Consider the following 72089-nt stretch of genomic DNA (forward strand, 5'->3'; position numbering starts at 1 on the left):
GGAGTGCCACCTTAGAAGGTGAGGGTGAGGGTGTGAGGGTGTGTGTGAGCCAGGGGGAGCCCCTGATGCAAGAAAATAGAGAAAAAGAGAGAAAGGCAGGTACAGAAGCTATAAGGGTGGATCCAGCCATTGCTAGTGAGTCAATGAAAGTGGATGATGCAGAAAAGGAAAGACAATTTCAGCAACATTTCAAAGCTGCAATTGATAACATTTCCTTGGATGCTGACACTTTTACTCATCCTGTTTCAGCCTATCAATTATTGGTTGCTCAGGGCAATGTGGAGGCAGAACAGATATTACACATTGTACATACTTCAGAATCTCTTCTCAGAGACAAAGCTGCTATTAACAGGCTGCCTTCTCAAGCTGGTGAGCCATCTGAAGAATTTGGAGTGAATTCTAATGATGATGACTCTAATTCTTTGGATGAGAGCATGAACTTAGGGGGAGTAGCAGGCCCAAGTTCTGTTCCTGATCTTCCTGAATGGGCATGGGCAAAAGCCTCCACACCAAGAGAGTTTAGTGTCACTTTGATTAGACAAGTCATGACAATTCAGCAGGCCCTTCAGGAGTCTACAGATGCTGGTACCAAGGCAATTCTTCAAGCTCATCTGGAATCTCTGCATCTCTTGCAGTTGTAGCATTTCCAACAAAATCTAAGTGTGGATGAGCTCAAACAGGACATTGCTGATCTGAAATCCTACAATGCTGAGAAGTTGGATTCAGTCATACCTTATGGTACTATGCAAGATTTGTTGGGGAGACTGAGGAAAGAATCTGATGCTGACAAGAGATTGGCCAGATTGGAAAACAGGGTTCAAATCATTGAAGATTCTATGGTCACCATTCTTCAGAATCAACAAACTCAAACAAATCTACTCATGCAGCTGGCCAATGCACAAGGCTTGACTCCTACCCTTGATAATAACAAAAAGGGGGAGAATAAAGGGAAAGGGGAAGGAGAGCCATCAAAAACAGTTCAAATTTCTTAAGTGCTAGTTCCTGTCATCACCACTTCTCCAATTATTCAAATCAAAGGAAAGCTTGATAGAATTGATCTAATCCAGATAGCAGCAGCTGAATTGCAAGACAAAGAGCAAAGGAAGAAATTGATGAAAAGATGCAACAAATATTTGGTTCTACAACTTCTCAATCATAATCTGTGAAGCACAGCACAAAAGTGGAATCAATTATTATGGAACTCAAGCCAGTAGGGAGGAATAAGGTTGGAGAGACTTCTTCCATGGATTTGAAACCTATGGTCCTCAAGCCCAACAACAGATCCAATAAGGACTCTACAAAGAATCCTCTGAAAGAAGTGGATTTTCCTCTTCCAAAGGCTGATGAGGACAAGCTTTTGGGTAGAAGTATCTCATATCTCAAAGAGACCATGGATGTGGCTGTAAGGAGAAACATGGCTATTATCTTCAGAGAGGGAAAGAGCATATGTGTGATGCAAGGACATTCCAAATTCTCAATAGCCAAGAGGGAAGAAACCAGAAGGTTGAAGGAAGAAGCCAAACAGCTAAAGGCTGACAAAAGAGCACAAGCAAAGCTTGACAAACAGCTAAAGTCAAGTCAGGCTGGAGAACAGAAAGAAATTGAAGACAAAAGTGAAGATGTAGCTATGGGGAACATGGTTGGTACTGAGATGGAGGAAAGAAGTAAGGGAAGAGAAGAATGGCAGAAAGGGAACAGAAAGAAGGTCAATACAAAGAGAAAAATGGTAGATAAGACTGAAGAAACCCAATCAATATCCAAACCACTACCCTCTATTCCTGAACCCATTGTGCCTGACCCCTTCATGAACATTCATGGTGAAACAATCATTCCCAAGGAGGAACCAATTGATTGGGATACCATCAAATTACCCACCTTCCTAACCTCTTCTCCACCATCAAAGAAGCAGAAAAGAAGAATCAAATCAACACCCTCTAGAGCCTCAATCAAATTCACACAGAAGCCTAAGCCTAAACCTCAAGCCTCTAAAGATGATTATGTTCACATCTGTGACATAAAAGAATTTTCAGACATTGAACTCTATCTGGATGAGCTGGAGGAAGTAAGGGGAATAGCTGCCTACAGACAGCTACCAGAAAGACTAGTGTTCAAATACAAAGGAGATGGGGAAAGAACCTGGCCTCTTTACAGAATTCTGAATGAAGGTTACTCTACCTTGATTAGAGCCTACTCAGCCATACAAAGGGATTCTGGCTTTACCAGGACTGCCAAGACTGAGATTCTCAACAAGATTGCCAACATAAGGAAAACTTGGAGGGAGCCCAATGCTTTGCCTAGAACTTTACTCATTCAAGAAAGAGGAATTACAATTCACAAATCACCTCATTGGTTGATGGAGTTCAGAGACAACAAAGGAGTCAGAAGATTTTTCAGAATTGAAGATCAGCTCAAGATTGCCAGTAATGAAACTCTCAAGGATATGCAATCTAAGTTGGACATCAATGAAGAAGATGAAGCTGAATTCTACAGACAACTTCAACTTCAAATAGAGGAGAATGAAAGGAGGCTAGGAAAGAAAACAAGGGATCAAAGGAAAAGGAAGTAATCTGCTCAGGCTAAAGGAGCACCCTTGGAAATAATGTAACTCTTCAATTCCATCTCAGCATACACATTTTTGTAGCACTTTTGAATTTCTGCTTTATTACAGTTAATATATTTGTCAAGTGTTTTGTTATCATCAAGCTAAACCCAAATTTATGCCTACAGTTCTAGTAGACATAAATAGGGAGAGATTGTTAGGAATATGTGTATCAGTTTGATGATAAGTTAAACAAAACACTTAAGTAGAAATCTAGTGATTGTAGCCTCAACGGATAAGACCATCTTGGCTATCCGTTGAAGGAGTAGCTTTACTTAGCAATAAGTTTAGTATTGTAGCACATTTCATTCTCTGGTTTCAAGTTGTAATTCTTAGATGTTGTAGGAAATTATCAGTCATGTTGACTACTAATGGATATACAAATAGGAGGGCTAATTGTAAATATTTTATACCTTGTAATTTTGTATAAGTGAAGAAGTATCAACGGATATTGAAGACCTTCAACGGATAAGAAAAAAAGCTTCAACGGATGTCTCTAATGCTTCAACGGATAATATCCATCAATGGATAAGTGTTTAAACGGATAAAGACTTCAACTGATAATGCATCAACGGATGAAAGCTTCAACGGATGCTTGGTTCATTAGCAGTTGATAGTGACAATTCACAAGCTGATAGAGGCACATGGGTTGACAGAGACGAACTGGAATGTGGAAGCCTCTAAGAGGAATCAAGAAAATGCAGCATTCCCATTCTGATGCAAACAAGGAAGTATTCAAAGATTCACAGATTATCCTAGATTGCATTGGATAGAGAAATGAAGAAGAAACATGTGAAGAATCCTTTCAATTGTATTTTACAGTTTTGTCTTCACTTATAAACTTGGGGTTATATAAACCAAGTAGCAGCTAGTAATTACATAAGAATTTTCCTGAGTTGTTTAGAAATATCAAGAGAGAAAATCATCTAGTTTGTACTAGGAAGCAGCTGTGATTTAATTCTTTGAATCACAGATTTTCTGAAATAACACATCTCTGGTGGAACAACAAATCCACCAGAAAAGTTTTTAAGTTCTTTGTGTTCTTTACATTTGTGTTTGAATATATGTCTGTCTGTATTAGCTTCAAGCAATTCATACACATTTGTTCACTTAAACACTTAGCCTTAGAAACTGCTCAAAACTTGAAAAAGTTTTGAGATTTACATTCAACCCCCCTTTCTGTAAATCTCATTGTTAGTCCACTTGGAATAACAAAAAGTAATAATTATATCCCTGTTCCTAATGCTCCTAGAAAGAAATGCTATAATTGTGGAAACTCTAACCATCTTGCTTCTTTTTGCAGGATAAATAAAGATATAAACTCTTTACATCCTAGATCAGGAGTTAAGAGTCAGTCTGTTAGGTTTAAACCACAAAATCCTTGTTTTCATGGTAGTTTATAGCATTCTATTTATACTTGTAAGGAATATCATAGTTTGTACTATGATTATTATGAAATAAAACCTCCTTTAAAGAAAATTAGTGTAATTCCCTTTAGTGTAAATTCTGATGCAAAGTCTGATATAAAGTTGATAAAAAGCATGTTAGCATAAACTCTGAAACTAAATCCGCTGCAAATGCTAACAAACTAAAAAGGCCAAAGGATCCAAGCAAGTCTGGGTCCTTAAAACTAATCAATAGTGGTCTTTGTGATTGCAGGGCAACAGGAAAAACATCCTGGTTCTGGACAGTGGATGTTCAGGACATATGACTGGAAATAAAGCTTTGTTATCAGACTTTGTGGAGAAAGATGGCCCAGTTCTTATGAAGATGGCAACATGGGAAAGACTCTGGGATATGTCAATATCAATCTTGGGAATGTCATAATTGAAACAGTAGCTCTTGTCTCAGGACTTAAACATAATCTGCTAAGTGTGAGTCAAATCTGTGACAGAGGTTATCATGTGGATTTCTTTGAAGAACACTACGAAGTTGTAAGTAATTCTATAGGTAAAGTGGTTCTGAAAGGTTACAGACTTGGTAACATATATAAAGCCAGACTTTCAACAAATTCTGATGGTTCTGCAATTTTTCTGTTAAGCAGAGCATCAATTGAAAAAAGCTGGAATTGGCACAAGAGACTCTCTCATTTAAATTTCAACAACATAAATGAGCTAGTAAAGAAAGATCTAGTGAGAGGACTGCCAAAATCAATATTTGCTCCTGATGGTCTTTGTGACTCATGTCAAAAGGCAAAACAAAGAAAATCTTCATTCAAGAGCAAAACTAAATTTTCAATTCTTGAGCCTTATCACTTACTCCATGTTGATCTATTTGGTCCAGTCAATGTCATGTCTATTGCAAAGAACAAATATGCTATGGTTATAGTGGATGAGTTCACAAGATACACTTGGGTGTATTTCTTACACAAAAAGAATGAAACTGCATCTACTCTAACTGATCATGTCAGACAGCTGGATAAGTTAGTCAAAGATTCTGTTAAAATAAATAGAAGTGATAATGGCACTGAGTTCAAGAATTTAATCATGGAAGAGTTCTGCAAAGAGCAAGGAATAAAGTAGGAATTTTCTGCACCTGGAACTCCACAGCAGAATGGAGTTGTAGAAAGAAAGAACATGACTCTTATTGAAGCTGCACGAACTATGCTTGATGAAGCAAAGCTACCAACCTATTTTTGGGCTGAAGCTGTGCAGAATGCTTGTTTTACACAAAATGCTACATTAATAAACAAGCATGGAAAAACACCATATGAGATGGTGAAGAAAAAGAAGCCAAATCTGAAATACTTTCATGTATTTGGATGCAAGTGATTTGTTCTTAAGACTCATCCTGAACTGTTGTCAAAATTTGATCTAAAAGCTGATGAAGGAATTTTTGATTGGATATCCACTTTTCACAAAAGCCTTCAGAGTCTACAATTAAGGAACAAGGGTTGTCATGGAATCTATCAATGTATCTTTTGATGATAAGAAGATTACTGGACTTGAAGATTACTGGACTTGAAGATTTCAATGATCATGATCAGCTGAGATTTAAAAATGAAGATGTAAATTCTGATTCTTTAAATTCTGATGACCTAAATCCTGATCCTATAAGTTCTGACGGGTTAAATTCTGATGTCATTGAAACTGTGGTAACTGCTCCAAAGGAAAATGCACCTGTTCAGGGGGAGTAAGCTGCTGATCATACCACATCTCAAGACTCTCAAGAAGCATCAGAACCAGTCACTGGCTCTTCAAGTTCTGATTCATCAAGTTCTGATGAGCCAAATTCTGACAATTCTGGCAACTCTAATTGTTCAATTCCTGAAGGATCCAACTCAAATTCTGGAATCTCAGAGAGCATAACTTCAGGGGGAGCATCAGAAAATGTTGATGGAGACAACATGGATCATGGGGGAGGACTCAGTTCTAGAGATCAACTTCCATCTGCAAGGAAGTGGACTAAATCACACACACCTGACTTAATAATTGGAGATCCTAAAGCAGGTGTTAGAACTAGAACAACAACAACAAATGAATGTCTCTATCATTCCTTTCTATCTCGGACTGAACCAAAGAAAGTGGAAGAAGCTCTTCAACATGCTGATTGGGTGCAAGCAATGCAGGAAGAGCTAAATGAATTTGAAAGAAATATAGTCTGAACCCTAGTACCAAGACCATAAGACAGTTCTACTGCATCAACTCCCATGGCCACTGCCACCAAGTTAGATAAAGATACCGGAGCATCAGTAGATTTTACTAACTACAGAGGTATGATTAGCTCTTTACTTTATTTAACTGTAAGTAGACCAGATATCATGTATGCTACCTATCTTTGTGCAAGATTTTAGGTTGATCCAAGAGAACCTCATCTAATAGCTGTGAATTTTTTTTTAAAGTACCTCAAGGGTATAGCTGATCTAGGATTGTGGGATCCTAGGGAATCAGATTTTAAGCTAATAGGTTACTCAGATGCAGATTTTGCAGGATGCAAAATAGACAGGAAAAGAACTAGTGGAAGCTGCCAATTTCTTGGAGGCAGATTGGTTTCTTGGTCTAGCAAGAAACATAAATCAATTTCCACATCAACTGCAGAAGCAGAATATATTGCTGTAGGAAGTTGTTGTGCACAAATTCTGTGGATGAAGAATCAGTTACTGGACTATGGGTTAGAATTTTCTAAAATACCCATTTACTGTGATAATCAAAGTGCCATTGCTATGACAGGAAATCCAGTTCAACACTCAATGACAAAGCACATCAGCATTAGGTACCACTTCATAAGGGAACATGTGATGGAAGGTACAGTGGAATTGTATTTTATTATAACAGGTCAACAACTAGCAGATATCTTCGCAAAACCACGTGGAGTACCATATTTATTATATTGATAATTATCAAATTTGGATATACATGTTTACATGCGTGGATTTGCAGAGAGTTATATCTCATTAGTTTCTCAAAATAATAGCTTTATAATAAATTTATTAAATTTTAACAATTTTTTTTTAAAGATGACATTTTAATAATTTGCTAATGTGCATATTTTTATGTACACATGGCAGGATTCTAGTATTTTATATGAGTGATGAATTATTTTTGCATGCATTAAACTATATTCATAATTATTACATGATTTCAAAACTTAATATATTATAATTATTTAATTTGTTAGTTTATTTAATTTTTTAACCTTGTGTTAGTATATACGGTGATGTGCCGAAGTTTCGGCAAAGTTGAGTCACAAGGGGAGGTGTAATATTTTTATAAATAAATTATTCAAGTTACTTAATGGCCTTTGTTTTCCTTTTAATTTTTTAATTTTTTTTTATAAAATGTTAGATGTCAACTAATGCATTAAGTGAGGTACATGTCTGTGTACGACTCATATTTTGTACATACTAGCGTCACTGTTTATTTAACTAATTTCTTTTATATTATTTTAATATTTTTAAATGCTAACTCGAGTGATATTCTTTTCGGGCGAAACTTATTTTATATAATGTATTAGCATTTTGTAGTATTTGACTCAAAGTAGTTAACACCCAATTTTTTTTATTAATATGTGTTATTCACCTTATCAGACTTCGGACAGTGGTACAATTATGATCATTAAGTTATGGAGTTATTTATTTAGTATAAAATGCATATCTATTTAATTCGGGATTATTAAATAAGTTTAGATTCTAACGCCTGATTATATCTTACCTTTTAGATATAAATAAGGGCTATTAGCACCGCACCATATTTTGAATATTTTCAAAATTTGCTCAATCTTAATATCAGGTACAAATTCCTTATCTTTCTCTCCTAATTTTTAAATAATAAGATATTCGTTAAATTTATTGTTGATCCATTTTCTAAAGTTGTGAGCTTATTGTACTCAATGTGTACCTATTTGTACGCATTCCTGTTTTTGTTTCAAATTCCCTATTTTTGGATTATTGTTGTCTTGACTCGTTTATATTGTTATTTCGCATTTTTCTTGCGACATTGTTTTATTTTATTTCGTACTGTGCAACGAGTCAAGCAACCTTTGTAACCTTATTGTTGGGCTCTTAGACCGATCTGTGTGGATTAATCACGGACAATGTTCACATGGAGTTCGGAGTAAAGGTGAACTTGGCACCAACTCGTATCGGTGGGTGAGTATACGAGCGCGTCTCTGGGGTACGAGATGTGATTAGATCATGATCGTTATTGTATTGTTGGGATGTATTTTGCATTCCTTATTTCTTCTTCTGGATTACCGAGAAAGGAACCATTGTCCTATACTTCGCTGGTGATTGGAGTTAGCGAGTATAGTTTTATGTAAGAGACCCATATTTGTACCCACCTTATTTGTTGTTCAGCCTTACTTTATGATTCATCGCTAGCTAATTGTTCTAAATTTTTATCCTATTGATTCGATAAAATAATGATAAATTGTTTCAAAACTAAATTGTTGACTTTTTGTCATTTTCAGTTTAAATTTATGTGTTGGTAAGACACAATCTATTTGTATTTATATTTTATAATTTGTTTAGATTATATTCGTACTGGGCATTTGGCTCACTCTTTATTGTTTTCCTTTCCGCAGGTAAATAGGGGTAAAGCGGGAAGAGTGATGAGTGACACCCGGTATTTAATCGAGATTCAGACTAGTGGATTTAATAAATTCGAAAACATCTTTTAGTGGAGTTTACATCCTATTTCTATCATTATTGGAGGATTAGACCATGGATTTTATTATATTATTCGGCCTTGCTACATTATTGCAGTTTAATATAATTTAGACTTATTTATATCGTGTAGCTTTATTGTTATAAAAATAGGGTGTTACAGAGTTGGTATCAGAGCCAGGTTATAGATTCTGTAGACTGTCTTTTAGGCATTGACCTGTGAGTTTTGGGTTGACTTTGCATGGGTAGATTAAAATTTCTCGATTCTTGAATTGAATATCGTAATACTTCATTGTGTTATTTGTGCACTTATGAAAAGTTTTACAGGAAGGCGCGAGGCAGTGCAAGTCAGAATAATACTGGAAATGCCCATCATCAAATTGTGATGGATCGAGCTACTTTTATGGACATGGTGCAGGAAGTTGCATCCCGACAACAACAGAATTCTCGTGGTAATAATAATGGGCAGAATCAGGAAGGTCAGACTATGTTCGATCGATTCATGAAGCAAAGGCCTAATTTTTTTAAGGAAGCTAAGACCCCGATGGATGCTGAAGCGTGGATTGATCACATGGAAAAAATATTTCGGGTTTTAAATTGTTCTGAGCAGGAAAAAGCCCGATTTGCTATATACCGTCTTGAGGGGGATGCTAGCATTTGGTGGAAGTCAGTGGTGGCTTCTCACGCAGCTGGATATGAGAATACTATCACTTGGGATGTGTTCAAGGCACAGTTTGATCAGCGGTACTTTCCTGCCAGTATTCGTGAGGAGTATGCTCGAGAATATCAGAGTATAGCTCAAAAAGAAGATGAGTCTGTGGCGGACTTTCAGGTTAGATTTCAGAGATTGGCTGGGTATGCTCGATCTGTTGCTGGTACTGAGGAGGATAAGATCATGAAATTCAAGTGGGCCTTGAAGACTTCTATTCATAACCATATCATAGCTAATCGCTACACTACGATGGATAGTTTAGTGGACAGTGCCAGAGACCAAGAACTTCATCAGACTGATTTTCATAAACAGCGAGACATGTAGAATCAAAAAAGGAAGAGAGATGATGATTCCTCTAAGTTTCAGAAAAATGGCGGACCTGCAGGCAAATTTAAACAGAATGAACAGAGGTACAACACTCGCAGTTTTCAGCAGAGAAATGGAAGTCAAGGTAATCAGCTGAACAAGTCAGGGACTCAAACTGGAAATCATAATGGAGGAAAATCTTGTGAGCACTGCGGGAAGATGCACAGTGGTGTTTGTTATTGGATTACTAGATCCTGCTTCAACTGCGGCCAGAAGGGCCATACTATTCGAGATTGCAAGCAGCCACTGAAGAAGTCTGGGGACCAGAATGATCAGAATGGGAAAAATAATCAGAAAACTGGTGGACGTGTCTTTTCTATTACCGCAAAGGATGCTGCAAATACCCCAGGTACCATTACAGGAACACTTTTGATTGGCAATAGGAATGCTTTGGTCTTATTTGACACTGGTGCTACACTCATTTGTCTCTACATCTTATGTTAAACATTTATGCATTGCACCTACTATACTTTCATCATAATTTTCTATTGGTAACCCTATTGGGATAAATACATATGTGAACTCTCTGTACCATGATTGTGTAGTCATAGTTGATGATAGGAAATTATTTGTGGATCTTTTACCTATTCCGATGCAAGATTTTGATGTCATCTTGGGGATGGATTGGTTAGAGCGGCATAAGGTCACTATTGATTGTAAAAGGAAGAAAATAATTTTTGGGGATCCAAATTCACCTGAGTTCGAGTTTCAGGGTTCTACGCCTAGTGGTTTGGGTAAATTAATTTCAGCCATCAAGGCCAAGAGGATGCTTACACATGGATGTGAAGGATATTTAGCTCATGTGATTGATTCTTCTATGGAATCGCCTGAACTTGTGGATGTCAATATAGTTTGTGAGTTTCCGGATGTGTTTCCAGAGGACTTGGATGGACTACCACCACAAAGAGAGATGGAATTTTCTATTGACCTACTTCCCGGTGCGCAACCGATTTCTAAGGCTCCGTATCGCATGGCTCCATTGGAATTGCAAGAGTTAAAGGAACAACTGCAGGAACTTCTTGAGAAAGGTTTCATCAGGCCTAGTGTTTCACCTTGGGGTGAACCTGTCTTGTTTGTGAAGAAGAAGGATGGTTCGATGAGGCTCTGTATTGATTATCGGGAGTTGAACAGAATCACAGTGAAGAATAAGTATCCATTGCCGAGGATTGATGACTTATTTGATCAGTTGCAAGGAGCAAAATATTTTTCAAAGATTGATCTGCGTTCCGGCTACCATCAGTTGAGAGTGAAGGAAAGAGATATTCCGAAGACTGCGTTTAGGACTCGTTATGGGCATTACGAGTTTCTTGTCATGTCTTTTGGGTTGACAAATGCACCAGCAGTTTTCATGGACTTGATGAACAGGGTATTCAAAGATTTTCTCGACAAGTTTGTGATTGTATTCATTGATGATATTTTGGTGTATTCAAAGTCTAAAGAAGAGCATGAGGAACATCTACGAGTGGTATTGGAGATATTGAGGAAAAATAAGTTGTTTGCAAAGTACAAGAAGTGTGAATTTTGGCTTGATCAAGTTGCCTTTTTAGGACATATTGTATCAGTAGATGGAATTAAAGTGGATCCAGCTAAGGTTGAGGCTATTACCGATTGGCCAAGACCTAGCACCGTGACTGAAGTGAGGAGTTTCTTGGGACTTGCTGGTTATTATCGTCGTTTTGTTGAGGGCTTCTCGACCATTGCCATGCCATTGACGCAATTGACTCGAAGAAGTAACAAGTTCATATGGACCGAGGAATGTGAGACTAGTTTTCAAGAGCTGAAGAAGAGACTTGTGACATCTCCAGTTTTGACACTACCATCTGGAATGGGTGGTTATGTGATTTATAGTGATGCTTCAAAGAAGGGACTTGGATGTGTACTGATGCAACATGGAAAGGTGATTGCCTATGCTTCGAGGCAACTGAAGCCTTATGAGGTAAACTATCCAACACATGACTTGGAGCTTGCTGCTGTTATATTTGCATTGAAGATATGGAGACACTACTTGTATGGTGATAGGTGTGAGATCTTTACCGACCATAAGAGTTTGAAGTATATCTTTACACAGAAGGAGCTTAACATGAGACAGAGGCGATGGATTGAACTTTTGAAAGACTATGATGTGAGCATTCAATATCACCCTGGAAAAGCTAACAAGGTTGCAGACGCATTGAGTAGGAAGAATTCTGGGAATTTGGCAGCATTGATGACACATCAACGACCTCTTCGGCATGAGATTGAAAGGTTTAGCTTGGAGTTTTATCGTGAAGGCGTAGATGGTATATTAGCTAGTATGCATGTCGAGCCTAGTCTTATCTCTAGGATAAAGGCGGCTCAGGATGGTGATGGAGACATATGGTATCTTATACAGAGAATGGAATCAGGAAAGCAACCAGAAATTCGCGTTGACGAACATGGTATTGTTTGGAAGGGTAACCGATTGTGTGTGCCTGATAATAAGCAGCTTAAAGAGGAATTATTGGAGGAAGCCCATCGATCTCCGTTCTCAGTTCATCCAGGTGAGACGAAGATGTATCATGATGTGAAGGAAAACTTTTGGTGGAGTGGTATGAAGCGTGACATAGCTGAATTCGTTTCAAAGTGTTTGACTTGTCAACAGGTGAAGATTGAACATCAGAGACCAAGTGGATTATTACAGCCATTGGAATTGCCTACATGGAAATGGGAGAATATTTGCATGGATTTTGTTATTGGATTGCCAAAAACTTTGAGGAAGAATGATGCGATATGGGTGATTGTGGATAGGCTTACTAAATCTGCTCACTTTTTACCAATTCGTGGGGACATGTCTTTGGAGAGTTTAGCACTAGCATACAGGAATGAGATTGTTAGACTTCATGGTATTCCAGTTTCTATTGTTTCTGATAGAGATCCGAGATTTACTTCAAAATTTTGGCAGGGATTTCAAAAAGCATGGGGCACCACATTGAACTATAGTACAACATTTCATCCGCAGTCAGACGGACAGTCAGAGCGGACGATTCAGACTTTGGAGGATATGTTACGAGCTTGTGCATTAGAATGGTTTGGAAATTGGGATGAGTATTTACCGTTGGTTGAATTTGCGTACAACAATAGTTGGCAGGCGAGCATTGGTATGGCTCCTTTTGAGGCATTGTATGGACGCAGGTGTAGGACACCGACTTGTTGGAATGAAGTGGGAGAGAAACTTTTGGAAGGTCCTGACTTAGTTCAGGTCACTACTGATAAGGTAAAATTTGCTTTAGAGAAGCTTAGGCAAGCTCGATCTAGACAGAAGAGTTACGCAGATAAGGGTAGGCGAGAGTATGAGTTTAAGGTTGGAGATAAGGTCTTTCTTAAGGTATCTCCGACAAAGGGCATTCAGCGTTTTGGTCAGAAAGGTAAATTGAGTCCGAGGTATATTGGCCCATTTGAAATTCTTGAGAAGGTTGGAGCAGTAGCATATAGAGTTGTATTGCCACCTCAGTTGTCACGAGTACATAACGTATTTCATGCGTCAGTTTTGAGAAAGTATGTTTATCATCCACATCATATTGTTGAGTATCCTTTAAATATATTTGACGATGATCTATCTTGTGAGGAGGAAGCTGAAACTATATTGGCAAGAGAGGAAAGAGTTATGCGTAAAAAGACTATTCCCTTTGTGAAAGTACTTTGGAGAAATCACGATAATCGAGAAGCTACTTGGGAAATGGAGGATTCTATTCGCTCAAAATATCCTTACCTCTTCGAATCAGGTGAGTGATTTAATTTCGAGGACGAAATTCTTTTAAGGAGGGAAGTATATAATACCCCAATATTTTATATAAAATACTTAGCACTTAATTTTAATTTATATAAGTTATGTATAAAATTATATTTGGATTTATTTTAATTCTAGAAGTATCTAGAATTTTTAATTGGAGTTATAGTTGAATTCTAGAGATATATTGATAAGGCTAAATTAGTTGTTGGATAATATTTGTATAGCCTAATTCTAATCCGTTTATAGTTATCTAAACAGTCTTATAAATATAATTATATATTACATCTATAAGGGTGTACAGTCGCGTTGCATCGCATCTGGGGAGAGGTGAGCATCTAACCTCTAAATATGCCAATCATGTATTTCTTTGGTGGGTTAAGTTATATAATAATATTAATATGTATGTGGCGGTGTTCCATTAATGCAGGGGGCAAACCAATTCTCATAGCATTGTAACTAGGTATTAGTATCTGGTTGGTTCCTGTGCTATAGACCAAAGATACATATGTTATTATATTAAAAAAAAGTATATTTGGGTGATTATAGTATATAATTATTGTTGCTTATCTATGAATTTCCAGCACCTCTGTCCACTCGTGTTGTGCAACTATTTTCAGATTCCTCGACCTAGAATATTGTAAGTCATCGTTTATCGTTATTTTCACTTTTATTAATTATTTTTGTTATATATATTATTATTAATTATCGTATTGCATGTAATCTGATTCTGGCGTGTAAATTTAGTAAATATAGTTTAATAACTTTTAATGTTCTCTTGATATGTGTTGGGGGCATGGTTTTAATTTTATATATTAATATTAATGTTACATCAGGAGTATAGTTAAGAATGCAAGAGCATGAGTTCTCTATTTTATTAGTTGGCTGACTAAGTTTGATAACACGAATTAGTTATTTGGGTCTTTTACTGTAATTGGTTATGGTTGATTTTAAGGACCTTTATTAATGTTTAACATTTAATTTTATCGTTGTTACCTCACTCTCACGTGGAGTACCATATTTATTATATTGATAATTATCAAATTTGGATATACATGTTTACATGCGTGGATTTGCAGAGAGTTATATCTCATTAGTTTCTCAAAATAATAGCTTTATAATAAATTTATTAAATTTTAGCAATTTTTTTTTAAAGATGACATTTTAATAATTTGCTAATGTGCATATTTTTATGTACACATGGCAGGATTCTAGTATTTTATATGAGTGATGAATTATTTTTGCATGCATTAAACTATATTCATAATTATTACATGATTTCAAAACTTAATATATTATAATTATTTAATTTGTTAATTTATTTAATTTTTTAACCTTGTGTTAGTATATACGGTGATGTGCCGAAGTTTCGGCAAAGTTGAGTCACAAGGGGAGGTGTAATATTTTTATAAATAAATTATTCAAGTTACTTAATGGCCTTTGTTTTCCTTTTAATTTTTTAATTTTTTTTTTATAAAATGTTAGATGTCAACTAATGCATTAAGTGAGGTACATGTCTGTGTACGACTCATATTTTGTACATACTAGCGTCACTGTTTATTTAACTAATTTCTTTTATATTATTTTAATATTTTTAAATGCTAACTCGAGTGATATTCTTTTCGGGCGAAACTTATTTTATATAATGTATTAGCATTTTGTAGTATTTGACTCAAAGTAGTTAACACCCAATTTTTTTTATTAATATGTGTTATTCACCTTATCAGACTTCGGACAGTGGTAAAATTATGATCATTAAGTTATGGAGTTATTTATTTAGTATAAAATGCATATCTATTTAATTCGGGATTATTAAATAAGTTCAGATTCTAACGCCTGATTATATCTTACCTTTTAGATATAAATAAGGGCTATTAGCACCGCACCATATTTTGAATATTTTCAAAATTTGCTCAATCTTAATATCAGGTACGAATTCCTTATCTTTCTCTCCTAATTTTTAAATAATAAGATATTCGTTAAATTTATTGTTGATCCATTTTCTAAAGTTGTGAGCTTATTGTACTCAATGTGTACCTATTTGTACGCATTCCCGTTTTTGTTTCAAATTCCCTATTTTTGGATTATTGTTGCCTTGACTCATTTATATTGTTATTTCGCATTTTTCTTGCGACATTGTTTTATTTTATTTCGTACTGTGCAACGAGTCAAGCAACCTTTGTAACCTTATTGTTGGGCTCTTAGACCGATCTGTGTGGATTAATCACGGACAATGTTCACATGGAGTTCGGAGTAAAGGTGAACTTGGCACCAACTCGTATCGGTGGGTGAGTATATGAGCGCGTCTCTGGGGTACGAGATGTGATTAGATCATGATCGTTATTGTATTGTTGGGATGTATTTTGTATTCCTTATTTCTTCTTCTGGATTACCGAGGAAGGAACCATTGTCCTATACTTCGCTGGTGATTGGAGTTAGCGAGTATAGTTTTATGTAAGAGACCCATATTTGTACCCACCTTATTTGTTGTTCAGCCTTACTTTATGATTCATCGCTAGCTAACTGTTCTAAATTTTTATCCTATTGATTCGATAAAATAATGATAAATTGTTTCAAAACTATATTGTTGACTTTTTGTCATTTTCAGTTTAAATTTCTGTGTTGGTAAGACACAATCTATTTGTATTTACATTTTATAATTTGTTTAGATTATATTCGTACTGGGCATTTGGCTCACTCTTTATTGTTTTCCTTTCCGCAGGTAAATAGGGGTAAAGCGGGAAGAGTGATGAGTGACACCCAGTATTTAATCGAGATTCAGACTAGTGGATTTAATAAATTCGAAAACATCTTTTAGTGGAGTTTACATCCTATTTCTATCATTATTGGAGGATTAGACCATGGATTTTATTATATTATTCGGCCTTGCTACATTATTGCAGTTTAATATAATTTAGACTTATTTATATCGTGTAGCTTTATTGTTATAAAAATAGGGTGTTACACTTTTACTCTATTGTCTCTCTCTCTCTCTCTCTCTTACTTTCTTACTCTCTTATTTTTTGACGTTCTCTTACAGGCGTTTTATCAAACACTCTGCAAACACAAAATTTTCACTTGATTTTTCAACAGAAATGGCACCAAAGATGTTATTTTTAATGGAGCTAAGTTTGTCCCAAATAACTACTCTGTTATCTTGAACAAGGATGAAGCTTCTTCAGAACTTCACTTTGTTCAGGATTTCTTGGCTAACAGTGAGATTGGGTATGCTCTGACCCAACCTCAAGCAATCTCTGGTAAACAGGTGCTGGAGTTCTAGAAGACTGGAATCTATGATGATGGAGGTGAAACTGGATCTCCAAGCATCATCTTCTCATCAGGAGAAGATGAGTATATGGTAACTGTTACTACAGTGAGGCAGGCTCTTCATCTTCCTGAAAAATGTACTTACAACTCAGCACCTGGAGAATTTGTTCTTCAGAACATTATGGCAAGCTTGGGATATGAGAAAAGCTTGTCCAAGCTAGGACAGTTGAAGAGGCCTTACATATGAGAGAATGGAGCTTCTTCTTTGATTGCATCAGAAAGAATTTTGCTAACAAATGCTCCAATTTCGATGCCATTGCAATCATGAGTCAACAAATAGGGTATGCACTTCTTAATCAGACTCATTTTGATTATGCATCTGCTGTGTTAGGCTAAATTGGTGACAGAATGAAGGAAGATGCAAATGTAGTATATTTTGCTAGGTTCTGTCAATTAATTTATAGTTATTGTTATCCTAATAAGCCACAAGTGTTCAGTGACCTAATGGAACCTTTTAAGTTACATAAAAGGGCATTTACTGACTTGTTATCTGCTGATAACAAGAAGGAAGTACTAAGACCTCTCCAAATACCCCAATTTGTCAAACAGTTCTTAGTCAACACTATCCCAGGCACTTACACAGCCATATTCCCTGATGAAGCATCATCCACTACTCAATAACCACAGTCTACCTCACAACCACCGACATCAGCACCTGTTGTCAGCACTTCACAGTCCAGACCCAAATCCAAAACCAAACCAACCTCTGGTACTTCTCAAAAGGTGTCAGTTGTAAAATCTGACACATCATCCAGACCCAAAACCTCAAGTGCTAAATCTGTTCCTCAATCTCCACCAAGGAGAAGAGAAGGATGATTCTGAGAGATGAATCAGATGAGAAAGAACATGTCAAGGTTCCTGCATCAGAACCTATGATAGAAGAAGCTGAAGAGTCAACTCTTCAGAAAGAGAAAGCAGCTGAAGCTTCTGGCATTCAGAAAAGAAAGAGGTCTTCACATTCTGATACAGATCATGTCACCCCTCCATCTAGAAAATCAAAATTGAGGAAGATGAGAGCACGTGTGCATAATGCACAAACTCAATCTGAGGATGCTGAAAATGCTGAGGAAGGGGATCAGGAATCTCTGATCTCATCAGAACCTATTGTGATTGAAGCCCTGCCAGCAGCTGAAGAAGTTCTGATTCAGGAATCTGAAATTCCTGAAGTCCACAGATCAGAACCTGTACAAGAATCTGTGATTTCTCCACCTCACTCTCCAATCAAAGCTACAGATGATGTTGAAGAACAAGAGACAAGTCCTGAAATAGATATTCATAATTTGAATATACCTACTGTTTTATATCTGGAAGCTCCAACTACAAAACAGCCAACTCCTGTTACTTCTCCAATTTTACAGGCTGAGATACCAACAACACCAATTCTTGATCTTGGAACTGAAGATCAGAATTTAGACAAAGCGGAAACTGCTTCAGAGTCTCCTACATCCACACACACCTTGGTATTATCTAAAGATGAGGAGACTCTAGCAAGTTTTGGAGAGTCAACTTCAGTAAACACTCCAGTGCCTAGAGGAAATGAGGTATTATTCCAGTTTGAGGAAGAGGCTGCTCTAGTTTCATGGGAGGAAACCTTTAGAGGGGCTGAATGGATGCATAAATGGAATGATACTGATTTTATTCCCAGCCTACATGTTCTGACAGAACATGTTTTAAAAGCTGATGAGTTGATGACAAGTTCTGACTTCAAGAATCAACTAAAGGTCATTGTTCTCAGTTCAAGAACTCTACAAGGTCAACATTCCAAGACTCATGCAAAGGTTGATAAAATTCAGGAAACAATTGATAAGCTAGCCATGATGCAAGATCTAGACAAGAAGAGGTTTATCAGACCAATTCAAGAAAAAGTGGATGCTATTGAGCTTGTTCAAGCCAAGCAGTAGGCCCAACTAGATGAGGTATTACAAAATCAAGCTGCTCAACAGACTCAGTTAAATGAGATCCAATCTTCAGTGGAACTCCTTCTTTCTCTACTCCTGACAGATGATGCCAAAAAGGGGAAGAAGGTAGTTAAGTCCAAATACTCACTGAGCCAAACACTGAAGAAAAAGGATGATCATGGAGATGACCGGGGAAACTATGAAAAGAATAGAGGTCAAAGTCAAGGGAAGCAGCTGAGCAGAATTCCCACTCAACAGACAAGTTCTCATCAGAGAATGTCTGGTAGCAAGAACTCTGATAGATCTGCTATGCAAGGGAGGAATAAGGAAGGAAAGAAGCCAACAGATCAGGATGTTCCTTTGTTGATCACAAATGCTAATACTTCAAATACTGATGATCAAGTTCGAACTCTGATAGATCTGCTATGCAAGGGAGGAATAAGGAAGAAAATAAGCCAACAGATCAGGATGTTCCTTTGTTGATCACAAATGCTGATACTTCAAATATTGATGATCAAGTTCTGACAACTACTTTTGATGTGATAGTCCAAGCTGGAAGCCAAGAGTCACAAAAGTTTTTGCAGACTTTGAAATTCAAAGGAAAGAAGGCAACATTCTTCTACAAAGATCCCAAAATTCAATATGTTGATGAAGAATTGGCCAAGAGACTATTCCTTAAGGATAATCCAAGAGTGCATTTAGAGGAATTAAGAGAAGAAGAAGCTAATTTTGCTGCTGAGAAGAGCAAAACCAAGTCAAAAGCTTCTGATGCTAAAAAGCCACCAACGCCAAAAGCAAAGTGGATTGTGATAAGAGAAAGATCTGCCACAGAGATTCCTAGATCAAGGACTAGATCTCAAACTACTACTGATCCCAAAGAAAAGGGAAAAGGAAAAGTTGGGGAGACAGTCAAGAAATAGAAGATGAAGATTCCTCAAATTCTGATGGATCCTGTGTGCAAGATGGTTCAAGTCTTTGATGATGCTACTGCTGAAGATGAAACCGTTGAAACTCTAAAGAGAAAGAGGATGACAGAAGAATCTAAGACAACCTCTGACATAGCTCAAGTTGTTCAGAGTGAAGAAGTTCAGAACTTAATAAATCCTGAAGATATTTCCGAACAGCAAGCTACAGATGAAACTGCAAATCCTGACCAATTCATCAAGACATAAACCTCTGACACTGATTAAGTTGACATAGACAGCTTAACATTAGAAGACAAGGAGAAGCTGTTATGGAACAAGTCTATTCCAGTTCAACCTAAGACAAATCAGATGTTGAATCAACTTGCAGCATTTGGGGTAAAAGCCAAGCAAGCTAGAGACACTTCTGGATTAGGTTCTAACAAAGAGAAATTCCATACTGGGATAGAAGTTGATATTAGAGATCCATTCACATTGACTGACAAGCCATATGAAGAGATCACACAGAAGCACCTTGACAAAGTGCTTTCTGCTCAAGTAGTGATGGATACTCATGATGGTTATGAAAAAAAATTGATCTTATTTCTGATTGATGGCAGAACTTATAGATTATCTGACTCTGATGTGCTGAAGAAATCTTTCAAAGAGCTCCAATATATTCATTATCTACTGGAGGTAAATTCTGATGTTACCAGGAAATGGTCAGAATATATTCTAAAGACAATAAGAGATTTACTCAGAATTTCTGGTGCAAGAATAACAGAGTATACTCCAATGATGACTGAGGATGATGGAAGAGAAATTCCTATGAGGAAGAATTCTGCTAAGGTAGAAGTAATTCTGAAAGGAAGATGCTTATGTTATAATGAAGATTCTACACATCCAAGGGTAATCAGACTGGGAGATGGATTGAAAGAAATCCAATTTCTGCACTCAGAGCTGCCATATATCAGATTGGTGATACTGAAGATGAAGAACTGCAGCAAGTCAAAGCTCAGTTACTTGAATTTAAAAGAAATGCGGAGACCAAGCTGGTATCAGACTTTGTAAGGAATCATATGGATTCAGGATGATTCAGTGAATTTGGTAAAAGTTGCATGGACTGTAAGTTGTATTTAGTTGTGCATATAAACTCTCATTGCATTTGTACTTAACTGACATCATCAAATCTATAAACTTTTATATTTTTATAATTTACAAGTTGGGGAAGATTGTTAGATATATTTGTGATGTCATATTTAATCTGATTTGTTTAGTTTCAGAACTTACTATCAGAACTTAATTGTAAATCAGAACTTACTGAAGACAGGAAGTTATCAGAACTTAAGCCATCAGGACTTACATCAGAACTTAAGTGCAGATACACTTCAGGGATGAAAAGCGGCTGATACTACGCCATATATTGGATTCCGCAACCGTTCACACTAGGGTTGCAAACAAAAGTGTAATAATAGCCTTCTAAACCCATGTCTATGGCAACCCCTATTTTTTGATGTTGCGGTATAGTCAAAATGTGTTACCAACATGACATAGATGATTAAAGATGATTTTTTAATTTAACTAATTAATAATTATTTACATAGAAATGATATAATAATTGAAATATATATTTCATATATTTTTAGAAGTTAATAATATTAGTTACGTGATTTACAATATTATATTGATTTATAAAACTTAACAAATCATTACATATTATATATCATTTTAAAATATTTATATACTGTTTTTATTTAATTTATTTATTTCTCATAATTAAATATTTAAAATAATATTTATTAGAAAAAAGAGAAACTAATAATTTAAATTTGAGAAAAAACAAGTTGGGTTGGGCTGTTTTTTCAGAACAAAATTGGGCCAATAGTTGGTGGGCGGGAGAGTTAAAATTTTAGAGAAGCGGGGGTTGAAATTTTAACTAACGAGCGGTTTTCAGACATAATTTCACACACACACTTAGAAAAATAAAAACTCACACAATCTCACTTATAATCACTCTCACAATCTCACGCACTCTCTCAAGATTTTGGGTTTTCAAGGTCTTCATCTCGGGCTTCAAGATTTCTGCGTCAATTTTGGCTTTGCCGAGGTTTGATTATTGATTACTAGGGTTTTTATTGGGGGTTCTAGTTTGGGGATTCTACAATTGGAGTTCAATTAGGTCAAATTTTGGGGGTTTCGATCGATTTGAACTACTGCTTTCTTATTTCATCAGGTATTATTCATAAATTGAGCTTGTATTTTTATTTCAAATTAGGGTTTTGAGTTGTGTTTATTGAAGCATAAATCTGTTTAGTTACAATTATCTGTATATTGTTTTTGTATGTGTTTTTCTATGTGATGAATTGGGTTGGTTGATTTATTGTGTTTTTAAGTGTTGAAGTTTGTGGAAGAGACTGGATTGCAGGAGTAGGATACTTATATGTAACTTTGAGTTAGTATATTTTGTGTAGTGAATTTATAGACTGCTTAGCTCTACTTTATTTGTGTCATTGTAGATGGTCGTAGTTTTGGTCAAACACCGCTTGCAAGATGTCCCGACAAACCTTTACGGATCAGGACTTGAAACAGAGTAAGAACATAATACTGTTAAGGAACATTTCAAAGTATCTACAGACGGGATATCGAAGAAACTAACTGTTGGTTCCTGTACTTGTTTCAGCAAACTAATTAGTTAAAATTGAAAGTGCAGGTTGATATACTTACGTCTCCTTGATGGTATCCAGTCAGCAGTAGTAACTAAGGCCTCCGCCGCCGCAGGAAGTAAAGAAGCGCGTGTTTTAATTGTGTTTGCATCATGGAGATTGATCTTAGAGACTCTTCCCACAGTATTGCAGCTGATGCCAGTCTATTTACAAAAGTTTCTGAGGGTGGAGAGGGACCAAGAATTGAGTGATGAAGACAAGAAGCTGTTTTTCCATTTCACAAGTGCTTGTGCTTCTGCTGTTGTTGATGTTGTTGCATCCAATGGAAATATACACAATAAAAGAATATGAATCAGAACAATAAAAGGTTTCTGAAATGTCCCCATCAGTAGGTCATATTACAGGTTTTGTGGTATTTAAACCTCCTGCACTAACATATATACATGTTGTGTACACAGGAATAACAGAATGGCTAACTGGAAGAAGAGATCACAGAAAAGGTAGAAAATCTACCCTTATGAAACATGATATGATCATAGGTGGGGGGACAAACTTTTCTCTTATTTTATGTTAAAAAACGTTTGTAAGCATTCATAATCATACCTAATGCTATGCACTTTGATATTATTTTCATATAAATTAACCTAATGACAACCTAGCAATTATCTGTTATGTAAAAGATGGAGAGTTGACATTTTGGCCTATAACATATTTGGTCAGAAACAGCAATCCTCTTCATTACAATTGTATATGATATTATATGAATTAGTGTTGCTAATATAAAACAAATGCAGTTCCCTTACAAAACACATTACAGAAAGGCTATTATTTAGATGTACACAAGTGCAGAAACTGTGAATATAATTTCTTTTAGCACCAAAGTAAGTTGTTGCATATATTATGCTGGCATAAACAGCATCTAGTACCTAAAATAAATAATAGAAAAGACCCACTACATGAAGTTGATAACTTAGTTTTATGATGTTAAAATCAAATCACAAGAAAAGGAAGAATTTGTATTCTATGTAATTATTTGTCAATGCACTTGCAACTTCAGTTTACTTCAGTTGCGCTGTCTCGTCTTAAAGATATATGCAGGTAGCTTAATGCACGTGTTATCTGTTCTATTTGGTTTAGTATACTTATTATGAATTTGTCAATACACGTGTTATCTGTTCTGTTTGGTTTAGTATACTTATTATGAGTTTGTAAGATGCATTTTTTTATTCTACAGGAGCTGCAATGCTTCCTGGGTTCCACACATGTATTGGAAGTGGAGGAGAAAAATTGCTTCCCGAGTGGTATGCCGATAAAGGTATACAATATACATTCTCGTGGGAATAGATATACATAGAAGATGGTTCTTCTACATTTTTCTTGTTTCCTTTTGTGGATACACTTTCCTCCTACTTTTGATATAAGCAGATCAATTAATTCCTCGGTAACACTTAAAAAATTCTTGCAGGAATATCATTATGTCTTAGCACAGAAATAGTGAAATAGACCTTGCTTCAAAGACTCTAGTCAGTGCGGCTGGAGATACCTTTAAATTTGAGTCTCTTATAATTGCAACCGGTTCCACAGTAAGAAACTAAGAATCAATCATTGTCAAAAGTTGTTGACGTATAGTTTATAATTTTAGTCATTATCTTCATGCTCTCTCATCAATCTCACATTTATATAGGTACTGAGATTGACAGATTTTGGCATACAAGGAGCTGATTCCAAAAATATTTTATACCTGAGAGAAATCGATGATGCTGATAAGCTTGTGGAAACCATTAAGGCTAAGAAAAATGGAAAGGTCGTCATTGTTGGTGGTGGATACATTGGCCTTGAGCTTAGTGCAGTCATGAAGCTTAATAACTTAGATGTCACAATGGTTTACCCAGAACCATAGTGCAGCAAGTGGATTAATAAAAACTTGTAGACCTATTTTTCGAGTTGCACTTTGTTGTACTTTAAATATGAGCTGAACCTTAATTGCTGTCTCGCTGATTTATACTCGCAGTGCCTCGGCTTTTCACAGCCAACATTGCTTCATTCTATGAGGAGTTTTATACAAACAAGGGAGTACAAATCATTAAAGGAACAGTAGCAGTTGGATTTAACAGCAATGATAATGGGGAGGTATGTACTTGAGCTGTTGAAAAATAAGCCTTGCTTCATTTTTTGTTTGTATTTTTCAGTTCTCATTTATCTGGTTGTTGGGATCTTCATAACGTCTTCAATCTTATAGGCATGAATACATATGCCAACTAATGACCTTGCCGGTCGTTCTCGATGCATCGACAATTGAATGTGTTATGAATGATAATGTAATAAAATGTGGCACTCTATCTGTGCCTCGGGAAGGTAACGATTTCCTGTCTGCATTTATAACATTTGATACTTCTTCAAGACAATTAAATGCTATATCAGTTCTAACAAAAATCAGGATCATCATGCTTTTAAGTAGTTACTATATATATATGTATTGCTTCTGATTTGTTAATATTAATTATGTAATTGCAGAAATATAAAAAATTCTTGCAATGTGATACCATCTTGCATTAAATTTATCTTCTAACTAAGCAGGAGAAAAAAATCCAGAGTGGAGAAGCAACCATGTCCAAAACATGGGTGATCTAACTGGAGAAGGAAACATTGAGAGTATGCTTTCAGTCGAGATGGGATTAAAGGAGCTGGTTGCCTTGAAGGTCTTCTTAAAGAGATTACCTTAAACTATCTCATATCCATTAATTGCAGTTTAGACCTACGTGACTACAGTCTACATTTTGGCTATAAAGTTAAAGTATTATCGTTCTACTTTATTTTTCTGAGTACTACGATGCTTATATTTTGAAGTGTGTAACTTTAACTTGTCAAAACTTTTGCTTTTATTTTATGGTTGGTAGACAATTGGTGGTATAAGGATGGTAGTATGTTGATGGTGAAGGTAGTGTTGTTTATTTGGGATAACAAATGTTATGGTTGGTAGATTGGTTGATTGTGTTGGTTTTAAGACTATGGTCTTATTTATGGGAATGTCAATTTACAAACAGTTTCTTGCATTTTTTTGTAAAAGCGTTGCAATAGGTCTTTTTAGTGTTGCTAATAATCAGTATAAAATGTTGCATTAAACACTAAAAAGCGTTGTAAAAAACACTAAAAAGCGTTGCAAAAAGGTTGCATCGATACCCCACATGTGGGCCCTATTGTGGGGCCCACAAATATTGTACTGATAGTCCAAACCCTACTGTAACACTTTTCAAGACCTATTGCAACCCCATTGGTGTTGCAATAACACGTTTCTGTAACGGATAAACAAGGGTTGTAATAGGGTGTCACCGGGGTTGCAAAAAACTCTATGGCAACGTCTAAAATTGCAACCCCGAAAAAGAGTCGCCATAGCCTTTTTTTGGCCTTTAGCAACACTTTTTTGGCCTTTAGTTACGGTTTTTTGGGGTTGCGAAATCCAATCTATGGCATAGTGTGATTTACAGGAGAGGATCTGGATTAAACAAAAGAAGATATGCTTGGAGAGTCGTACAACTAAAGGACTACAGTAGATAATCTATGATTGATGTATTTTAGGAAACAGAACATATCATATCAATTAGGAGATATCTTATAATTGTGTAGTATATAAACACAGATTAGGATTTACACTATATGTGTTATCATTCACTAGAATATTATTCATTATAACCCTAGCAGCTATTAGTGATATCATACATCACTGATAAAGTAGATTAAACCTACTGTAACAGAGTTTGATATATTGAATAAACTTGTTTTCTGTTACATACTTGTGTTTATAATCGAATTGATTGTGGATACTATATTCAACCCCCTTCTATAGTATCATTGAGGCCTAACAACCCCCACTACGATACTTCGACACCTAACAACTGGCCGGGGAGTTTCCTTATCCGTGAAGTTTCGAAGTCTTAATGGATCGAGTCTTGGGCCTTTGTGTTTGGGCCGCTTCGCTCGCCACTCCTAATGCAAATTTATGTTCGAGTTAAAATAAAAAGTTGGTTCGACAACTCATATTGATTCCGTCTCGGAATGAGAAGCCAAGTCCATATTTATTTCTTGTTCTCCAACAACTAAGTAGGCGTGATCCTCTATAAAAGGAGGTACGTAAGCACATTGTAAGGGGTTGGAAACGAGAGTTCTAAACGCCACCACCAAATACCGTTACAATCTCAGCTCCCGATTTATCAGAATGACCATACTTCGACGACTTTTACGGTGAAGGACTACAGCGGCAATCTTTATTTTGGACGCAAATCTTTGTAAATAAAAATTCGCCCTTAACATATATCGTTGATAATGAAATTAGCATCAACCCTCGGTTTAATGCTTCCTCTGAGTATCAGGTCCTGATTTGTGCATATATTACAAACATTAAGCAGAAGTCCAGAACTGACACACTGTGATAGGAAACAAACAAGTTCTTTCATTTCACGAGTCTAATATACATGAAACTTAGGTTCTTAAAAAAACAATTAATGAACTGGTGACAAAATTTAGTTCATATACTACATAAGAGTATAACTATAGCCTCCACTTATCTTCGAGCAGTTAGTAATTAAGGAAAATTGTATGAAATTTTGTTTAAAAAAAACAAAAAAAATTGGTACAGAACAACACTCTCGGTCTTTCTATTTCAGTGTGCAAACTTCAGTTATTTTTAGGAGGGTGAGATTTTGGTGGATGATAATCAGCATTGAGAGCCACGAAGCTGCTTAGATCACCTCTCTTTACATGAAGATAATTAGGACCCTGAACTTTCATGTCAAATTCTTTGTTCAGCTTTCTCTTCTCTTTTGTACGATTTACCGCATTAGAATCTGTCGCACTGTAAAATTTTGAAGCTTCTAGATCAATCATAGTGTCTTTCCCTTCAATCAGGAACCTTCTCTTCATCATTTTTCGTCCTCCGACTTTCAGATTGCTAGCTTCTCCAGGCGTTGGAACAGCATCAAAAATGTCCTGCATCATGCAAAAAAAACATGGAATAAAATTAAATATCTTATGCACATTGGTTTATACAATCAATTTGGCGCACTTGTTTTTGTAGCAAGCTAGTGCCGAATGTGTTACACATACCTTTCCAATACCAAAAGGGCTTCCACCATCAACAGGAAAACTCTTTCTAGCCGCAACATGATCAATCTTCTCGGTGTCTACGATCAACAAGTGTAGAAATGATAAATATATAATGTAGATTCGAACTAAGAAAAATAAACATGCATGAAGATGTCATATATTTATGTACGTACCTTGGTGTTTCTCTGCCGAGGATTGGTACAAAAGGAACGCAAGTACAAAGATAAAGCTAGTGAACCTTGAGGAAACCATTTTTGCTTTTCTTCTTAAATGGAAGAATTTATTTTTTCTGCATAAAAGAGATCTGAGGAAGCTTTAAGAAACAAACTGTGTGGTGATTTTATAGGCAGTTGAAAGTTCAGACACAAGTCAAAGGTTGAATAAGCAGAATGCAGAACGATTAAAAAAGGCTTAAATTGCAGCAAAAACTATATAGTTGTACGAATAAACTAATAAAAAGTAATGGGAAACTAGTCAAATTTGATTTACCGAGGCTGTTTAAAGTTGAGGAGGTGGGAAAATGTTGCTTGGCCATCTAATAATCCACGATATTGTGTGTGAAAGGGGGTAGCTATTAAATTGTGTAATGGGGAAACGGCTGTCTTCTGCTTGTCTCTCTACTGACTCCCGCCATGCATGCAACGAGACGAGAACATGATTCTACAAGCATCAATTAATCATGTGCGCTTCACCGGCACGGTTAATTACAAGTTAATTTTGCAATTAAACGTTAGGAAACGGTATATATTACACACCAAGAAAACAGGTTTTTCCTGGTGAGTCGGCAGGAGCTATCTCAAAATCGATTGGAAATGAGGACGATACGAAATATTTAAGTGAGAAATATCATCTGTAAGAAATTAAGATAACGGGCACTCAACGTGAACCCCACTTGTTGACCAACCACATGACAAGGACTCATATTTCAAGTATCTCATGTGATAATACTTATTTCCTATCACAGTGGAAGAATATAAGAGGGGTGATGGAAAATGAGGTATAATGGGCAGTTTGGGATTTTTTAAAATATATAACTTCTGACTTAAAGTCAAAAAGTGTCGTATAAGTGACATGAACTTAATAACTTATAAGTTATTTAAGCGTTTGAATAATTTTAATTATAAGTTACCTGCTTCTGACTTAAAGTTGAAAAATGCGGTATAAGTGACATAAACTTAATAACTTATTTAAGCGTTTGGATAATTTTAATTATAAGTTACTTGCTTCTGACTTAAAGTTGAAAAATGCGGTATAAGTGACATAAACTTAATAACTTATTTAAGCGTTTGGATAATTTTAATTATAAGTTACTTGCTTCTGACTTAAAGTTGAAAAATGCCGTATAAGTGACATGAACTTAATAACTTATAAGTTATTTAAACGTTTGAATAATTTTAATTATAAGTTACTTATAAATTATTGAAATGTTGGGTAAATCATAACTTATAAGTTATAATTGTTTTAAAAAAAAATCAAAATTTTAATATAATAATTAAATACTTGAATAAAAAATTCAATTTGACAAAATTTAAAACACAAATATTAAAAACAAATTACTAAAAATGACAAGGTAAGGTTGAAAACAAATACAACATTTACCTAAAATCCTGGAAAATAGTACTACCTCCGTCTCCCTCATTTTTTTACATTTTTTTTAAAATACTTGACACGTATTTTAAGACAACTATAAAGTATAGTTCTAAAATTCATTTTTAAAATTTTTCTTTTTGTATAAAAAATTAAACATTATATTTTTGTTTAGAAAAAAAATTAAAAAAATTATGCAAATACATTTTATAAGAGTATTAAAGTGTGTATCGAGTGTCCATCCTCCAATATAAAAAATTAAAGAGAACAGAAGGAATAGTAGTTTTGAAGCTACTGGGTTCGTAGTAAAAAAATTTAAAATACTAATACAAAAATTGAGACATGAATATAAAATTCAAATGTAAAACTTCACCTTTTATTTAATAAATTTAAGAAAATAAAGAAGATAACAAAGCTTAATACATAAATGACAAATGAGAAGTAAATGTTAACAATCCTAACTTTCAGATTTTGAAGTAAAATGAAGTTAATAATCACGTTCCCTTATTTTGCCAAAAGCCCACCCAAAACTAAAACGGGCTTTTGGCCCAGAAGACATAAAAATAATGAGATGCCAAACATGCACAATATCACTGCAAAAAGTTAAAGAAATTTATTTTTTTCATACATGGTAATTTCAAGGCAATACCATCCCTACACTTGGATCACTAAAACAAAATTTGTAAAAAGTGTATTGTTTAAACCTAATCTAACCCCTAAATTTCAATTATATTTAATAAATTATGTCATATGATTTTTTCTATGAAGAAACGGTAAAATATGTCTAGTTACATTTTCTACCAACTAGTGGTAGGTTATGAAATTGGGGAAAATTTTATATTTCCAGATATAAATGAAAATTTTAATATATTTTTTGTGTTTGGGAGTCGCTTTTAAATTTTCATGTTAAGGTTTTAATTTTAAAATTTAAATTTTCAAATATAACCTGAATTCGAAATGGATGAAATTCATAATATCTGATACATATGACTAATTCTCTATGCAATAGATACTAATAGGATTGGATCGTTTAGGATTTAAAAAAATCAATTTAATAAAAACTATCAATTCAAAAATGAATTTTAATTCTAAAATATTTACAAATGAACAATGAAAAATTACAAAAATTTGGTAGACATGACCACTTCATAGTGATACAAATATATGTACAATCGGATTGTTTGGAAATCTTTTTAAAAAATATAAATAAATACGAATTATGTATTAAAAATGACATTTTATTTTAATATCACTACAAATGAACTTAAATAATTATGATTTTGTTACAGATAACTAATTTATAGTAATATTGGCATCTCTACAATTGGATCGTTAAAATTTAAAATCTATATTTTTTATGATGAAACTCTTATTTAACCGATTTTGTAAAGAATTTTCATTTTTAAAATTTTCTTTTACCAATTTTTTCTTTAAGTCTTTTATCGATTTTTGAAGTTGAGTGTAATGGTTAATTAGTATGTAAAATGGCATCTTAAATTAGATTTTTCACTATAATTTTTTAATTATATTTTTAATATATATTTATTTATTTAAAAATATATTTTAATTATAAAATCATTACAAATGAAATTAAAAAATTCTAATTTTTTGTATACAAGGTAACTTCGAAGTAATATTGGCATTCGTACAGTTGGATAATGAAATTTGTAAAAAATATATTATTTAACCCTAATCTAACCCCTAAATTTCAATCATATTTAAAAATAATTAATCGATACTATTCACTAGAAAATTTTGACACCCGTTTACCTTATAGTAGAATAATTTACTCGTGGTAGAATAATTTACTCTAAGTATATATATACTGACTAAATTGTTCCAAGTGCTCAAATTTTTAATTCACAAAAATATATTTATTACAAATACAAACTCACATTCTTTTTTTTTTAAAAAATTCGTACTTGCATTAAACTTCATCAAAAATAAAGTTACATAGGATACAATCCGGAGCAATCCTGACATGGAATACGCCAGGGGAGGAACTAGGGGGGACCGAAGGGAGCCCCGGTCCCCGCCAACTGCGGAATAACCCCAAAATTTTAATATAAAATTTTAAAATTTACTATCAAAAATTTTTTTCCTCCCCCTAGATTTAAAAAAATAAAAAAAATTGAGAATTGATTATACAAAATTTTATTGATTTTGTTAATTATTTCATTTAAAATAATATTTCACTGCTATATGTAGTTTGATAAGAATGTATGGTGCTACTCGCTCGGTTTTAATTGACGTTGCTGCTCAAGGGACAACTTTTTCTCAACGAGGTGATGCTTTAAGTGCTATTAAAATGTTAATGTCTTATGAATTTGTGTTTATTTTACTTGTGGTTAAGGAGATAATGGCTATTACTGATCTACTTTGTCGAGCATTACAACAAAAGTCTCAAGATATTTTAAATGCCATGCATCTGGTTCCTACTACAAAGATGTTGATTCAAAAATTGAGAAGTGATGGTTGGGAGAGTCTCTTAGAAAATGTGAGATCATTTTGTGAACGACATACTATCTTGATTCCAGATATGAATGCTCTCTACTTTGATGTGCTTAAATCTCTTCGTCGACAAGGAAAATAAAATCAAATGGTGACAATGGAACATCATTACCGAGTAGAAATCTTTACAGCTGCCATAGATCAACAATTACAGGAGCTAAACAATAGATTCAGTGAACAAATGACGGAGCTTCTCATTTTAAGTGCATCACTAAATCCTAGGGATGGTTACATGTCTTTCAACATAGAGAACATTTGAAAGTTAGCTGAAAAGTTTTATCCAGAAGATTTTTTGGGAGATGAAAAAATCCATCTATAGTGTGAACTACAACATTATGGGTTAGATATTCTGGTTCATCCAGATTTGAAGAATCTGTCTACTCTTGGTGATTTATGTCATGGATTGGTAACCACAGGGAAAGCTGACATGTATCCATTAGTTGATAGATTATTAAGGCTTGTCTTGACTCTTCCGACATCTATTGCAACATTTGAACGAGCTTTTTCTGCTATGAAAATTGTGAAAACAAGTCTTCGCAATCGAATGGAAGATGAATTTCTTAGGGATTATTTGATAGTGTATATTGAAAAGGAGATTGCGGAGACCATTTCTGCCGAGGAGATCATTGATTCTTTTTATTTGATCAAAGAAAGGCGTGCACATCTCAAATAAATCGGTATGTTTTCTACTTTTATTTATTTTGGTCCCCCCATGTTAGATTCCTGGTTCCGCCCCTAGAATACGCCACCCTTGCCAAGTTATGGGTTGTTATATTCGCATATCTATATGCAAACAATACTCACACTTCATCAAAGTCTTTAATAATATCGATACAATCTTCAACAATCGTGTGAAAAAATGAATTTCCTCCCTATCCATTCATTGCATCTACCACGAGCTTCGCATTGTACTCGAAAATACATCTACTTTGCCTCTTGTTTTTTGTCCATGCTAATGCCTCCTTTAGACCTATGGCATTTGCTTCCCTTGGTTGGAAATTTCCTTGTATGACATTTACTTCTGACTCGAAGGAACTTATCTCTTTCATCCCGAATAACACAAGCTACCCTCACCTTGTTCGAGCCCACTAACCAAGCTGCGTCTGTATTGATTTTTCCCATCCTTCCAGCGGTTTACACCACCTTCTGCTTCCAGCGCTCTGCTTTATCCATTTGCCACCTGTTCTTCCCTAGCCCGTTTCCAGTCTACCACATATTACTTGCTTTGGCTCTTACTTTAAATGACATATATTTAAATGTTTCAAACCCAAGTATTTCTCCTCTGCCAAAGATTCCAACAGAGCAAAACAACAATTAGTATCTGATCATGCTTTCCTATCTGAAACACCATTTTCATCACATCCAAGATTGTATCATTCAATTGTACAGAGATTAAATTACTGAGCCCAATACTTTTCCACACTTCTCGGGCAAAAGAACAACAAAACAAGATATGTATATCAGTTGCCACGTTTACTCGACACCAAGCACAACTCGTCTACACTCTCATATTTTTTCCTGCAAGAGCACTAACCGTATGGAGATAATATCTACACGCACGCCACATTAAATTTATGACTTTATCTGGTACTTTTAAGCCCCACAATTTCCTCCAAAATGCTCTAACCAAACACGCACTTTCCCCTTTTAATTTTATGTACCATCTCCTTACAATAAACTTTCCTTTATCATTAAATAGCCAAAATCACGAGTCATCTCTTCTCCGTCTTGGTAACGAAATTTGTCTTATAAAGCTTCTATCTCTTTCGTTAAATATATTATTTAAAATGTCTTCGTCCCAACTTTCATGACTTTCATCAAACAGTCCATGCACTGTAGCATCTTTTAAGCTCCCTTGCACGTTCGTCGTCAAACATCCATTCTCTGCACAATGTAACCATGGGACTTTCCAAATCCTTATATTTTTACCATCGCCTATTCGTTTTCTGCATCCTTGTCAAATCACGTCTTGAGTCTCAAGGATACTCCACCAGACGTAACTCGAATTTGTGCTCATTTATAATTTATAAAATCTGATCGAAGAAAGTAATGTGCACACATTAAACTTGTCTTTAAAGGATTTTCATTATTCATAATTTTCCAGGCCTGCTTTTCTAGCATTGCAATATTAAAGCTCCTTAGGCTCTTAAATATCAGTCATCACTCTTCTTTAACAGCACAAAGTCTCTCCCATGACATTCATTTTATCCCTTTATTTGAACTACCATTCCCCCATCAATAGGCATTCATCGATTTTTGAATTCGATCACAAACTTTCATCGGAAATAAAAACATGAACATTCAAAAGTTTGGAATAACCTGGGCTGCAGTTTTAATCAGCGTCATTTTTCGGCCTTCAGAATAGTCTTATTTTGCCACTCTTGAAGCTTTTGCTCTACTTATTTTGATAGGAAAAATGTTGAATTCTTGCTTCGACCTACTACCATTGGAATTCTTAAATATTTCCCCAGGCTCTAACATTCTCTTACCACCAACAATATACAAACTTTTCTTTTATTTACTTCCTTCGTACTTCGAGAAAAAGTAAAAGTTGATTTATCATAGTTTATCTTTTATCCCGAAATCTCCTCATATATGTTCAAGGCTTGCGTTAACACACTGAATTCACCTCCATTCACTTTAAAATATAAATAACAATCATCAACGAATAAAAGATACGATATAGATGGCACTCCCCTTGCAATAGTACAACCATAAAGCAAGCTAGCATGTTTCCTTTCATTTAAGAATAAGACTAAATCCCTCCGCTGATAAGTGACATTTTATACCACTTAGAACATCTTATAATGGCTTGAATTGATGTCTTGAATTCAAGTATTTTGTGTATTTGATGCGTTTTTCTAGTGTTTGTGCCATTCAGGGTATTACTTGTATTTATGGAGAGATTTCATCAGGAATAGGCCTAAGTATGTGCTTGGCATTGCAAGTGGGAAGTTAGGATCAGAACGCATTAGAAAACAGGAGAAAAATAATAAATTTTCCAGTAAGGTGCTGGGCGCCCGCTCAGCCTGGCTGGGCGGCCGCTCAGGAAGCTGGGCGCCCGCTCAGGATTGCTGGGTGGCCGCTCAGGGGCGTAATTTTTAATTCTGATTTTTAGACTCCTGATTCTGCTGGACTTCCAACTTCTGAGATAACTGGGACTTGTGGGGCTTCTATATAAGTAGTTTTCAGAGACGTTTCATGTGTGTTGAATCGTGGTATCAATCGAGGAGCAAGGAGATAAGGAAGAAGACCATTTTAGCACATCGCAATGAAGAAGAGGGAGCATAGTTTTCTTGTGAATTTTTTATTCATTGTATCAGTGGATGCTAGTTTTCTTTACTTTGAACCTTATTACTCTTGTGACGTACTCTGGTTTTAATAAGTATTTTTATTAGTTATTCTCATGTGTTATTATCATGTTTTCATATGAACCCATGGTGACGATGAGTTCAATCATGGGCTAATCGTGATCATGGGGTTGTAACGAATTTACTATGAAATTCTTTAGTTAGTTGTTTAATACCTTGGTGTGTGATGATTGTATGATATCTAGTATTTGTTGTGCTTATTCGTCTTATGTGCGTCGCGAACATATAAGATAGGGTGTTAATATCTTGTGAAGAGACGGTGGATCTTGAGATTTAGAACTTGCCATTCTAGCATAGGTTCATGTATGTGTATGCATGATTAGTGGGTAACTCTAACCGTTTTACTTGCCCTGTGTAATCATAAGGAATAACTTGTGCTTAAATTGTTATGTTCTCAAATTCTGTAGACATATAGGGTCTCAACATAATTGATGACTATTCAACTTCTATCTTAATTGTGGATGTTTGGTAAAATGGTATTAGTACAATGAAAGTTGGCTTTTATCAGTTTCGTGTTGTTCAATTAATATCATCACCGTTACATGCTAAGGGTAATAACACTAGCTATTGAAGGAAGTAGTAATGAAGTAATGATCTCATGTGTGTTTAATATTGTTAATTCAAGTGTCAATTAAGTGTTTAATTCTCGTAGTTAATTATAGTTAATACTTAGTTAATCAAATCTACGTGTTATTGTCTTGACGTTGAGAAGTAATCATACATTGGTGAGTAAGTGTTAATTGAACATAATTAGTCTGAGTCTCTATGGGAACGAACTAGAAAGTATTCTATATTACTTGCAAACGCGTATACTTGCGTGTGTTATTAGCGCGTGTTTTCCGCCCTAACAAGTTTTTGGCGCCGCTGCCGGGGACTCGGCATATTTGTTTAGTTTATGCATTTACCATCAGTGGTCATTAGGACTCATTGATTAAGACTTGTTACTTATCATTTCCCGATTGTGTTTCCGGTACTTTAGCGAGCGTTTATGCAAACACGTTCTCGTACTCGCAAGAGGACTTTAGATACGGCTGAGGAGACAGACTCAGTTCTTGATATTTCTGGGAAGATAGATTTTGAAGATTCGAATAAAGAGAGTGAGCAGAAAGAACCAGTAATCATGGGTGATCGTATAGTTCCGGCAGATCCAGCTTTTATGGACTTTTCTCGGCCTAAAATTGATAACATTAAGTCAAGTATTCTTCATCCGGCTATTTAGGCTAACACTTTTGAAATCAAGCCAGGCACTATTCAGATGGTGTAGAATTCTGTTTCTTTCGGAGGTGCTGCAACTGAAGACCCCAACATGCACATCAGGAATTTTGTCGAGATCTGTAGTACTTTCAAATATAATGGTGTGACTGATGAGGCTATCAAGCTGAGGCTTTTCCCATTCTCTCTGAGGGATAAAGCTAAGGACTGGTTATAGTCTGAACCATCTGGGTCCATCACTACTTGGCAAGATCTTGTGCAAAAGTTTTCGATAAAGTTCTATCAAATGGCAAAGACTGCAGCTATGAGGAGTGCTCTTACTCAGTTTGCGCAGCAACCAACAGAATCTATGTGCGAAGCTTGGGAGCGCTACAAGGAGATGTTGAGAAAGTGTCCACATCATGGTATGCCTGTCTGGATGGTGATCACTGGTTTCTATAATGGTTTGGGGGCCCAATCTCGGCCCATGCTCGATGCAGCAGCTGGAGGCGCCTTGTGGGCCAAAAGCTATACTGAGGCTTATATTCTTATTGAAACTATGGCTGCAAATGAGTATCAAAACCCAACTCAAAGGATGATGCCTGGGAAGGTAGCAGGTATTCTGGAAGTTGATGCAGCTACAGCTATTGCAGCGCAGCTCCAAGCGCTGTCTTTGAAGGTCGATTATTTAGCCACCTATAGAGTTAATCAGATAGATATGGTTTGTGAGCTTTGTGCAGGTTCTCATGCTACGAATCAGTGTTCTCTTATTAATGAATCTGTTCAGTATGTGAATAATTATCAGTGACCGCAGCTGCCTGTGGCAGCTACCTATCATCCTAACAACAGAAATCATCCCAATTTCAGCTGGAGCAATAATCAGAATGCTATTCAGCAACCATATCAGCAAGGCGTAAGTAAACAGTTTAATCCACCTAGATTCCAGCAACCACAACATTATGCTCCAAGGCAATCATATCCTCAACAAGGAAGTGTTGCTTCACCTTCTAGTGCTAATTTCGAGGAACTCAAGCTGTTGTACAAAAGTCAGGCTGTTTCTATCAAGACCTTGGAAAATCAAATCGGTCAAATAGCCAATGTAGTTCTCAATCATCAATCTGACACACTTCTCAGTGATACTGAAGTGCTAGGCAGGAAGGAAGCTAAAGAGCATGTCAAGGCTATTACCTTAAGGTCTGGAAAAGTTGATGATGTGAAAAAGCGAAAGACGGAGACGCTAAAGTTGGTGATGAAGAAGAGAAGCTGTTAGTCCCTTAACAATATAGCAAGAATAACAGAAGGGGGGTTGAATGGGATTCTTGAACCTTTTTCTTGAAATAAAAATGTTCAACTCGATTATGGATATATTTGTTTTGATTAGCACAATGCGGAATGTAAACTTGAATGAATCAAACCATAAGTAATTAAAAACAAGAGTCTTTAAAAATTTTCTGGTGGATTTAAACAATTCCACCAGAGATATATTTAATATATCGAGAGGACTGTGCAGAAATGCTCACAACTGCTTACACAAAATAGAACTGCTAAGAACACAGGAAATGCTAAAGATAGTGCTTACAAAGATTTCTCTGTTGTTGTTTCTTAGCTATCTCAGTTATTTTTCTATTTGCTACTCTCTTGGTTTATATATTACCAAGATTACAAAGTCAAAAGAACTGAACAAATATAAAATCTAACAGTCTTGATCTTTGCTGCTTTTCATCCTCTATTACCCAGTTAATGGGCTTCCACAGTGTACTTGTATCCAACTCAACGGCTATGTGTCAGCTTTCACTGTTCAACTGATGTTTGAATCTTGATGTGATCATCTGTCGACTTTCAGATCATCCGTCGATGACTTAATTGATCATCTGTCGACTGCTATGTTAAACATCCGTTGATAGTCATTTGATCATCCGTCGAAGCTTTGTTAAGCATCCGTTGGTAGCTATTTTGGTCATCCGTCGAAGCTTTGTTAATCATCCGTTGGTAGCTATTTTGGCACTTGACTTCATTTTACTTATACAGAATTACAAGACATTGCTTATGTACAGTTAATCAACCTATTCTGCATATCTAGTTAAAGTCAACATGACTTATATGCTACTCTAGGTTCTATACAAAGGTGCATACAACACTGTGCTACAAACTTATTATTACATAAGCTACTCACTCGATGGATAATAAGTTAATCATCTGTTGGGACTATAATGAGTCATCCGTCGGGACTATAATGAGTCATCCGTCGGGACTATAATTCTTATCCGTCGAGTGCTACATTATTTCACTAAGTAAAATCTACTTAGATGTTTTGTTTAGGTAATCATCAAGTACACAACATAGTCACAACAATCTCCCCCAATTTATGTGTACTGGAATTGTAGCCATAAATTAAGAGATACTTGATGATAACAAAACATCCTAAACATATATCTTTAAAGATAAGCAGATAAAACTGAAAGTGCTTCAATTTAAACAAAAATGTACAAGGTTTGGCTCACAGTCAGTTCAAGATGCTCCTCTAGTCTGAGGAGATTTTTCTAGATTCTTGAAGGTCTGGATCTTCTTCCAAGCTTTCTGTTGGTTTTTTTAATTTGATTCTGGAGCTGTCTGTGGAATTCTAATTCATCAGATTCTGAGAGATCTAACATTTCTTGCATTTCCAAGAGAGTCTCATTGCTAGAGATACTCAATTGCTCTTCTAATCTGAAGAATCTTCTCACACCCTTGTCATCCATGAATTCCATCAGCCAGTAGGGCCTTAGATGCACTCTTCTCCCTGTGTATGGGATGATAAGAGTTTTGGGTAGTGCATCTTTGGCTCTAACACTCCTTAGCTCTTCAATCTTCTTCAATACTAATCTTCTTGCAGTTACATTGAACCCAAAGTTTTTCTTGAAGGATGAATAGACTTTGATCAACACAGCTTGGCTTTCTTGAAGTATCCTGTGAAGAGGCCACTGAATCTCCCTTCCCCCTTTGTACTTGAACACCAACCTTTCAGGTAGGTTTCTGTATGCATCAATTTCCCTTACCTCATCCAGCTCCTCCAGATAAAGGTTTAGATCTGAAAATTCTTTGATGTCACACAAGTACAAGTAGTCTCCCCTGTTGACCTTGGGTTGAGCTTTGACTACTGACTTGGATTTGAGAGGTGACAGCTTCACTTTCTTGACTGCCCTTGATTTTGTCCTTCTTGGCTTAGTAAGAATTGGCAAGTTGAAGTCAGGAATTGGTAATTTATCCCACTCTATTGGCTCATCCTTTGGCACAATAGGCTCTCCATGTATGTTCCTGTAGGGGTCCACCACCCTTATGTCTTCAAACACCACAGAGGGCTTTGATGCTTGAGTTTCAGCTTGAGTGGATTCCTTTGGAAATTGATCTTCCAATTCCTTGTCAACAACATCCAACTTTCTTTTTGTTCTTTTAGCCAGTTCTTTCTTTCTTGGGGATTTCTTATGTTTTTCAATCTTCTTCTCTGATTCAGTAGCTTGAGATGGTTGAGAGGGAATTTGTTGAGAAGAATTCACAGCCTGTAGCTTGGCCAAGATAGCAAACTGTTCTTTCTTTTGTTTAGACTTCTTGGCATCTAGAGCAGCTTGCCTCTTTTCCTGCTTCAATCTGGCTTTTTCTTCTTCCTTTGCATGAGCAAATTGTGGATGTCCAGCTACCACGCAAATTTTCTTCCCATTTCTGAATATCTTTGCAATTCTCTTTCTTGAGGCTGAATCAGCTGGATCTTTGTAGAGGAGAATAGATCTTGACAGAAGCTTCTTTTCATCAGGCTTGGGTGTCTCATACACAGAATCCATAGGGTTCTTCAAAGATAACTTTGGATAGTTTGCCCTTGGTTTAAGAATTATCTCAGCCTTTGTAGTCTTGATGCAGGAAGATTGTCCTTTCTCTAGATAGTTCATGCTCATCTCATTCACATTGATTGGCTTGACATGAGAGTGATGGATGGCTGACTGATCTGGTTCCTTGACTAATTAAAACTTTTTCTGTATTTCCTCATCAATCTTTTTCCAGTTGATCAGAGTCAACTCTCCTTTATCAGCATCTTTCAAATTTGCTGCTGCTGCATTTAAAAGATCTATACCATCTGTAACTGGTGGCTTGGAGATAGTATCTGAAGGTACAATTACTTTGCTGATTTGAACTTTGCTGAAACAGGGTGAGTAAAAGTATCAGCATCCAAGGAAATGTTATCAATTACAACTTTGTAATGTTGCTGAAATTGTCTTTCCTTTTCAGCATCATCCACAATCATTGACTCACTAGCAATGGCTGGTTCTATCCTTATTTCCCCAGTACCTGCCTTTCTCTCATATTCTCTCTTTTATTGCATCAGGGTCTCACCCTGGCTCCCCACCCTCACACCCTCACCTTCACCTACTAAGGTGGGACTCCTCTCACTCACTTTTGCCAATCCTGAATGAATGGATTGCTGAGATTCACTCTTTTCCTCTCCTTTTGCCTGAGAGCAACCCAGCCTCTCACTCAATGCACTCTCCTCTCTCAGTCCTTAGAGTGATTGTATTACCACCAAATCTTCTGCACTTGAAATTATTGAAGTTTGAAGTTGTGCAGAGACACTCGACGGATAAGTGATATCCGTCGGGTGAGTGGTAAAGCTATCTGACGGATAACTGCTATTAAGCTTATCCGTCGGGATACAATCACTACTCGATGGATGAGCAATATCCATCGAGAGAGTAGAAATGAATGAGGTGGGAAGAGAAACTATTGTTGACTCTGTGTTGATTGAAGTTATTTGAGGCACAGATGTCACAATAGAATAAGAAAGAATTGGCAAGTGAGCCAACAAATCATCTAAAAGATGATGCTCACTTGCACTAGATTTTGGCTTCCCCAACAGAGTTAAAGAAGGGGAATCAGGAATTGAAGTGTTTATCATGTCCACTTCCAGTGAGTTAGTTGGTGAGTATTGTGTTTCTGTGGCTTCTATTATGAGAGATTTTGGCTGTGACTCCATATTTATTGGAGCCACATCAATCTGAATTTGAGAAGGTGCAGGGACTGTGTCTTTAGCACCAGTTTGCACTAAGTGTGTGCCCTGTGCATCCCCAGTTGTTTTGGATTTCTTCTTTCTAGTGTAAGTTTGGTGTGAGCTTGTGTCCCTAACCCTCGTGGCCTGTGCTCTTGGATGAGAGCTTTGTTCAATAGCCACATCCTTTTGGGAGGATGCAGCTAGAAGTGAGCTTTTGTCCTTTTTAAGCACTACAGTTTGTTGGGAAACTGCAGTGTGGCTAGGCTGGGATTCACTCAACTCTCCAACCTTATCCTTGGGGTTTCTTTGATGTTTACCCCTTCCCTCACCTATCTTACCCTCCTTCACACTCCCCTCTTTCGTTTTGGTAGATTTTTGAACTGGTACCTTTTGAGAGATACCAGAGGGGGTTTTCTTTGATTTGGATTTAGAAATTGTAGTTGTTTTGGCAGCTTTGGTAGGCAACTGTTTGGTCATTGTCACAGTTGCCATAGCTAAGCCTGAAGTCAAAGAAATGGAAGAGACTGGAATAGTTGAGGGTCTGGATGAACTTACCTCACTTACCTCACTTACCTGAGGTGTCAGCATTACAGGAAAATAGAACATTGGCACATCCTTGTGATGGTTGGCTCTGTTCAAGTCTGCAATGATTCTTCTCTCTTGAACCCAACAAGCTAATTTGTTGTTTGGGTTCTCAAGTTCAATCTCCTGACAAAGATGGTTAGCCAAAAGCATAAAAAATCTAGCATAGTAAATATTCTTTCCTCTTTTGGCTAAGTCACCTAGTTTAAAACCTAACTCATACACAACAAGGTCACTGAAATTGTAATATTTGTCTATAACTAGCATGTATAGCATGTTAAGCATGGAAATGTTCACAGAATCAAAATTACCGATTTTTCCAGAAAAGACTTTAGTTACTACATCACACAAATAACTCCATTCCTTCCTAAGACCTAGTCTTCTAATTTCACTTAGTTTTGCAGTAGGAAGTGCATAATGAATGGAATTGAGCATATTGACAATATCAGTGTCAGTGTGTGGTGCAGTTACATTATCATCAGGAATCTTGAAACATGCTTTTATTACATCACTATTGATACAGAAATCATTACCTTTGATGGTTAGAGTGATGGTTTTGTCAGTAGAGTTATAGATTACTGTTGTCCACATCTCCTCAACAACTTCACAATAAATTGTGGGTGATTCCAGCATGGCAAAACTTAACTTGCAGTTGTGCACGAAGTCCATCTTCTTATGATAGTCTTCAGATTGCTGAATCCCCTTATTGACCAAGGCAGTGAAGTTGTTCTTCCCATAGATGAACCCAGTCTGTGACATGATCTTAACTACGGGTGCCATTATTAGAGAAGAAAAGCCTGAAGAGAAAGAGGATTTTTGCTTGAGAGAGAATGAAGTAACACAGTTGAATTTGAGAATGATAAAAGAAAATGATTAGAATGAAATAAGCTTTTATACTTTACTCAAAATCAACTGATAAAAATAATAAAGAGAAGTAAATTACCCAATAGAAATTGTCTAAAATAGCCGTTTTAAAATAAACTGTAAAAATTCTGCCCATTATCCGTCGTGTAATGCTTACAAACTGTAAGTATACTCGATGGATAATGTTCAGGGAATTAACGGTTAAGATTTAGATACTTCGACGGATGAGGATAAGTTGATATCCGTCGAGCTTTAAAATACTCCAGAAAAGTAATTGATTTTTATTTACAATTTGTATATCGACGGATGACTCAACTCGATGGATAATGGTCATCCGTCGAGATGCAAATTTTGACTTAGCCAAAATTTTCATCCAAGACTAAAAATCAGTTAAATTTCTGGCTACTTTTCAACTTGCAAAATAATTCAGATAAATTCAAGAGTAATTAAGCATACCTAACTCACTTACCAACCTAGAAAAGGTGGATTCATCTAGTGGTTTGGTAAAAATATCTGCAAGTTGCTTCTCACTTGGAACAAAATATAACTCTACAGTACCATTCATTACATGTTCCCTTATGAAATGGTACTTGATGTCTATATGCTTTGTCCTTGAATGTTGCACTGGATTTTCAGTGATGGCAATTGCACTTGTGTTGTCACAGAAAATAGGAATCCTTTCAACTTGCAAACCATAGTCTAGCAATTGATTTTTCATCCATAAAATCTGTGCACAGCAACTGCCAGCAGCAATATATTCAGCTTCAGCTGTAGAAGTAGAAACTGAATTTTGCTTTTTACTGAACCAGGACACAAGCTTGTCTCCTAAAAATTGACAGGTTCCTGTTGTGCTTTTTCTATCAATTCTATAACCTGCATAATCTGCATCTGAATAACCAGTTAGATCAAAGCCAGAATCTCTAGGATACCAAATGCCAAGGTTTGGTGTTCCTTTGAGATATCTGAAGATTCTCTTAATAGCTATCAAATGAGACTCTCTAGGATCAGCCTGAAATCTAGCACACAAACATGTAGCAAACATTATATCTGGCCTACTAGCTGTTAAGTACAGAAGTGAGCCAACCATGCCTCTATAACTTGAAATATCCACAGACTTTTCAGTAGTGTTTAGTTCAAGCTTAGTTGCAGTGGCCATGGGAATTTTTGCAGATGTGCAATCCATTAGATCAAACTTCTTTAAAAGATCAAAAATATATTTAGTTTGACTAATGAATATTCCATCACTAACTTGCTTAACTTGTAAACCAAGAAAGTAAGTTAGTTCTCCCATCATACTCATTTTATACTTGCTTTGCATCAGTTTGGCAAACTTTTTTATAAAGTTTCTCATCTATAGAGCCAAAAATAATATCATCTACATAAATTTGAACAAGTATGCTAGAGCCATTCACATTTCTGAAAAATAAAGTTTTATCTATAGTACCTCTTGTGAAGTGATTTTCCAAAAGGAACTTTGATAAAGTATCATACCAGGCTCTAGGTGCTTGCTTTAGTCCATAAAGTGCTTTCAGTAGATAATAGACATACTCTGGGAAATTTGGATCTTCAAAGCCAGGAGGTTGACTTACATACACTTCTTCCTCCAAATCTCCATTCAGAAAGGCACTTTTGACATCCATTTGACAGACCTTGAAATTGGCATGGGCTGCATAGGCTAAGAAGATTCTGATGGCTTCAAGTCTTGCAACAGGAGCAAATGTTTCATCAAAATTTATTCCTTCTTGCTGACAATAGCCTTTAGCAATCAATCTTGCTTTGTTCCTTACTACTATGCCATTTTCATCCATCTTGTTTCTGAATACCCATTTGGTGTCTATTGGATTCTTTCCTGTAGGCTTGGGTACCAGCTTCCATACTTTATTCCTTTCAAATTGGTTTAGCTCCTCCTGCATAGCTAAAATCCAATCAGGATCTAACAAGGCTTCTTCTACCTTCTTTGGTTCTTCCTTAGACAGGAAGCTGCTGTATAGACATTCTTCTTGAGTTGCTCTCCTGGTTTGAACTCTGGAAGAAACATCACCAATAACCAGTTCAAAGGGGTGATCTTTTGTCCATTTTCTTGGTTGAGGTAGATTAGCCCTAGATGAAGAGACCTCAATGTTGTCTTGATGTGTGATTGAGTTTTGATTGCTAGAAACTCCCCCTGAGTTTGTGGATCTTTGATTTGAGATTGGGGTGCTTTCTATGGGTAATCTGCCTTGACTTCCTACTCGTTTTGATAACCCGACGGATGGTGAATTTTGAGTACCGACGGATGAGGCAGGTTGTCTTCCGACAGATAATACAGATTGCCTTCCGACGGATGAAGCGTTATGTAACTCGACGGATGTTGAGTTTTGTGCTTCATTTGTAGTAGATTTGTCTGCATTATCCTTAGACACTGTTTCTTGATCACTCTCATCATCACTGACCATCTCAACATTGTCGAATTTGAGGCTCTCATGGTAATCTCCATCTTTTAGTTCTTCAATCTTTTTATCATCAAACACAATGTATAGATTCAACAACAATGTTGGCTCTTAGATTGTAGACTCTATATGCTTTACCAACAACATATCCAACAAAAATTCCTTCATCTGCTTTAGCATCAAACTTCCCATTTTGATCAGTTTGATTTCTCATAATATAGCATTTACAGCCAAAGACATGAAGAAAGTTCAGAGTTGGCTTCTTCTTCTTGAATAATTGATAAGGTGTCATGCATCTTGCTTGATTAATCAGAGAGATGTTCTGAGTGTAGCATGCAGTGTTTACAGCTTCAGCCCAGAAGTATGTTGGTAGTTTTGATTCTTCAAGCATTGTCCTTGCAGCTTCAATAAGAGATCTATTCTTTCTTTCCACTACTCCATTCTGTTATGGAGTCCTTGCTGCTGAAAACTCATGCAAGATTCCATTTTCCTCACAAAATGCTCTCATGATATAGTTCTTGAACTCAGCTCCATTATCACTCCTGATTCTTCTAACTTTGAAATCAGGATGATTGTTAACTTGCCTTATGTGATTGATGATGATTTCACTAGCTTCATCCTTGGACTTTAGGAAATAGGTCCAAGAGAACTTTGAGAAATCATCTACAATTACTAGGAAAAATCTTTTCTTTGAGATTGACAATATATTGACTGGTCCAAACAAATCCATGTGAAGCAGTTGTAGAGGCTCTTCAATTGCTGAATCAAGTTTCTTCCTGAATGATGCTTTAATCTGCTTCCCTTTTTGGCAGGCATCACACAGTCCATCCTTTGTAAACTCCACCATAGGAATGCCTCTAACTAGCTCTTTCTTTACCAGCTCATTCATGGTCTTGAAATTCAAATGGGATAGCTTCTTGTGTCATAGCCAACTTTCATCTTGACTTGCTTTACTGAGAAGACAAGTTACATATTCTACTTTAGTTGAGTCGAAGTCAGCTAGATACACATTTCCTCTTCTCACACCAGTGAGAACCACTTTGTTGTTTTGATTATTAATCACAATACAGGTTTCTTTGTTGAAGGTTACTGAGTTGCCTTTATCACAAAGCTGGCTGATACTCAACAGATTGTGTTTGAGACCATCCACTAAGGCAACCTCTTCAATGATGACATTGTCCTTTGAAATCAAGCCATATCCCACAGTATAACCTTTGCTGTTATCTCCAAAAGTGATACTTGGGCCAGCTCTCCCTTCAAACACTGTGAGCAGGGTAGAATCACCAGTCATGTGTCTTGAACAACCACTATCCAAGTACCAAAGATTCCTTCTGTTTCCCTGCACACATCAAAATCAAATCAAGTTGATTTTGGTACCCAAGTTTCCTTGGGTCCTGCCTTGTTAGCTTTCTTCTTCTGTTTCTTAGGTCTTAACTCATTTGACTTAGAAATTTCAGATTCTTCCTTAGTCATTTGGGTTGGGCCTTTGAAACCACTAGATGCAACAGAATTATTATGCATGTTATGGCTAACAGGAAATGGCATGCTTGGTGCAAACATGTTATTCCAGTAAGGCATGCTAAATGGCATTTGAGGCATATTTTATGCAGCATAATATGGATTAGGTGCAAATGGCATATTAGAAAAATGTGCATTCATGTTCTGTGTAGGCGTAGCATTTACAGGCATGGGAGACATGGCATTCATGTTAGAGAATTGAGGCTGAACAGATATGGGAGTAAGCATGGCAGATTTGCAATTAACAGACAAATGATTTACACTACCACACTTGACACAGATTTTTCTAGGAGCATATTTGTCAGGTGTGTAGTTATTATGTTTGTTAATCCCTAATTTACCATTCCTATTGTTTTCCCTTTTAGTCTCTGTTTTTACCTCTATCTTCTCAAGTCTGTCACTTAACTGTTTGACAGTCATATGACCAACATTAGCCTTCTTCCCTTTCTTGGCTTGACTTGACTCTCCTGAAACAAAGTTCTTGGAAACAGACCCATACTTTTCATTTAGCTTGGTTAATTTGGCTTTGCTAATGGGTTTGCTCACAGCCGACGAATGAGGATTTTTATCATTCGACGGATAACACTTTTTGTTATCCGACGGATAGTCCTCATCATCCGTCGAGTCTACATCTGTCAGCAATCCATCTACCAAAATAGGTTCTAGTTTCTCCTTATTCTTTGTCCAGGCTTCATCACAAAAAGACTCAATTCCTTGAACCTTGGTGATTTGAGCATGAACATCTCTGGATGTTTTCCATGCTTTAATCACCTCATGTTCACGATCGAGCTGCTTCTTTAAAATTTCTTCCTTTTTCATGGACTCAGTTAATTCCTCCTTGGCAATTCTACACTCAATTTTTAGTTTCTCAAACTCAACAAACTAAGACTCAAGCACATTATTCCTCTCACTCAAAAACAAGTTGTTTTCTTTGATTTTAGCATTTTCTTTAGTGAGGGACTTAAGTGTAACACGCAAATGATACAATTCTGTAGATATGTCATTTATTGCATCATTACACTCAGCTTTAGATAAATGTGCAAGGTTTGTAGTGATTACCTGATTGTTTGAGGAACTTGTCTCTGTTTCATCAGACTTGGCCATAAGGGCTAGATTGACATAGCTGACATCCTCATCTTCATCCAAACCATCAGCTGCCCAGTCATTCTCTTGTGTAATAAAAGCCCTTTCCTTCTGTTTGAGTAGATCAAAGTATTTTTGCTTATAATCCACAGACTCAAATCTTTTCTTACTAGAATCTGACTTTCTACACTCATTTGCAAAATGCCCTGCCAAGCCACATTTGAAACACTTGAATTTTGATTTATCCACCATATTTTTATTTGGCTTGGCAGATCCAAAGTTCTTCTTGAACTTGAGCTTGGCAAATCTTCTTGAAAGGAATGCTAGGTGCTCATCAATGTCCTCCATGTCATCTTGACTCAATGAATCTTCACTTTCTGCAGCTAGCCCTTTACCCTTGCTTTCATAGGCCTTTGAAGTTGATTCCACAGCTTCCATCTTCACTTTCTTCTCCTTTTCCAGTTCAGCCACTAGTGCAATGGATCCTCCTTTCTTCTTTCCTCTCTCCATTCTTTCATCCTGCTCTATCTCAAGCTCATAGGTCTTCAGAATGCCATACAGTCTCTCCAAAGTAAACTCCTTATAATCTTGTGAGTTTCTCAATGAGACTGTCATTGGTTTCCATTCCTTTGGAAGAGATCTGAGAAATTTCAGATTGGAGTCTTTAGTCTGATAGACTCTTCCATGCAATTTAAGAGCATTTAGTAGCTTTTAGAATCTACTAAAAATGTCAGTGAGTGACTCACTTTCTTCATTGTGAAAATGCTCATATTGCTGAATCAGGAGCTGCATTTTATTTTCTCTTACTTGCTCAATACCATCACAGATTATCTGTATTGTGTCCCAAGCTTCCTTGGCAGTCTTGCAGTTGATGATGTTATCAAACATGTCTGCATCAACACCATTGAACAGAATGTTCATGGCCTTTTTATCTTTCCTGACTTGTTCAATATCAGGATCAGACCATTCATGTCTTGGCTTTGGAATAGATGGTTCATTTCCTATTGCAGCTCTCATTGGAACATGAGAGCCTCTTTCTATGCAGTCCACATAGGCCTTATCTTGAGAAAGCATATGAAGATGCATCTTTACCTTCCAATGATGGTAATTATCTTTATCAAGAAAAGGAATCTTGACTCCAACATCTTTCTTGTTCATGTTGCTGAATTGTTTTGATCTTTAAACTCTTTGTAGATTAAGAGCTTGCTCTGATACCAATTGTTAGTCCCTTAACAATATAGTAAGAATTACAGAAGGGGGGTTGAATGGAATTCTTGAACCTTTTTCTTGAAATAAAAATGTTCAACTCGATTATGGATATATTTGTTTTGATTAGCACAATGCGGAATGTAAACTTGAATGAATCAAAACATAAGTAATTAAAAACAAGTGTCTTTAAAAACTTTCTGGTGGATTTAAACAATTCCACCAGAGATATATTTAATATATCGAGAGGACTCTGTGTGCAGAAATGCTCACAGTTGCTTACACAAAATAGAACTGCTAAGAACACAGGAAATGCTAAAGATAGTGCTTACAAAGATTTCTCTGTTGTTGTTTCTTAGCTATCTCAGTTATTTTTCTATTTGATACTCTCTTGGTTTATATATTACCAAGATTACAAAGTCAAAAGAACTGAACAAATATAAAATCTAACAGTCTTGATCTTTGCTGCTTTTCGTCCTCTATTACCCAGTTAATGGGCTTCCACAGTGTACTTGTATCCAACTCAACGGCTGTGTGTCAGCTTTCACTATTCAACTGATGTTTGAATCTTGATGTGATTCATCTGTCGACTTTCAGATCATCCGTCGATGGCTTAATTGATCATCTGTCGACTGCTATGTTAAACATCCGTTGATAGTCATTTGATCATCCGTCGAAGCTTTGTTAAGCATCCGTTGGTAGCTATTTTGGTCATCCGTCGAAGCTTTGTTAATCATCCGTTGGTAGCTATTTTGGCACTTGACTTCATTTCACTTATACAGAATTACAAGAAATTGCTTATGTACGGTTAATCAACCTATTCTGCATATCTAGTTAAAGTCAACATGACTTATATGCTACTCCAGGTTCTATACAAAGGTGCATACAACACTGTGCTACAAACTTATCATTACATAAGCTACTCACTCGATGGATAATAAGTTAATCATCCATTGGGACTATAATGAGTCATCCGTCGGGACTATAATGAGTCATCCGTCGGGACTATAATTCTTATCTGTCGAGTGCTACATTATTTCACTAAGTAAAATCTACTTAGATGTTTTGTTTAGGTAATCATCAAGTACACAACATATTCATAACAGAAGCAAAAGGAGAAAGCGGCGGAACCAAGGAAGATTATTGTTGAACACACTCTGCCCGAGGGTAATACAGGGGAGAACCACCTTTCCCTAAGATATTGCAACAACAAAAGCTGGATAAGCAGTTCGATAAGTTTCTGGAGGTGTTCAAGAAACTTCACATCAACATACCTTTCGCTGAGGCTCTGGAGCAAATGCCTAGTTATGCGAAATTTATGAAGAGTATTCTTTCAAGGAAGGTGAAACTGGATGACCTTGAGACCGTTGCTCCGACAGAAGAGTGCAGTGCTGTGCTGCAACAAAATTTACCTCCAAAGCTTAAAGATCCAGGTAGCTTCACCATTCCTTACACCATTGGCAAGTTGTCTTTTGACAAGTGCCTGTGCGATTTGGGAGCAAGCATCAATCTGATGCGGTTATCTATCTTCAAAAAGTTGAATTTGCCTGATCCAAAGCCCACCTACATGTCTCTACAATTGGCTGATCGTTCTATTACATATCCACGAGGCATAGTGGAGGACGTGTTAGTAAAGGTGGATAAGCTCTTATTCCCTGCAGACTTTGTCATTTTGGATTTCGAGGAAGATAAGAAGATCCCCATAATCTTGGGAAGAACTTTCTTGGCTACAGGCCGTGCCTTGATAGATGTGCAGAAAGGTGAACTTAGTATGAGGGTGCAGGATCAGGATGTGACATTCAATGTATTCAAAGCGATGAAATTCCCTATAGAAGATGAGGAGTGCTTAAAGGTGGATTTGATTGATTCTGCGGTAACTTCAGAACTTGATTATATGCTAATGTCTGATGCATTAGAGAAAGCCTTAGTGGGGGAGTTTGACAATGATGATGAGGATGGCAATGAGCAACTACAATATCTAAATGCTTCTCCTTGGAGGCGAAAGCTAGACATGCCATTTGAATCTCTTGGTACTTCTGATCTCAAGAATGCTGAAGGGAAGCTCAAACCATCTATTGAGGAAGCACCTACTTTGGAGCTTAAACCATTGCTCGAACACTTGAGGTATGCTTTTTTAGGTGATGCATCTACTTTACCTGTTATTATTGCATCTGACCTTTCAGGTAATGAGGAGGACAAGCTCTTGAGGATCTTGAGAGAATTCAAATCGGCTATCGGATGGACTATAGCAGATATCAAAGGGATCAGCCCTTCGTACTGCATGCATAAAATTCTGCTAGAGAAAGGTAGTAAGCCAACTGTTGAGCAACAATGATGACTTAATCCTATCATGAAAGAAGTGGTAAAGAAAGAAATTCTGAAGTGGCTAGATGCAGGAATCATATATCCTATTTCTGACAGTTCTTGGGTGAGCCCCTGCAATGTGTACCGAAGAAAGGAGGTATAACTGTGGTAGCAAATGAGAAGAACGAGCTCATCCCCATTCGAACAGTCACAGGATGGAGGGTATGCATGGATTACAGAAAGTTGAACAAGGCCACGAGGAAGGATCACTTCCCTCTTCCATTTATTGATCAGATGCTTGACAGGTTGGCCGGTCATGAGTATTATTTTCTTCTGGATGGCTATTCGGGGTATAATCAAATTTGCATTATACCAGAGAATCAAGAAAAGACTACCTTCACTTGTCCATTTGGAACGTTTGCTTTTCGCAGAGTTTCATTTGGCTTATGTGGCACACCTGCCACTTTTCAGAGATATATGATGGCTATATTTTCTGATATGATTGGAAATAATGTCAAAGTGTTCATGGACGACTTCTCCGTCTTTGGACATTCGTATGATGAATGTTTGAATAATCTTCGTGCAGTGCTCAAAAGGTGTGTGGAAACTAATTTGGTGCTAAATTGGGAAAAATGTCACTTTGTGGTGCGTGAAGGCATTATTCTTGGGTATAAAGTCTCTAGCAAGGGTCTTGAGGTGGATAAAGCCAAGGTAGGAGTCATTGAAAATCTTTCACCTCTTATATCTGTGAAAGGAATCCGTAGTTTTCTTGGTCATGCGGGTTTTTATCGGCATTTCATAAAGGACTTCTCGAAGATATCTAAGCCGTTGTGCAACTTGCTCGAGAAGGATGTGCCTTTCAAATTTGATGATGAATGCTTGGCGGCATTCGAGACTCTCAAGAAGAGTTTGATAACTGCACCAGTTATTACGACACCTGATTGGACAGAGCCTTTTGAGATGATGTGTGATGCAAGTGATTATGCGGTGGGAGCAGTTCTTGGGCAGCGCAAGAATAATCTTTTTCATGTGGTCTACTATGCTAGTAAGACCCTAAATGGAGCTCAAATGAACTACACCACTACAGAGAAGGAGCTCTTGGCTATAGTCTTTGGTTTCGAAAAATTTTGATCTTATCTGCTTGGGACAAAGGTGACAGTATTAACTGATCATGCTGCCATGCGTTATTTGGTGTCCAAGAAGGATTCGAAGCCTAGACTTATTCGTTGGGTGCTCTTGCTACAGGAATTTGAGTTAGAGATCAAGGATCGAAAAGGTACTTAGAATCAAGTAGCTGACCATCTCTCTAGATTGGAGAATCCCGATTCTACTTCACAGGATAAGACATCGATCAACGAATCTTTTCCGGATGAGCAGTTGTTCGCAGTTCAGGAGGAAGAGCCATGGTTTGCAGATATTATGAACTATCTTGTCAGCAATATAATGCCTCTTAATATGAATACAGCTCAAAAGAAGAAGTTTCTGCATGAGGTGAAGTGGTACATATGGGATGAACCATATTTGTTTAGACAAGGAGCTGACCAGATCATCAGGAGATGTATCCCATTCTGTGAGACGGAGGGGATATTATGAGACTGACATTCCACAGTTTATGGTGGACATTATGGTGGTGAAAAGATAGCAGCTCATATTTTGCAAGCAGGTTTTTTCTGGCCTACTTTATTTAAGGATGCACATCAGTTCGTTTTAAGGTGTGATCGCTGCCAAAGAGTGGGGAATCTTACGAGGAAGGATGAGATGCCATTAAATGTAATGCTTGAAGTCGAGGTCTTTGATGTTTGGGGAATCAATTTCATGGGACCATTTGTCTCATCCTGCAATAATCAGTACATCTTGCTAGCAGTCGATTATGTCTCAAAATGGGTAGAAGTCAAGGCTCTACCAACGAATGATGCAAAGATAGTGTTGAATTTTCTTCATAAGAAGATTTTCACAAGGTTTGGAACGCAACGAGTAATCATAAGTGACGAGGGGTCGCATTTCTGCAACCGTAAGTTCACTTCTATGATGAATCATCGTGTTGCTACTGCCTATCATCCGTAAACGAATAGTCAAGCGGAAGTGTCTAATAGAGAGATCAAGCGCATTCTAGAGAAAGTTGTTTGTCCGCCAAGAAATGATTGGTCTTTAAAGCTCGATGAAGCTGTTTGGGCTTATAGAACAGCATACAAGACTCCACTTGGGATGTCCCCGTTTCAACTTGTTTACGGTAAGGGATGTCATTTACCTGCGGAGCTTGATCATAAGGCTTATTGGGCGTTGAAGAAGCTGAACCTTGATCTAGATGCAACTGGGAAGAAGCGAATGCTTCAGTTAAATGAAATTGATGAATTTCGACTCCAAGCGTACGAGAACAACAAAATGTACAAGGAAAAAGTGAAAAGGTGGCACGACTGGAAGCTATATCCTAAGTCATTTATGCCGGGGCAGCAAGTTCTTTTATTCAACTCTCGTCTCCGACTTTTTTCTGGAAAGTTGAAATCAAGGTGGTCTGGACCTTTTATTGTCAAAACTGTGTTTCCGCATGGAGCGGTGGAGATTTTTGAGAATGATCCGTGCCAAGCATTCAAGGTTAATGGTCAGCGTTTGAAGCATTACTATGGGGACACAGCAAACCAGGAAGTGGTTAGTGCCATTTTATTGTCAACTTGAGTAAGGTACTCTACGTCAAGCTAATGACGTAAAAGAAACGCTTCTTGGGAGGCAACCCAAGATTTGTTACTATAGGAACCCTTAGAAGTTAGTAACCTATCCAAAAACACAAAAAAATCAGAAAAAACGGGACAAGAAAAATATTTTTCCAGAGACTATGCTGGGCGCTCGCTCAGCTCAGCTGCGCGGCCGCTCAGGACCCGTCTGCCAGGAAAATTTTTTTGCCTTATAAAAATTACAAAAAAATCAGAAAAATACAAAACTAAATACAACCCACAATCCCACGAATTCTTTTCATATAACCCACGTTTTATCTCCTCAAAACCCCACTCCTAATCAATTTCTAACCCTAATCCCTACCCTATATATACATACAACTCCTCCATATACTCTACCTTATATTTTCAACCTTAAAACTCTATGCCACATTCAAAAACACAACCCTTAAACACTTTTTCTCAGTTTCAATGGCATCCAAGAGATCCCGGACTATCGATAACATCAGCACTGTGCCTACTGCTGATTCTTCGAGGGGTACTGCTGCGAGACCTCGTTTGTTTGATAGGGCTATTGAGGAGGAGTATACTAGGCTTCTAGCTAAGCCGATTCTGAAGGAGACGGGATTCTTACCATCGGGGAGGGATGGTGAATTGTTGCCGATGACTGCTGAAAAGGGGTGGATTTCTTTTTGTGAGTCACCGGAGGCGGTTCCGATGAGCGTGGTTCGCGAGTTTTATGCGAACGCAAAGGCTGAAAAGAATGGGTTTACTGTTGTTCGTGGGCTTACGGTGGATTATCATCCTGAGGCGATTCGCCGTGTGATTGGGCAGCGACAGAGGAAGCCCACAGAGGAGAATTGGAATAAGAAGCCCTCCGAGGAGTTTCATTTGGATTTGATTTGTGCTACTCTCTGTCAGCCGGGCACGGTTTGGAAGTTCAAGATGGGAACTAACGAGTATCGTTCTTTTCCGGCGATTGCAATGAATAGGTATGCCCGTGCATGGAATGCCTTTATTTGTGCTAATATTCTGCCTACTTCACATGCACATGAGGTTACAGTTGAGCGAGCAAGGTTGTTATGGGGTATTTTGAATAAGGAGTATTATGTCGACCTTGGTGAGTTCATCTACCAAGGAATTTTGAAGTTTTTAAGGGGATCGAAGCACATGAACATCCCTTATGCATCTACTGTCACGAAGCTATGCCGAGCAGTGGGAGTTCATTGGCCTTCACACGAGCAGTTGCAGATGTCGGCCGCTCCTATTGATTCAGCGACTCTGAATGCGATGCAGGAGTGGACGGGTGGAGAGCCCGAGGAGCATGGGTTGGGTTATCGTCTTCCAGGAGGACATCCAGCAGCTGGTGCTACCATGGCTAGGCCGGGTCGTGATGAGGCAGGCTCTTCTAGAGCCCAGGAGGGTACTGGGATGGCTAATGTCCAGTATAGGAGGCTGTCGAGGAGGATAAATGCTATGTATGAGACGCATAGTAGGTTTGCTCAGGAGCTCACCCTTACACTTGGGACTGCTTTCAGAGGCCTTGGAGCTGACATCCAGTGGCCCGTTTTTGGTGAGGAATCTGCTTATCCGCCTCCTGATACTCCACCCTCTGAGGGTGATGATGATGATTTCTCCGAGTAGGTATACCCTGTGTTCCTTTCTGCTACCTTCACTGGGGACAGTGAAGATTTTAAGTTTTGGGGTGGTAGTTAAGGAATATTTGTGTCATGTAGTTGTATATTCATGATAGTTTAGTTCATATAATTGCATATTTTTGCCATATAGTTTTTTTTATATAGCTTTATTTATCATGTCATTTAGCTCATGCATTTACCATGATCCCTTTTGCATTGCTTTACCAATTGATTTGTGATATTGATGCGACTGTAGTGATAGTGTTAGAGTGATGTTGAGTCTTGTAGGTTGACATGCATGCTAGAAACACTTGTAATTTCACTAAGTCTTAGAGTATGCTTAAAGACTAGATTGTTGTCATGGTTTGATGGTTTTTGAGGTTAATCTATTGATTATGCTTAGAATTTATAATAGGTTCTTAATGATAAAAGGCATGAAAAGAGAAAAAAAAATTGGAGTAAAAAATTAGAATTCATTGCTAATTGTGGCTAGGCGTCAAATGGCTAGTAGTCGGCTCGTATTTTTATGCGAGTAGTCTAGGGTTGAGTAAGATGGAGCGAAACGCACTTGCTCAGAAATTTGGAAAAAAAAAAGAATGGAAAAAAGAAACAAAAGGAGAAAAAAAGAAAAAAAAGAAAAAAAAAGAGTTAATGCATAATTGATCACGAGTGGGCTCTTTGGTATTCGAGTTATTAAGTTCTTAGGGGACTTTGTGCCTAGTGATCTAAGGCTTTTATAGTCTGGGATCCGCTAACCTAACGCTCGCTAAATGGATGTCATTGCATAAGTCTTTTGTGGACCTCACTCATTGCACAGTCAAATAAGCAGTTGTTGTTGTGTTGAATAAAAGCATGATTCCGTAATAAGCTCCAGTAATCTTGAAGTGTTTAAGTCATTTTGTGCCTAGAATTTATTCTTCGTATAATCATGTGATTGCCTTGAGGATAGTCGAGTTATGATAATTGATCTAGTTTCGAAGCATACCTATTAAGCATCCGCACACACCACGTTTCTGGTTGTATGTTAGTTTGCATGATTTGATTGATCTTTAGTTGCCTAATTGCATTTGTTGAGATGTCGTGAATTGGTTGGTTTAGTCGTAGTGAGGGGGATCGCTGCATTTCATATAGATTGCATTCATGCATGTTTTTGTTTTGTTTTTGAGTCTGTGACGCTTGAGGACAAGCATCGATTTAAGTTTGGGGGTGTGATAAGTGGCATTTTATACCACTTAGAACGTCTTATAATGGCTTGAATTGATGTCTTGAATTCAAGTATTTTGTGTATTTGATTCATTTTTCTAGTGTTTGTGCATTTCAAGGTATTACTTGCATTTATGGAGAGATTTCATTAGGAATAGGCCTAAGTATGTGCTTGGCATTGCAAGTGGGAAGTTAGGAGCAGAACGCAGCAGAAAACAGGAGAAAAATAATAAATTTTCCAGTAAGGTGCTGGGCGCCCGCTCAGCCTGGCTGGGCGGCCGCTCAGGAAGCTGGGCGCCCGCTCAGGATTGCTAGGCGGCCACTCAGGGGCGTAATTATTAATTCTGATTTTTAGACTCCTGATTCTGCTGGACTTCCAACTTCTGAGATAGTTGGGACTTGTGGGGCTTCTATATAAGTAGTTTTCAGAGACGTTTCATGTTTGTTGAATCGTGGTATCAATCGAGGAGCAAGGAGATAAGGAAGCAGACCGTTTTAGCACATCGCAACGAAGAAGAGGGAGCATAGTTTTCTTGTGATTCTTTTATTCGTTGTATCAGTGGATGCTAGTTTTCTTTACTTTGAACCTTATTACTCTTGTGACGTACTCTGGTTTTAATAAGTATTTTTATTAGTTATTCTCGTGTGTTATTATCATGTTTTCATATAAACCCATGGTGACGATGAGTTCAATCATGGGCTAATCGTGATCATGGGGTTGTAACGGATTTACTATGGAATTCTTTAGTTAGTTGTTTAATACCTTAGTGTGTGATGATTGTATGATATCTAGTATTGGTTGTGCTTATTCGACTTATGTGCGTCGCGAACATATAAGATAGGGTGTTAATCTCTTGTGAAGCGACGGTGGATCTTGAGATTTAGAATTTGCCATGCTAGCATAGGTTCATGTATGTGTATGCATGATTAGTGGGTAACTCTAACCGTTTTACTTGCCCTGTATAATCATAAGGAATAACTTGTGCTTAAATCGTTATGTTGTTAATTTCTGTAGACATATAGGGTCTCAACATAATTGATGACTATTCAACTTCTATCTTAATTGTGGATGTTTGGTAGAATGGTATTAGTATAATGAAAGTTGGCTTTTATCAGTTTCGTGTTGTTCGATTAATATCATCACCGTTACATGCTAAGGGTAATAACACTAGGTATTGAAGGAAGTAGTAATGAAGTTATGATCTCATGTGTGTTTAATATTGTTAATTCAGGTGTCGGTTAAGTGTTTAATTCTCGTAGTTAATTATAGTTAATACTTAGTTAATCAAATCTACGTGTTATTGTCTTGACGTTGAGAAGTAATCATACATTGGTGAGTAAGTGTTAATTGAACATAATTAGTCTGAGTCTCTGTGAGAACGAACTAGAAAGTATTCTATATTACTTGCGAACGCGTATACTTGCGTGTGTTATTAGTGCGTATTTTTCGCCCTAACATCCGCACACATGATATATATACGGTGATAGCGGGTCTCCTTAACGAATACCCCTAATTGGAATAACATCGCCACAAACACAATCATTTTGAATAAAATTATGAGACACTGTTTGAATAAATTTCATGACTCTATTGATCCAAATCTCATTTAATCCAAACCTCTCCATCATATGGCGGATAAAGCTCTATTCCAATCTGTCATTCGCTTTTGAGATGTCAATCTTCAGCCTTGTTACTCCAATTTTTCCTTGAGTGTGCCTTTTAATGTAGTGGTTAATGTCGAATGCAATCAACAAATTGTCAGTTAAGAGCCTTCCTTCTACAAATGCATTATGAGTATTTTAAATTAAAGATCCCATGCATGTTTTAATCGATTTGACAAAACTTTTGATAAGATTCTAATCAACACATTACACAACGATATCGGTGTAAGTTCTGTTATCTTTTGTGGCATCTTCACTTTCGGAATTAAGCACACTACCGTTTTATTAACTCTCATGGGCAACTCCCCTGTGTTCATAAATCCCTTGAATAACTCGAAAATATCATGTCCCGCGATACTCCAAAATGACTGAAAAAATGCTGGATTCAAGCCGTCTTGACTAGGCGACTTATCTGGATGCATTGAAAAGACTGTCTCCTTCACTTCTTCAAAAGTAACTGGTGAAATTAACAACTCATTTTCCTCATCAGTGATCTGATTTACCATTTCCCAATCTGATAATCTTCCATCCACTCTTGTAGAATGAAATACTTAAGTGAAATAATCAGTATGTGAAAAAACTGCTTGCAAAACTCGAAAACATCATGTTTCACGATACTCCAAAATGACTGAAAAAATGCTGGAGTCAATTCGTATTGACCATGAGACCTATCTGGATGCATTGAAAAGACCCTTCCCTTCTATAAAGGTAACTAGTGAGATTAACACCTTATTTTCCTCATCAGTGATCTGGTTTACTGTTTCCCTATCTAATAATCTTCCATCCACTCCCGTAGAATAATTTACTCTAAGTATAAATATACTCATAAGATTGAAGGGATCCAAGTGCTCAAATTTTTAATTCATAAAAACATATTTATTACAAATACAAACACACGTTATTACTTAAGTTATATAAACAAATTCAGTTTAGACATTACAAACTACTGCCAAAAGACTTAGTTACATATAGCTATATTGTAACGACGCGCACTTCCGTACTATAAATTCTAAATCAAAACTAAAATAAAATACAATTTACTAATACGAAAATCTATTACAAAGGTGTCTATTACAAAAGCGCAGCTAACGGAAGCCCAAAATTTAATATACTCCAATGATTTCCTAAGTCCCCGAACTCCAATGATTTCCAACTCGAATCTTATACGAAACCTGAAATATAAAAGGGGTGAGCTACAAAGCCCAGCAAGTACAAATTGACTAACTATTTAACCGGAAAACAATGGGTGTTTTTAATAAAACAAATTTTCTCAAAACGATAGTAATTTTGTAAAAACAATTTCTAAAATAAATCCAACCCGAAGTTTTATATTTTAAAATTCAGAATTTAAAACAGAATATAGAATATTTTTATAACAGTTCAGAACAGAGTAAAACATAACGAAACGATAATTCTTATAAATACCACAGTCTTGATCTACGGCCACACTTTGCCAGTAGCCGGCATCTTATTCTTATTCTTATTCTCGTATACCATACTTTGCCCTGGTCGACATCTAAAATTCAATAATTACGCGCCCTTAATAGGTATCTAAAGTTGCACACTCGTGCGCCTACTAAGGGTATCTAAGGCTAGTTCCGGAACTATAGCGTAAATTATGAACGGGTTCGAAAATGTAGAGACTGGGTTTCAAAAGATGCTCGTATCTTATTTCTTATACAATTCGAAACAGAATTCTTGTATCTTATATGAAATTCGAAAATCAGAGTATCAAAACTTTTCCGAATATAAAAGCAAGTCAAAAAGTACTTACCCCAAAGCCTGACCAGATCTGAATATAGCTTTTTTGACCCTCTAAACGACATTATCTTGAAAAACACGAAACACGAAAGTTGAAGATAACGAAAAGAACTCTCCGAAAAATCCAGAATCACTGAATTCTGACTTACGATGAATTTTCTACAAATTTTACAAGACTGCTGATTTATGTGAATAAAACCCTACGAATTTTATTAATTAAGGCGAGGAAGAAAAGTAGGGTGTATCTATAACGATACAAAACCCTATATCTTAACCTACAAGTTATCCATATTAGAATTGGATCCAAATTTTAGGCTCATTAGTCTAATTCAATTTTAAATCCTAGTCCTTGTCTAATTTTAATCCTTTTTATTCTATTATTCAATTAATAATCTAATTCTAAAAATTACGGGATATTACATACTACCCTCCTTAAAAAGAATTTGGTCCCCAAATTCACAACAATCCTAAAGTTCGAGACACATCTACCCCATCTACCCCTGATCTACCAAAGATCAAACTATGGTCCACAAAATCGAATCCTAGGGAATCTACTAGTCCCATACCTAATACACTCCGAAAGACAGCCTGCTCTGGATACCAACTGTAATGACGCGCACTTCCGGACTATTAATTCTAAATCAAAACTAAAATAAAATACAATTTACTAATACGAAAATCTATTACAAAGGTGTCTATTACAAAAGCGCAGCTAACGGAAGCCCAAAATTTAATATACTCCAATCCTAAGTCCTCGAACTCCAATGATTTCCAACTTGAATCTTATACGAAACCTGAAATATAAAAGGGGTGAGCTACAAAGCCCAGCAAGTACAAATTGACTAACTATTTAACCGGAAAACAATGGATGTTTTTAATAAAACAAATTTTCTCAAAACGATAGTAATTTTGTAAAAACAATTTCTAAAATAAATCCAACCCGAAGTTTTATATTTTAAAATTCAGAATTTAAAACGGAATATAGCAGATTTTTATAACAGATCAGAACAGAGTAAAACATAACGAAACGATAATTCTTATAAATACCACAGTCTTGCGGCCACACTTTGCCAGTAGCCGGCATCTTATTCTTATTCTTATTCTCGTATACCACACTTTGCCAGTGGTCGGCATCTAAAGTTCAATAATTACGCGCCCTTAATAGGTATCTAAAGTTGCACACTCGTGCGCCTACTAAGGGTATCTAAGGCTAGTTCCGGAACTATAGCGTAAATTACGAACGGGTTCGAAAACGTAGAGACTGGGTTTCAAAAGATGCTCGTATCTTATTTCTTATACAATTCAAAATAGAATTCTTATATCTTATACGAAATTCAAAAATCAGAGTATCAAAACTTTTCCGAATATAAAAGCAAGTCAAAAAGTACTTACCCCAAAGCCTGATCAGATCTGAATATAGCTTTTTTGACCCTCTAAACGACATTATCTTGAAAAACACGAAACACGAAAGTTGAAGATAACGAAAAGAACTCTCCGAAAAGTCCAGAATCACTGAATTCTGACTTACGATGAATTTTACAAGACTGCTGATTTATGTGAATAAAATCCTACGAATTTTATTAATTAAGGCGAGGAAGAAAAATAGGGTGTATTTATAATGATACAAAACCCTATATCTTAACCTACAAGTTATCCATATTAGAATTGGATCCAAATTTTAGGCTCATTAGTCTAATTCAATTTTAAATCCTAGTCCTTGTCTAATTTTAATCCTTTTTATTCTATTATTCAATTAATAATCTAATTCTAAAAATTACGGGATATTACATATATATACAAGTGATGAAGTGTGGGCAGTCCAGAGCATTAGTTGGTCGATCTGTGGCTTAAGCCTGTATTTACCACTCCGACTTGATATCAACCACAAGTCTAATTTTTAGGATAACCCGTAAAATATTTGCATTTGATATAAGTTGCAACTCAATGGGTATAAATCACTATCACTTTTACTCTAACAGATTTAACACATATATATGTCCATGTATATCCATAACTTTTATTATTGTGACCGATCAAATTTTTATTATCATTCCATGTCTTCACGTTATTTGCATCAAAGCCTCAAAATTTGAAAAGAAAGGAACTAATCTTGTTAAAACTTAAAAAACTGTATCTTCCTGTTCTTTTTCTTAGCTTCTTTTTACTCTCGTCAATGTTCACTCACTTGTTTTCCTCGTTTTATTTTGAATTTTTCCCTTCTATTTTTTTAGCCTTGGGTAATAGATAACTTGTAACTTCAAGTTGAGCTTATTGGTTTTTGTGCATTAACCAGGATAGTAATCCTTTTCTAGCATTTCCACTTTCTCTATTAAATATCTATAAAATATTGTTATTAATTTGTTAATTACAAACGGCCAATATAGGATAACTAGCCAAGTACATGACTTCTTTTTTGTTGTCCTTGCATAATAATATTTCATCTTATAATCTAAATCTTATGTATCCATCCCCAAGCTCTAATACGGATATGACCAATGCAAACTAATTTTAAAGCTCAACTTCATTCTGGTGGCCATACCATGTTATTCACTATTAACCAGTGTTGTAAAAATCGGGAATCGGGGAAGATCGGTCGAGCTACCGATTTAGTATTAATTGAAAATCGGGGATTAATCGGAAGGACTAATCGGAATAGAAATCGGATGTATTATAATATTAAATTATATTTAATATATTATTATGATTATATTAGTTATTTATTAACCAATATATATTTATTATATCATAATTTATATAATTATTCATTTTTAAATTAATATAGTATTTTAATTTTAATAAATAATTATATATACTGCACTAAAAAGAAATTCGTAAAAATAAATCGGATTTCAAAGATCGAATCGGTCGTATACTTTGTAGGGGATTAATCGAGGATTTTTTTAAAAATCGGGGATTTTTAGAACACTGCTATTAACATTATCACAATTAAATTCCAAAATTGTGACTTGTATGTTAAAATAAAAAATCAATCTAATGTATTGTATGTAACTTTAATACAAATTTACCCATTAAACAAATTTATAAACCTAAACTTAGAACCGTTTCACCACTTTCAAGGTGGATTTCTTTTATATTGTAATATCCCGTAATTTTTAGAATTAGATTATTAATTGATAATAGAATAAAAAAGATTAAAATTAGACAAGGACTAGGATTTAAAATTGAATTAGACTAATGAGCCTAAAATTTGGATCCAATTCTAATATGGATAACTTGTAGGTTAAGATATAGGGTTTTGTATCGTTATAGATACACCCTATTTTTCTTCCTCGCCTTAATTAATAAAATTGGTAGGTTTTATTCACATAAATCAGCAGTCTTGTAAAATTCGTAGAAAATTTATCGTAAGTCAGAATTCAGTGATTCTGGACTTTTCGGAGAGTTCTTTTCGTTATCTTCAACTTTCGTATTTCGTGTTTTTCAAGATAATGTCGTTTAGAGGGTCAAAAAAGCTATATTCAGATCTGGTCAGGCTTTGGGGTAAGTACTTTTTGACTTGCTTTTATATTCGGAAAAGTTTTGATACTCTGATTTTCGAATTTCGTATAAGATATAAGAATTCTGTTTTGAATTGTATAAGAAATAAGATACGAGCATCTTTTGAAACCCAGTCTCTACGTTTTCGAATCCGTTCGTAATTTACGCTATAGTTCCGGAACTAGCCTTAGATACCCTTAGTAGACGCACGAGTGTGCAACTTTAGATACCTATTAAGGGCGCGTAATTATTGAACTTTAGATGCCGACTACTGACAAAGTGTGGTATACGAGAATAAGAATAAGAATAAGATGCCGGCTACTGGCAAAGTGTGGCCGTAGATCAAGACTGTGGTATTTATAAGAATTGTCGTTTCGTTATGTTTTACTCTGTTCTGATCTGTTATAAAAATCTGCTATATTCCGTTTTAAATTCTGAATTTTAAAATATAAAACTTCGGGTTGGATTTATTTTAGAAATTGTTTTTACAAAATTACTAGCGTTTTGAGAAAATTTGTTTTATTAAAAATATCCATTGTTTTCCGGTTAAATAGTTAGTCAATTTGTACTTGCTGGGCTTTGTAGCTCACCCCTTTTATATTTCAGGTTTCGTATAAGATTCAAGTTGGAAATCATTGGAGTTCGAGGACTTAGGATTGGAGTATATTAAATTTTGGGCTTCCGTTAGCTGCGCTTTTGTAATAGACACCTTTGTAATAGATTTTCGTATTAGTAAATTGTATTTTATTTTAGTTTTGATTTAGAATTAATAGTCCGGAAGTGCGCGTCGTTACAGTTGGTATCCAGAGCAGGCTGTCTTTCGGAGTGTATTAGGTATGAGACTACTAGTAGATTCCCTAGGATTCGATCTTGTGGACCATAGTTTGATCTTTGATAGATCAGGGGTAGATGTGTCTCGAACTTTAGGATTGTTGTGAATTTGGGGACCAAATTCTTTTTAAGGAGGGTAGTATGTAATATCCCGTAATTTTTAGAATTAGATTATTAATTGAATAATAGAATAAAAAGGATTAAAATTAGACAAGGACTAGGATTTAAAATTGAATTAGACTAATGAGCCTAAAATTTGGATCCAATTCTAATATGGATAACTTGTAGGTTAAGATATAGGGTTTTGTATCGTTATAGATACACCCTATTTTTCTTCCTCGCCTTAATTAATAAAGTTGGTAGGGTTTTATTCACATAAATCAGCAGTCTTGTAAAATTCGTAGAAAATTCATCGTAAGTCAGAATTCAGTGATTCTGGACTTTTCGGAGAGTTCTTTTCGTTATCTTCAACTTTCGTATTTCGTGTTTTTCAAGATAATGTCGTTTAGAGGGTCAAAAAAGCTATATTCAGATCTGGTCAGGCTTTGGGGTAAGTACTTTTTGACTTGTTTTTATATTCGGAAAAGTTTTGATACTCTGATTTTCGAATTTCATATAAAATACAAGAATTCTGTTTCGAATTGTATAAGAAATAAGATACGAGGATCTTTTGAAACCAGTCTCTACGTTTTCGAACCCGTTCGTAATTTACGCTATAGTTCCGGAACTAGCCTTAGATACCCTTAGTAGGCGCACGAGTGTGCAACTTTAGATACCTATTAAGGGCGCGTAATTATTGAACTTTAAATGCCGACCAATGGCAAAATATGGTATACGAGAATAAGAATAAGAATAAGATGCCGGCTACTTGCAAAGTGTGGCCGTAGATCAAGACTGTGGTATTTATAAGAATTATCGTTTCGTTATGTTTTACTCTGTTCTGATCTGTTATAAAAATCTGCTATATTCTGTTTTAAATTCTGAATTTTAAAATATAAAACTTCGGGTTGGATTTATTTTAGAAATTATTTTTACAAAATTACTATCGTTTTGAGAAAATTTGTTTTATTAAAAACACCCATTGTTTTTCGGTTAAATAGTTAGTCAATTTGTACTTGTTCGGCTTTGTTGCTCACCCCTTTTATATTTCAGGTTTCGTATAAGATTCGAGTTGGAAATCATTGGAGTTCGAGGACTTAGGATTGGAGTATATTAAATTTTGGGCTTCCGTTAACTGCGCTTTTGTAATAGACACCTTTGTAATAGATTTTCGTATTAGTAAATTGTATTTTATTTTAGTTTTGATTTAGAATTAATAGTCCGGAAGTGCTCGTCGTTACATATATACATTTAATTATTAACATAAATGAATACAATATTTTTATTTTCAATCTACTAACATGAATTTGAAATATAAATTTGATAATTTTTATATTGATTCCATTCATGTTCCAATGATTACGGTGGCCACATGCCAATTTCAATCAATTAAAATTATTTTAACAAAGACTAATTGACCTATTTTAAGTGCGAGTTGCCACCTTTAGTTTACTACTGGTCCTTGTTTTTAACATATCTATTTCTACCCTTCATTTCTTTTTCCTTTATTACTATAATTATTATTGATCTAACTAATCACCATTTTTAAATTAAATATTAAACTTGGTCTTAAATTCTATTATTATTTTTTTCAACTAAAACTCTAAAATTAACTTAAATTAAAATCTATTCTATCTAGAATAAATTCTTGAATGCAAAGTTTTACATTTTATTAAATCCATCTCATTTTCATATTCTTTTTTTTCCAAATATCCCCTCTAATATTAAAATTTTATATAAATTTAATTTCATATTAAATGCATTCTAATCTTGAATGCAAAGTTTTACATTTTCTTAATTCCATCTCATTTTCTTATTCTTTTTTATTCCAAATATCCCCTATAATATCAAAATTTTATATAAATTTATTTTCATATTTAAATGCATTTTTATCAAATCTATACTATATCCTATAATAACCGGAATGAGTTATATTTTGCTATGCTCTTTATATGGTTGGTTTGGTTATCCTCATTTATGACAGTCACATTTTTTTAATTAAGTAATCAAGAACTTTAGATCCAAATATTAAAATAATTTACAATAGTCAAGTTTGTAGGTTCGAATCGCGCCAACATTATTTTATATTACTCAAACTCTCTGGTTCGAATCCCACCAACAACAAATATTATATTATTATTTATATGTTATCCAAAATTCGGATTCGAATCCCGCCAACAATAAATATTAATATTATTATTTATAAATATACTAATAAGTTTCATGGTCCAAATTTCATCAATTAAAGCTATATATAATAAACATAAACCTCCAATATATTTTTTGTAAGTGTTCTATACTATACTACAATAATCAGAAAGATGTATATTTTGGTATGCTCTTTATTTGGTTGGTTTGGTTACCGTCAGATATTTTTTAATTAAGTAATCATGATCATTACATCCAAATATTAAAATAATTTACATTACTCAAGTTTCTAGGTTCGAATTCGGCCAACATTATTTTACATTACTCAAGCTCCCTGATTCGAAACCCGCCAACAATAAATATTATATTATTATTTATATGCTATCCAAATTTCGGATTCGAATCCCGCCAATAATAAATATTAATATTATTATTTATAAATATACTAATTGTAATGACTGGGAAACTTACGTCTGTATTATATCATATTTATAATAAATTATTGATATTAATGTGTCATTTATGTGTAATTATCTGTCAAATCCTAATTGTTACGTGTTATGTGTATTCCGAATCATTTCAGTATTTCTAAGATATTTTTCAAATATTTTATTTTGCATTCATCGCTTTCATTTCAAACGTTTTACGACCCAAACCATGATTTTAAAGCCAGTATTTCAAATAAAATAATGGGCCTTATTTTCCATCAAACGACTTTTACCATCGCATTATTCTGAACATCTAGACATTTCATAAATTTTCTCGTTTTGCGAAAAATGACTTTTCCGGGCCCCATTGGGTGTTAAAAACCCCACAAAAATCACATTTTTATTTTTATAAAATTATAGGACTTTTATTTATACCATTTCTTTGTATTTTTGCATTATTCACAATTTTTGGGAAATTTTGGCATATATATTGTATATATAAAATATTTATAAATTAAATTTTAATACCCAAAAATTATAAAAATTAGGGCCTAATATTTTTATAAGATGTATAATTACCCCTCAATTTTATTAAGCGGTATTATTTTTCACACTATAAATAGCCTAATTATTAGTTAATTATAATTAATTAATTATTAAAATTCTGCAAATTTTCTGGAATTTCTCTGAAGAACAGTTCGGGTCGGAATTCGGGTCAGAAATCAATCGGTGATTTTGAACGTTTCTGAGCATCAAATCGATCGATGTGAGTATCCAAATCGATCCTCTCGATCTGTTCTTTCGGTTTCTGTTATCAAAATCATGTTTTGATGTGTTAATTTTCAATTTCGATTTTTAGGGTTTATACCGATTTGGTACTTTTTGATCCTGGGGTTATCTTTTGAAATTGACGTTATGAATAGCTTGTTTGATGATTTCTGATGGATTCCTGTTAAGTAATTTTATAAACGATTGGTTAAACTGATAGTTCGATATCTAGGGTTTATGTGTTTTTTTTGTTGAATCGTTTTTGATTTTAGGGATATCTGAGGTATGTTTGGATATGGGGGTTTGATTGTGTGTGTTGTAAGCTTTATTTTCGTATATAGAACATGAATTTTGGTGCACAAATCAGTAAAATTGGTATTTGGCCGGACTTTTGCTTAATTTGATCGGAGAATGAGTTGTAGAAGTTATTAGGATTAGGTGTTGGTATGGTTGAATTACTGGTGTGATTTTGAATGGAATAGAGGGTCGAATCGATCCAAACGATTCCGTTTTGACTACAAATCAAGCTCGCCGGATTCTCGCCGGTTTTTGTTTTGTTTCGCTAGGAAAGATGACACAGGGGTGGACGGATGAGAAGGACGACGAGGATGTGCAACTGGAGTTGCAACAAATGGGTTGGCAGCAAAAACAGACTGAAAACACGTTGTTTCGTGTGGGAATCGACCTCGCCGGAATCGACCTCCGGTGGCCGGAACCTCGCCGGTTTCTGGGTTGTGAATAACACCGGCGGGTTGTTCTTGCCGACCCGGACCCGACCCGGTGGATCCTAATATTAACCCGGTTTTGATCTTAAAAATCTCTAATCTAAATTTCAGTTTGTGTTTCCGAAAATTATAATTAATTATTTATATTTTATAAAAATCAAAATTAGTTTTATTAATTCTAAAAATCAAATAAATATCAGTTTTAAATTCTGAAAATTATAATTAATAATTCCTAAATTATTTTATTAGTTTATAAATTCAAATTTAGTTATTTAAATAATTATTTAATCATTTATCTAATTATTTATCTATTTAATTATTATTTAATAGTTAAGTACATAATTAATAATTAAGGATTAAAATTTATCGAATATTACGAGAAAAGATTCGATAATTAGGGAAATAAAACGAGTAACTCGTATTCACACGGGTAATTGAACGATAAGTTCGATTATTATTATTCGAGCGATAGTTAATTATTCGTAGAGTATCGTAATAATTATTCGTAGCGAATAATTAAATACAGATTGCTGATTTAAACCGTATAAATTGTAATAACAATCGTAATGTTTCAATAATTATGCGAGAAATGTGAATAACTCGTAGAAATACGAGTAGTTAATCGTTGAGTTGGAATATGATTCGAATAATAACTTATTTATTCGATAGTTATCGTAACATCTGATTGTATCGATTATTTATTTGTAAATAATCGATCTAATCGAGTAAGTAATAATAAATTGTAAAAATTTGTAATAATTATTTATACTGAATAATAAATTGAATTATCAGTGTTTAATTGATATTAATTAGACCGTTAGTCCGATTTGAGCGAAACGAAAGCGCTTTGACTCTGAAAAATGAATTCTTTTCATTAAAAATAATATTAAGACCTAATTTCTTCTCGAAATTAGTTGAATTTATTACTTGCTTGATTATCAGTCGAGATGCATGCCGAGACGAGTCCGAAAAATTCTGAAAAATGGAAAACGAGGCAGATAATGATCAGTTGAGCGATCAGTGAGTCGATTTTGATTCTAAAAATTATTTTAACTATAAAAATGATTACGTGCTTATGTGTATTATGTGGCTAATCGAATCTTACTTGCTTATATGTAATATACGAGTCAGTCATAAGCGTATGGGTAGATAATAGGAACGAAATGAAGTCGATTCAAGATGCAATTGAAGTACAAAATGACTTAACCAGTCTATTTTTCTAACATAAGCTAAGCCAGCAAGGCAGGTTGAGTAGGTGATAGACGAAGGTGATTCAATTGCAGTGAGTCACGCAGAAGGCAAGTTTCTCCCTTATTCTATTTTTAGAATTGTGATATTTTCTTCAGATTTTTTATCACGCTTGCACTCTTTTAATTCTCTTGTTCATATTTCATTTCGATTCTTGCTTATCCTTTTCATTTGACTTGGTTATTCATATTCCAATTGCTACTCATAATTGTTGATATATTCTGGTGATTAGAATATATCAAACATACCGATTGCTCCGGTTGCTATTCCAGGGACTGGATAATAATACTTTGGGGATTAAGTTTACTTAATCCTAAGGACCGAGACATAACCGGATCCTTGAGATGGGCCGTAGTGCCTGGGTGCCCGACGGGATCTATATAGTGAGATATAGATCTGCACTGTATCCTGGCTGATCAGCAGGGTATAGATGTGAACTTAAGTCTAGTTTAGTTCGTTTGTATTTGCCAGTAATGGCCTTCTTTCTAATCTCGTGGGATTATATCTTTGCAGATATACCCGGGTTACGGATTTATTTAAATTGCTTTAACACTGTTTATATTTTGCGGACTTGTTGAGCAATTTTTGGCTCACTTTTTTGTTGTTGTTATTCACCTTATTATTTTCAGTTAAGAAGGAATATGAAACCCATCAGGACTCGAATGGTAAAGAAGCGGGTCAAACCTCGGGATCCTCTCATACCCAAGGTGTTGATCCCAATTCAGGAAGAAAGCTTTGAGTTGCCCGAACAGGTGGTGTGTAGATATTTAGTGGGTGTGTTTGAATAAAGATGAACTTAGTTTAAAATGGATAAGACAATGGTTTGTAATAAAGAGAGTTTATGAGATTTTGAATTTGGTTTGTAATAAAAGTAGATAGTGGTTCTTATTTTCATACTTCAACCTAAAAAGATCCTGGTTAGTGTTAAAGGGGTTTAGTTTTATTTCTTTATTATTATTAATCAGGTTGTACAGGGTTTGTGATTAGCTAGTAACGCCCGGACTTATACCCCGGGTCTGGAGGGCGTTACAGTTTGGTATCAGAGCTGTAGGTTTTGTCCCTGAAAACAAGAATATTAGGGTTAAGATAGGATAGGGAGATCACATGAGATAGGAATAGTCAAATAGGAAGAGTAGTGTTAGGATTTAGGTCAGATTAGAATAGGGAAGTATAAATCTTAGGATTGTTTAGTGACCTTTCTTTTCTTTGCTATATTATCAGATGGCATCTTCTGGTTATTCTGCATCTTTTGAGAGGATAGTCACCGGGCTAGCAGCACCAGTTATGCCTCCAGTATCTGAGTACATGTTTCCTCGTCTACCACCTCCACTACCATTTCCACAGGAGCCGGTACCACCAGTACAAGAGATAGTCCATGACCCCATAGAGATGTTTGATCCATTTGAGTTCTTTGAGCCGATGGTTCCTTTACCAGTTGAGCATCAGTTTATACCGGGGATTGAGCCAGAGTTACCACCACCACCAGTGTTACCTCCTATACCAGTGCATGCCCCAAACCAGATATATTTCAGATGATTCCAGTCGAGGGGATGGGAGACCATGATGTGGATCTACAGTTAGGACTACCACAGCAGGGTGCAGGTATACCGAGGGTTCCTTCACAAGAGTCAGTAGGTCAGGTTGCACAACCGTATATGGTACCATACCATGAGTACAGGGTTATGAGGGATGATATGGAGTATTGGAGAGCACAGTGTCGAGAGATTATGCATTTATTTGACCAGAGGGACAGAGGACCGTTAGCGACACTATAGCCAGATTACTATATGAGACAGCGATTGCAGTCGGTTTTGATGAGTGCCACTTGGGAGCTCGATGATTTGACCCACGAGGGACCACCTTCTTTCGCAGAGTTCTATAGGATATTCTGTTTGGCACAGACTTTGGTCCAGGCACTTAGGGATGAGCTGAGGCATATTCCGCCTGAGTTTTGAGACAGTGACTTCAGAATACAGATGTATATAAAGGCAGCATAGTATAACATAGTGAGTAGTGTGTATGTGTGTATTAGCAGCTTAACCTGCAGTAGTAGCTTGACCTGTAGTAGTAGTTTGACATGTAGTGGTAGTATGACTTGTAGACGCGGTGATAACCAGCAGAGCGAGACTTTTTGTATCAAGCATTTACACCTGTGGCTGGTGTCATATATATAAAATGAACTTTTTCAAATTTCTTTTATTTAAATTTCAGTATTTACAGTTTTATAGCATTTATCTTCACTTTATTGTTTTACACCTTCTCATATTATAATTCCTGTTGAAAAAAAACAAGAGAAAAGAACAACCATTTTATTTAACTGCTTACATTTCCAGTTTT

General features: G+C 35.9%; 2 protein-coding genes, 1 non-coding gene and 1 pseudogene across 3 annotated transcripts; 2 read left to right on the forward strand and 2 right to left on the reverse strand.

Annotated features, from left to right (window-relative positions):
• The first annotated feature begins 21586 nt into the window (after positions 1–21586).
• Positions 21587–25368, forward strand: LOC141713113 (monodehydroascorbate reductase-like; annotated as a pseudogene).
• Positions 25369–26825: 1457 nt separating this feature from the next.
• LOC141710974 (uncharacterized) lies at positions 26826–27701 on the reverse strand. The gene is made up of 3 exons (XM_074513443.1): positions 27589–27701; positions 27416–27492; positions 26826–27298 (listed from the first exon to the last, which is right to left on the reverse strand). The coding sequence occupies exons 1-3, from the start codon at positions 27665–27667 to the stop codon at positions 26987–26989; spliced, it is 468 nt and encodes a 155-aa protein (XP_074369544.1). The 5' UTR covers positions 27668–27701; the 3' UTR covers positions 26826–26986.
• Positions 27702–31220: 3519 nt separating this feature from the next.
• LOC141714830 (uncharacterized) lies at positions 31221–31595 on the forward strand. The gene has a single exon (XM_074518325.1). It carries the CDS (start codon positions 31221–31223, stop codon positions 31593–31595), a length of 375 nt encoding a protein of 124 aa, XP_074374426.1.
• Positions 31596–36397: 4802 nt separating this feature from the next.
• LOC141716011 (small nucleolar RNA R71) lies at positions 36398–36504 on the reverse strand. The gene has a single exon (XR_012572746.1). It is a non-coding gene; the product is annotated as a small nucleolar RNA R71 (small nucleolar RNA).
• Positions 36505–72089: the final 35585 nt, after the last annotated feature.

This window comes from Apium graveolens, chromosome 3 (genome assembly GCF_009905375.1).
Source record: "Apium graveolens cultivar Ventura chromosome 3, ASM990537v1, whole genome shotgun sequence".
In the NCBI taxonomy this organism is placed as follows: domain Eukaryota; kingdom Viridiplantae; phylum Streptophyta; class Magnoliopsida; order Apiales; family Apiaceae; genus Apium; species Apium graveolens.

Bases quoted from the DNA above. Each gene is read 5' to 3' on its own strand.
- LOC141714830 (XM_074518325.1), top strand. From the start codon at position 31,221: ATGTATGGTGCTACTCGCTCGGTTTTAATTGACGTTGCTGCTCAAGGG.
- LOC141710974 (XM_074513443.1), bottom strand. From the start codon at position 27,667: ATGGTTTCCTCAAGGTTCACTAGCTTTATCTTTGTACTTGCGTTCCTT. The intron at 27,493-27,588 runs GTACGTACATAA...TGTTGATCGTAG, and splicing joins CTCGGCAGAGAAACACCAAG to ACACCGAGAAGATTGATCAT. The intron at 27,299-27,415 runs GTATGTGTAACA...TGCATGATGCAG, and splicing joins GCCCTTTTGGTATTGGAAAG to GACATTTTTGATGCTGTTCC.